The sequence below is a fragment of the Trachemys scripta genome, chromosome 8, assembly GCF_013100865.1.
Source record: "Trachemys scripta elegans isolate TJP31775 chromosome 8, CAS_Tse_1.0, whole genome shotgun sequence".
NCBI classification, from domain to species: Eukaryota; Metazoa; Chordata; order Testudines; family Emydidae; genus Trachemys; species Trachemys scripta.
Window position 1 is genome coordinate 105,660,727 of NC_048305.1, and position 60,948 is coordinate 105,721,674.

Below are 60,948 nucleotides of genomic sequence, written 5' to 3' on the forward strand. Positions count from 1 at the left end.
GAAAACAAGCTTTTCTGCTTTCTTAGCTCCCATTGAATGAATTGGTCATTGACCTGAACTAGTAGAATAAATTGAAATGAAGAAATATTCTCTCTTCACCTGCAGAAGAGGATTTTGCTGTCAAAAGCTGGTTTAGCACTTCAACTAAGGGCTTGTCTCCACTACCGGGGAGATGGATGCTGCTGCAATCGATGCAGCAGGGATCGATTTAGCGGGTCTAGTGAGGCCCCGTTAAATCGATGGCAGAGTGCTCTCCTGTCGACCCTGGTACTCCAGCTCTCCGAGAAGAGTAAGGGAAGTTGACTGGAGAGCATCTCCTGCCCACTCAGCGCTGTGAAGACACCGGGGTCAGTCGACCTAAGCTACGTCGACTCCAGCTACATTATTCACATAGCTGGAGTAGCGTAACTTAGGTCGACTTACCTCCGTAATGAAGACCAGCCCTAACTCTGGTTCCAGGGGCTTAGCCAGTGTTGTTATTGTTTGTAATCTATTAACATAATTTTAATTAAATAAAATAAATTTAGGCCTTGCCATAGGTTGTCGTCATTTCAAATTTGATTTTAAATGTTTTTTTTTAAATATTTAATTTAAATTTTAAAAATTGATATTTTGATTTATTTTTAAAGTCATCGATTTTTAATCCACCCTGAGGTGAGGCAAGTGGTATAAAGGTTGCTGAGCGTGAGTGTGAAGTGTAGTGTATTTGAAACCTAGGCCAATCAGACCACCTCATGCTGTTCTTTATGTGACATGGATATTGTAGAAAAAAGACTTCACAGAGTCTTAAATAATAATAAGGTGTTTGATACTATGCTCTGTCTGTGACAGAGCTGGCTGGGAAAAAATCTATAGAAATGTTGAAATTTTTGCAGTCGTTTCCATCTTGTGGGCCTCAAAACAGATCCATGTCCATTTTGGGGTTTGCTTTTTCTTAATTTGTGAAAAATAGGAACTGAAATTTTTACTCAAAATGTTATGAAAACAGTTATCCACGTGCTTAGTGACATTTTTCCTTTGCCAAAACCTGGATTTTTGGTAACTGCTATTTTTTGATAAAATGTTGCCAAAATATTTAAGAAGTCCTTTCTTTCAAAATTCTTCATATTTGTAAAAGGGCGTTTTTAAAATGAAAAAGTGTCTCCTTTTGAGAAATTTTGACCAGCTCTTCCTGTAAATCTAGACTGCCTAACTGCCTCTTGTCTAACTGTGTAGGCTTCTGGAAGGCCAGGAAAACTATACCAGAGAGCTTTCCCATACATTGAAGTGCTGCTGTTTTAAGGTCTGATATGGGAAGTGCAGGGTGGTATCCATTCCTCTTCATTGGTATAAAATACCCCTTCCTGATCCCAACGGGTTACAATACGTTGGACCCTTCCCCTGCTACTGGGCGTACACCTCTGAGCCCTTTATTTTGTTGTGTGTGGAGAGAAGAGGAGGCTTTCGGGGAGGCTTGGTTAGTATGTATTAGTTTTTTTTAAAAGGCAGCTCTTTGGAAGTTGCTCCGAATAGCAGAATTAAGGTGCGTTAGTGGGCAGAGTGCAGTTGACCTGCAAAGTGTGTAAGAAGTGCCATTTATCCCATAATTCTGCTTCTCATCGCTTTCATACTCTTGCGTCATACACTAGTTCCTTTGAGTGTGTTTGTGTGTGCGCATTTAACACTGTACTCTTGTCTAGCAATATCAGACCCTTCAGTGCTTTCCAGCATCCTGTTCCGTGGAGCTGGCATTTTCCAGTGCATTTTGAATTGCAACAGTGGTTGATGTTATTTCCCTTTCCTAGCACCAGAGACGATCGTATCCCGAACTCTTGTGATCTTGGCAATGGCAGCATCTTATTTAATAGTGTTTTTAATTCTAAATTGTTTTCCATTTGTACATCCCCATATGCAGCTCTGGACCAACCCTCTCATTTTCAGCCATGCTTACAAGCTGTCACCAAGGCACTGCTCTGGTTAGAGGCAAAATCTAAGCCTGTAAAGAGAACAAAAGGCCTGGTAAAGTTGCACACACAGCAGGGAGGCTGTGTCTCCGAAAAGCAGGTCACCAATGAGAATGAGTGTATGGAATGAAAAGGACATTACCATGCTCTGAAGTAACTTCTTTCCCTACCAGAGGGTACATAGTGACAAGAGCTTAAACCGGGAGACTGGGACAATGGGTACAAGGAGACTATGACCGATTAACAGGATTATGCAGACGTAACTCAATTTTTATTCAGACAGAGTTGCTGACAGTAGGGGTTTTCCCCCTGAAGAACAGCTCCTCTGAGCTGCTGTATGAGATCTGAATGCTTTTAGCCCTCTATGATTCCCTAAGCAAATCTGAACATGAACTACTGAGCCGTATTTGCATACTGCAGGTGTGACTCAGTTACAGTGACAGCCAGGGCGGCTGGGTTTGATTCAATTGTTTTATAATAAAATTGAAAGCCCTGTGCTAATTGGATCGGGGTTTGAAATTCCTGCCGCCCCAGACAGTTCAGGTTTGCTGGGTTAACAAAAGGGTCTAGTTTTTGCTTGATGTGACGCGTCAGTAAAAACAACGTCATTGTTTTTGAAAAGGAATCAGACATGGGTAGGCGCTTTGCTTTAGCGTTTGGGATGATTTTTTTGTAGTACTGAAGCGTTCTGTGGCGTATGCGTGAATCACCATATTAAAAAGGCCACCCGGAGAATGGCATTAGGTTTCAAACCCACTGAAGATCAGGTATGCTGTAGTGGTAACGATTTTATGGATTGATAACGAGCCGTTTCTAATTAAAAACCTTTTCTGTATTGTGAGCCAGATCCTCAACTGGTGTTAATCTGGGGAGCTCCATTGAAGTCAGTAGAGCTGTGCTATTTTACACCACCTCAGGAGTTGGCCCTCTATATGTGTGTTGGCATTTTGTGTGACTCTTGGGTTGGGTTCTTGCATACAGTAAAAATTTGGAGCTTGGCCTGCTCCCTTTTGCAATCTTGATCAGTGTAAAACAGAACCTGGTTACTTGAACTCGTACCTGAGGTAAAAAAAATGTCATTGATGACTTCTCAATGCTTATAGCGAACCAGGGTAGCACCAACTGCATCTTTTGAGAAAAATGTCAGAATAAGGTATTTGTGTGAATTTACGAGACTGGATTAGGCATTCAGCCTTCCGATACATCCATTAATGACAGCCAAGAGAAGGCTGAGCTGTGGTGATCTGCAAGCACAAACACTCCTCTATATTGCCTTGATACAAAGCAGCCATGTTCCCCTGCTCTTTGTAGAAACTTACTACACAAACCAGCGTTAGTTTTTATTTTCTCTAGGTATTAAGGCTTGCTGTTCTTTAGATTAGACATCGCCATGTGTTAGAAATGTTAGTCCTGCAATATGGAACGCAGGCTTGACTGCATGTCATCTTTTAGGTATTACACAGGCATATAATACACCTTAGTGAAGACTTGCTATATTTTTCCTTTGTCCAAATTCTCTGTATTGTCTGTACTACTGCAAAGCAGATATTCTGATGCAGTTCATCAGGCTTGAAATTAGGAAAGGAAATCCATTGTGCAGCCAAGGTTTTGTTAGGTTTTTGTTGAATTTTTTTCCTTCCAAACACTCTTACAAATCTATGTCATCTTAGCAGGAGACCATCTGATTTGCACGTCTGGGCAGATTAAAAATCCATTTGTCTACAGGACGACTGATGGATGTTCTGGGTGATGCAGGAGATTTTGGGGGGTGGGGGAAGGAGAGACATCCCAGATTTTTAACAGACAACAAAGAACCTGGGGGTTGGGCAAGATAAGGGAACAATCTGAATTCGATCTTCACTTTGAATTTTCTGGGAAAATGTCATTGCCGTGTAACATTGTCCTGGCGTACAGACTTCATTGAAAAGCTTCCAAGGCCTGGAGAGAAAAGAAAAGCTCGGTCAGGCTTCTAAATAAACAAACACCAAAAATCTTGTATGGATAATAGTGGGAAACACTGGAAAATTGAGTTAATACAAGGGCATCTGTGTATGTGAATGCTCGGGACAGGAAAGCTTCATTGTTCTTTAACTCTACTAATGCTGGAACAGATGGGAAGCGAAGGCCACTTCACGCATTAGCTGGCGCAGATAAAGAGCACAGCAGAGAAGGGCCCTTGTGGCTGATTAGAGGTTAACAGGAAGAGAAACCAGCGGATTGACTCTTGATTTGCAGGAGGTGTTCTGGGATAGGAGCAGATGGCCAGGAAAGCGTCCCTCCAGCTTACTCAGCTGCTCAGAGAAGCTTACCATGACCTCTAGCACAAACAAGTCTACTTAGATCTTCTCCGTTTAAAGCTGCAGTGTAAATTTCTTACCTCTGCGGCCCTCCCCCCGGATTGCAGTCTCTCTCTTAGGTCTGCAATCGTTTGTGCTTCCTGTTTATTGGGCCCGTGTGCGTGTGTGTGTACACCCGTGTAAAGTTGGTAGGTGCTGCCTGTTCCGCTGCCCGTTGGATAACATTCTAACAGAACCCTTCTGATTCAGCCTCATCCCTTTGTTACTCTCCTGAGGTTTGGCTGACAAACACAATTCCTCAAGGTATTATCTTAATGGCTTATTTGCTCTGAGAATCTTGAGCTTGCTTTGTTGGGTGTTGAGGGAGGGGGAAAGAAAGAAATGTAAAATAAATAAAGTGGGTTCTTGCAGCCGAGGAAAGGGCCGGCCTCCCGCACCATGCAAGGGACCTGCACGATCAGGTCTCACCAGATCGCAGCCCCTTTGCCTACGCCATCCATTTGTCACAGGAGGAAATTGCTTTCCAAGGGAAAAGGCTGAAATTCATATGAGCCATCTCTTCTCTAATTGGATCTCTAACCACTGAGTCTGTGTTTTGCCAGAGAGAAATTACAATTGATTCAGCTTTTTCTCTTTCCGTTTTTTGCTGAAAAGACACATTTTCTCTCTGTGTGGCAACACCTGCCTAGGGCGCCTCTGTGAATCCTGGGGAATCAAAAGAGCAACAAGAAAAGTGGGTTTAATTGCAGACATCTTCAGCGGAGTCTTTCTCGCACTCAACGAACAAAAGGCCATCCCTGTGCTGTTTGAATAGAGCCTGGGAGGGCTGTACAGAGAAGTACTCTCCATTACTGTCGGAGGCAGACGATCCACTTTGCTGGAGCATTGTCATGTGCAAATGAGTTCACGAGCCCATCTTCTTCCCAACTGCAAGGTCAGGGACAGAGCAATTGTCAATTTCAGCTGGCTGGAGCAATTGATCTATTAGCTAGAAAGCTTTCTGAGAGTTTGCTAACCTCCCTTTCTCACTGCACGCGCGCACACAGAGATCTTTCTACAAAGCATGTGTATCCATTACAAATATTGACTGGTTTAGGTTAACCCTGGGACCGTTGCTGTTGTGTTTTCTGTCTTGGAAATGTGACCAAGAGTGGGTTATAAATAACACTCAATGCTGCAATTATTATTCATTGCTAGTTATTGGTTTCACCCCATGGAAAAACAAATGGTTTTTCCACTATGAGCTTGAGCTGCAGTCAGTGTGTGTTTATTAAAATCACTAAGGAGCCTGGATTCAGTTTAGTTTAAAATACCTTCCCGCGACAGCCTGGAAATTCTGAAATATTTTGGGTCACGTTAACCTTGTTTATATGACTCGTGTTGAGGGTTGCCACTAAGCCTGGACACATCTGCTGAGTCCCATAAATATCCATGTCTTCTTTCCCATTTGTTTTTCCAAGTATTTGTCTGTCTGAAGGTTGGGAGTCTTGACAGTCTTGCATACTGCAAAACATCTGCTTATTCAGAGGCAAGTCCTTCTGTAGATAGCGGCACACTGCCCCATAATTGACCTTAACTCCGACTTAGAAGGGCAGCATCTCTGGGTGAAGGAGGGGCAGGACAGTAAAGGTAGTTTAAGCATCCCTCTTCTGTAAGGTTGATGACAAAGGATAGGGTAAAGTCCAGCAGATGCCAAATCAACCTCATCCAGGAAAAGCCATATGATGCATGCCTTCTTGTCCATTTATCACTATTACATGCCTGCTTTCCAGTCAGCTTGGTAAATTGGACAGCGGCCTGTTGTGCTGCAAACGCAGATCTGAAATTGGGTTAGTCTGATTAGATGTGGGTCCTTGGGAGCTGGGCGCATGGAGTAAGATGATATGCTTTGTAAGAGCGAAGGAGAGAGGCCGTGAAGCTGCCCGCCCCAACAGCCGCTCTTTGTTGGCCAGCGCGCAAACAGAAATTACTGAGGGTTTCTGGAAGCAGCATATATTGGCTTTCTCTTCAGTTATGAATATTGATCTTAAAGGTGCTTTCCCAGAATATTGGCCTGGTAGCTATGCAGTTACTTGACATTTTAACGTACCAGCCTAATAGCAAAATAAATAAATAAATAAATAAATACACACAGTGTGTGTGTGTGTGTGTGAGTAAATCAATCTCATCTTGTCATTTCAAGCTAGTGTCCAACATGACCGTCTCATTGAATGGAACAAAAGGGGTTACGTGCTTGACACCAGAGAGATGCTAATTTCCCTGCTTTTACGCAGGAGCGACGCTTCCAAGAAGAGCACTTTAAGCTCTGTGATGGAGAGACTTTCTACAGACGCTGAAGTGCCGCTGAGAGGGATCTGGGTCAGCATTTCCCCGTCAGCTGGCTCTCGTTCCGTCCCAGCCATGGCAGTGAAGCAGCAAAGCGACTTGACCCTTTGCTACCCAGGTGTCATGAATCTGAATCCCAGAGTGGCTAGAACGGAGCTGTAACAAGACAGCCCATTTTCCGGAGCTTGGTTTCTGTCAGGCAGTGCATGTTGGTCCTATGCCAAATTCTGGGAATGGTTGGGCCTTGATAAATCCTGACTAAAGGGATTGTGCTACTGCTTTGTGGGAGACAACCGAACACGCCGTCCTGCAAGATCTAGCAAATCAAAGAACAAATGTTCCAAAGTGGGATAACAGTTTAAATCTGTTTAATCAGGGAGTGACGCAGAGTCTATGGTAGAGCTTGGAGCTGAACCCAGGTCTCCAGAGTCCAAGTCTGGTGCTTTAACAGCTTCTCCTCACGTTTTTCCAAGCTCTGTATGCGGCACAGACACTAGAGGGCGTGGAGAGTAAGCATGGGTTACACTTGTTCTTGGACTGCAGCGTCCTATGCTTTGTCTCAGGTGAATTCGGTTTGGAAAGTTTGAGCAAAATCAGTTGAGCTGTATTGGAGTTGTACAGGCATCAAAACATACGTTCTCCGTATGATCTGCTCAGACATTTTGCACTTGGGTAATTCCCAATCCTCTTAAGGTAGAAACTTCAGATTTTTATATATTCGCTTACTTTTGTAGTTCTTCTGGGGGTTGAAATATAATCCAAACTTGAAGACAATCGGCTCAGTGGTTTTAAAGTAACACACGGTCTAAGTTTGATAAACGTGATCTATGTGCGTCAGCTTTATACACGTCCACCAATGTTATATATGCCATCATATGCCAGCAATGCCCCTCTGCTATGTACATTGGCCAAACTGGACAGTCACTGCGCAAGAGGATAAATGGACACAAGTCAGATATCAGGAATGGCAATATACAAAAACCTGTAGGAGAACACTTCAACCTCCCTGGCCACACAATAGCAGATGTAAAGGTAGCCATCTTACAGCAAAAAAAACTTCAGGACCGGACTCCAAAGAGAAACTGCTGAGCTCCAGTTCATTTGCAAATTTGACACCATCAGATCAGGATTAAACAAAGATTGTGAATGGCTATCCAACTACAGAAGCAGTTTCTCCTCCCTTGGTGTTCACACCTCAACTGCTAGCAGAGCACCTCACCCTCCCTGATTGAACTAACCTCGTTATCTCCACACTGATTTATACCTGCCTCTAGAGATTTCCATTACTTGCATCTGAAGAAGTGAGGTTCTTACCCATGAAAGCTTATGCTCCCAATACTTCTGTTAGTCTCAAAGGTGCCACAGGACCCTCTGTAGCTTTATACTTTGTGTTTTTAAATGAATTTGTTAAGGATCCCACCATTAGAGATTCTTTTGTAAAGATCTTGCCAAATTTAACTTTCAGAACTTCCAGATTTTCTTCATTTTTGAGATCTACAAAATAAGAGAATTTGGCAGTTTCTGACTGCAGCGGTCTTTGAGTTTGTAGCACGAATGAGTTCGGTTGCAGACGGCTGGGTTTGCAGAACTCTGGTGAAGGACTCCACTGATGGTGGTGAAACTAGAGGAGTTTGTAAGCACCTTTGGTTGGATAGATCTACAGATCAAGGGATTTAGCCTGGCCTTTAAGGGCACTTGTGTTGACACCTCAGTGGTCTTGTCTCACTTTCAAGCTTTCCTATGTTTGAACGCACGGTGAAAGTCAGCTAGCTCGATTCGTCACGACTGTGTCAGAACACAGTCAAGTTTCGTTGTATAGAGCAGCCATGACAGAGCTGCACCTTAACAGGATGGAAGGGCTGCTGTTTGGAACAGAAAGAGAACCTCATCCTAGCCTGATGTCCAGATCATGATATTCCTGGGTCCTCCGGGCCAGGAAATCAAACCCCAAGTGAATATGTATCTTCTGCTAGATCCCATTGTGGTAGGGACTATACATACATGTAGTGAGAGCTTACTAGAAACATACAGAGATGGAACTCCACTCTACCCTATACTGAATTTGTTTTATTCTGCGGATGTCATAGCATCTCTCCTGGATGCTGCATACAGGTTAGCGCCCTGGTGCAGGAAGTTTAAGTAGTTCGGCTTTATGTGGCCCACTATCCCCAATCCATTTGGTAGGTAACTAGAGTTTATTTAGGAAGGAGATCTACTAAGCCTGCACTGTGTGATTTAAACATTTGTAGCTCTGCTGAGTACAAACTTTATACAAGCCTTGTTTAAACACCCTTAACCATTCTGTGACCTAGCAGTGACCTGCTGAAGCAGGTTTGATGAATTGTGTATGTACGGAGCATGAATTTTGTGTGTTATAAATTGGGAAGTATCCATAGTATTTTGAGCCTTAGTATAAATATTTGGGGTGTTGTGATGGGGGCAGGGAGGAAGCAGGTTATGAGAAACTGTAGCTGTTTCTTAGGCAAGTCAAGCTCAGATGAAATTTGACAAGACCTTAATTACGACTGAGAGACTTAATTTTTTCGTGATTTTCCAATCCTGGCACAGGCGCTGTGCTTGGCAGCAAATCAAACACTAAGTTAGTTTGTGTTAAATGCATGCTTGGAACAGAAGATAAAGTCCTAGATAAGCATTCGACTGTAGGAACGTCTTAAACTGAACTGCGGGGGAAGAACACAGAGCCAAATATAGGTCTCTTCGGCGTTACCTGCTCCAGATTCGAGCAACAAAGGGAAACAGAAAATGACCTCTTTTGTAGTGTGTCCATTTGTCAGCATGATCGAGACCCTCCATTTGCAGCAAGAGAATGCTGCTATGTTGTGGTCAAAGTGGAATGCATAGAACTCGGCCACGTAAGTTAGCTGACTACCCAGCAGCCCTTAAAAAGACATTCGCCAAATAGTAGAAGATGAGATGATGGCCTACTTTGAATAGGCGGCGTTTGCGGAGAGGAGTGGGATATGGGCCGTAGGGTGTTGACTGTGGAGTTACTAGGGGTTTGTATCTGTAGCAGGTAAGTGTTGCATTATTGGGCAGGCAGCAACATTATGTGTTGGGAGCCAGGGATAGGTGCTTAACTAGAGAATTAAATAAATAGCCCAAACAAAAGCTGTATCCTTTAACCAGTGCTCCCGAATTCCAGAGCTCCTCATCCCTATAGCAACCACCCTCTCTTCAAATTCCCGCCCCTAGGAGTGGGGGCAGTGGGAGCCGGAGCCATGACAGCCTGGTGAGTCCCCAGCCCTGCTGCTGCGCTGTCTGGATCAGGAGGGACTCCCCCTGGCATTAGGCTCGGATGGTTCTCCCACTGGCTTACAGAACACGCAGGAACTGTGGGTAGCTGCAGGTTTTCCTAGCGCTAATGTAAATATTCCCAAATAACTCTGCCGCCGTGGCCAATTCTTCTCTCTAGCCGTGTTTAATTTCCAGCTAAGCTTATGATAAATATTTTGTATAGCGTTTCTAGTTTATTTTATATAGACCTGCTGCCTTGACAGCTAGACTCTAAACTGACACTTCAGGCTCTAACGCCAGATTAACTTGGCAGATGCTGGCATATTAAATGGTCTTATTTGCTATAAAAATATAGGACCTGAATTGAGCTCACTCTTTTCCTTAGCATCACTTCAGTAGCAGACAGGAGATGGCAGGGTCCAATGCTCCTCAGGGTCTCTGGTTTGGATTGGCACCTCGTACGCATGGAACAGCTACAGAGAGTCTCAGCATAGATTGCCCGGTCCAGTGTCTCTATGCAGAGGCTGGAGACCAAGCCCTCAGCCTGGCTTTCCACCAAGGGTGTGGAACGTACTGGCTTTCTGTCCACTACTGGCCAGACCATGACCCAGCCTCGCTGAGAGCAGTCAGGCAGCAATCGTAGTGCCATGTCGCGGTGCAGACACAACCGTGGGGGTCAAGTTATGACTTGGTTCCCAAGTGAATGTGAGTCACCCCATTCTCGCTCATCACAAAACCACCAACGCTCTTCAGTAGTGGCTGGCCAGGGCCAGAAATGCCACCGCTCAAGATGGAGGCAGCTTTGAGAGTGGTGCGTGCGAGAAGCTTGCAGCCAGTGCAGTCACACCCTTGCTTTCACACGTGTTAAACTCACACTCAAATTACCCACATTCAAACCACGGTTATACCGGTGTAAAGTGAGTAGCTCTCTTAAGTTACTGGAGTTCCTCTGGGTTTACACCAGTTAACTGATGATGCCCTGCCCCAAAGTCCCTGTAAAGCAAGCGTTTTAAGGCAGCATTTATAGCTAATAATTGGTCTCAAAGTTTGGGGTTTTTTTTAATTAGAAAGAACTTCGTTTCACATCCTTTTAACTCATTCAAAAAATAAACTGGAAGGAGCTGGCAGTGAAACTGAGGAGCTGGCCAAGTACCGCAGACCGAAGATGTGGTAAAACATAAACACTTTGGAGTTTATCCTGGGGATTTATGTGGCCCGGCTGTGCCAGATGAATTCGTGAGGAGTTAGGGGCTAGTTAATACACTGCCCCCTCTGGCTCTCTGCATAGATCTCAACACCACACTCAGTCCGGAGTGCAAATGAGAGACAGAGGGAGCCTGCTCTCTCCTTCCTATTTCTGAAGTTGAATGTAACCAAATTAGCTGCTTTTATCGACCGCATGAACTGGGTTTTAGTCGATCCGAATGGCAGAGGTCTGCTGAACAGGTCTATTTTTTCCTCTCCCCCTGGTTCTAAAGTGAAAGCAGGCCTCCTTGACACTTAATCAGATTCGAATGTGGGTTTTGGCCTTGCTTTAAAGAGACTGGCAGTGAATAGCCGGTTTTGATGCCATTTATTAAAAACCTCTGGTAGAATTTGTCTCGGAAAGCCTTTGTGAGGGTTGGCAAGCGCACAAGGGTTTTATGCAGTTAATGTATTTTAATCTCTCTCTCTCTCGTCGTTAATTGTAACCCTTTCAGCCGTCTGCTGCAGGGGGATGGGAGGCCCCGGGAGGCTTCCATTGAAACAGGTTCTTAACGGGGCTCCGGCGACACAGGCGAAGTGAGCATCGTCCCTGGGGAAGGAGCCAAGACCATGGTGACTAGTGATTTTGGGTGCCCGGCATGAGACACCTTCAACGGTGTAAAGAACAACAGAGAGTCCTGTGGCACCTTTAAGACTAACAGAGACGTCAGACGAAGTGGGGATTCACCCACGAAAGCTCATGCTCCAATACATGTGTTAGTCTGTCAGGTGCCACAGGACTCTCTGTTGCTCTTTACAGATCCAGACTAGCATGGCTACCCCTCTGAGACTGAAACGTGTCTGGTTTTTGGACGATGGGTGCTCAGCACTTTGTTCCAGTTGGAGCCCTTAAAAATTGCCTCAAGTTGGGCCTGCAGAATCACAAGTCTCTTCTGCGAATGTGGGCCCGTAATCCTTACGTGCCTCCCCGGGTGTGTGGGGCACTGTGAGGCGAAAGGCCAAATGCCTTGTTTGTGAAGCGCAGGGAGTTACTCTGCTGGGAGGCTCTAGCACTGCCAAGGATGGTGGTTCATTTCCTTTGGTAGCTTCCTTGTGCAAAGAGCTCCCTGACAGACGCTGGGGTTTCTTAGCTACCGTCTTAATTTCAAAAGCAGATGGATGAATGTACAATCGTCTCTCCACATCCGCACACCCCTTTGTTTGATGCACCCTCCGTGCCATGCACCGAAAGACCTTCCTTCCCCGAAACCCCCATTTCTCACCCTCCATTTTCTCTGGCTGATCTTGTCTTTCATTTTCATGTCTGAGGCTCAATTATTTGTCCTGGTTCTTTCTAAATCGGGGTGGCTATTCTTGGCATGAGAGGCCCTGTTGTGAGAGGCATTTGCAACATGCCATGTAGACCTGCCGTACCTTGATCACAAATAACAGGGAATATTTATTCCTCTGCGTCTGGCTCCTTAGAATTGGTGATGCTCTTGGTTTTAAGAGCCACCAGGCCTTTTCCCAGTTGACCCGGGAGGGGTGTGTGTGTGTGTGTTCTCTCGTTAACAAATGAGCGGTTTGGTTAGGCAGTGCAGCTCAGTAAAATTCAAGCCTGCCTGTGTCTGTGGATCTGAAGGGTTCGCCGCAGTGTGTTTGACAGGCAGAACACTGTGTAGCTGTGGAACAGAAATTCCATTGAAGCTCGGTTCCCCAGCTCTGAGAGGGATGTAATTCATTGAACAAACAAACGTGGGTTTAAAGTTCACGGAGAAGCAGACAATGCTGCGGAGCTGGAAGCATAAGCCACCTTTTCTTGACGGAGGGTCAGTCCCCTGCATTGTTTGTTCCAGCCCTTTAGAAAAGCGTGTTTTTCCTGTGATATCTGAAAGCAACCTGACTGGTTGAGAGACTGAACAGGAACCTGCATGGTGTTAAAATATATCCTTGTCGGGGAAACGGAACGTATCGGTTGGTTCCTCTTAATCCCAACACGTGTGTGTGTGTGTACCGATCACCTAAATAACACCAGGCATGCAGGGCTTGCTTGGGTGAGTAAGTGTTGGCAAGATTGGGCCCTTGGGGGAATTCAGAGATGATGGTTGGAAGAACAGATACTGCACAGAATAGCTCTACTTTTTTCTTTAGACTCGGCTAGGGTTACCATATCTAACAAATAAAAAAAGAGGACCCTCCACGGGCCCTGGCCCCGCCCATTTCCTCACCCCTTCCCCGCCCTAACTCCGCCCCCTCCTCCCTCCCACTCCCAGCCACGCGAAAAGGGCTGCCTGAGCGCTACCAGCTTCACGGTTTGCCGGGCAGCCCCCAGACCCTGCACCCCCGGCCGGCGCTTCCCCTCCCAGGCTCCGGCGGCGCAGGGTCCGGAGGCATGGGGGCTGCCCAAAGCCCATAGCGCTCGGCTCTTAAACAGAGCCGAAGAGTCAGGGGAGGAGCAGAGCAGCCGCGGGAGGGGAAGTGCCCGGCCGGCATTTTCCCGGACATGTTCGGCTTTTTGGCAATTCCCCCCCGGACGGGGGTTTGATTGCCGAAAAGCCGGACGTGTCCGGGAAAAAATGGACGTATGGTAACCCTAGACTCGGCTGTTAAATAAAGCGGCTGAAGGGCTGTTTGTGTGTGGATGGTTTAAAGTGTGTCTGCGCAGATAGTCATTTCAAAGTAGAGCCACCTGATTGGCGTCTGTTCGAGCAGAGCTCTGTTTGTAGCTTTCCAGTGGGACGTGTATGTTACAGGTCCTCCCCAGCCGGCGGGGACAATAGCAACAGGCACATACCGAGGAAGATGCATTCTGGAGCAGCGTCTGTGTATTTCGTTTTGGATGATTTAAGCTGAACACTGCGGAGACAGGGCCTGGTGATTATAGAGCGGTGTGCAGGGGTGGAGAGGGGCATCAGTTCTGCAGAGCTGGCAGTTTCTTGGACCCAAGGTGTAACTGATTAGCTTGTCGTTGTCCTGGAATGAGGCAGCATCCTACCTATCAAGCTATCCCTGCTCCCCTCCGATCGGCCCGCTGCCAACTCGTTCAGTTCTCAGACACCTTTGTGGTTTCTCCTAGGCTGGGCCACGTGTTTGGCAGGCGCTTCCCAGACACCCACAAAGCCATCTCAGTATCCACCTTCAAATGCCACTTCAAAACTCCTTTACCCTGGCTCCTACCAAAACCTGGCCACAGTTAAGCTGCTGGTGTGCAGAGACAACTGCCTGTCGTGCTGACCAATATCGTCTCATTTGTTCCCTGTGCTGCCCCGTCCATCTGCGCGTATCCATCTGTCCTCCCTTGCCCTATATTTAGATTATACGCGCCTTGGGGCAGGAACTGTCTGTTCTGTTTGTACAGCACCTGGCAGGGTGGGGCGCTGGTCCTTGACTACGGCTCCTCAGAGCTACAATAATACAAATAATTACGCAGTCCATGGACTCAGTCCTCTCCAAATTGTTACATTTTGGGTGATGGTTTTTGGAATGCACAGATGCTTGCAGAAATTCACACCATTGTGAATATGTGTTGGTGGCCATTTGCAAAGCTAAAATTGCCTTTTTTGATTTTTTTTTTCCCCCTCTCTCCCAGGATTCCACCTGAGCGGGACAGTAACGGAGCCGGCAACAGCGACAGAACCAGAGATGACCTATAAAGTCGCCATCAGCTTCGATCGCTGCAAGATCACTTCCGTGACGTGCGGCTGCGGGAACAAGGACATTTTTTACTGCGCACACGTGGTGGCGCTCTCGCTGTACAGGATCCGCAAGCCAGAGCAGGTCAAACTCCGTCTTCCCATCTCAGAGACCCTTTTCCAGATGAACAGGGACCAGCTACAAAAGTTTGTTCAGTATTTAATCACAGAACACCACACCGAGGTACTGCCAACTGCCCAGAAACTGGCGGATGACATCCTGTCCTCCAACTCCGAGATCAACCAAACGCATGGTAATTCTTATGGCTTGTTTGATGACTTGCAGTAATATCTTTAGGCTCAGGGGCTGGCGATAGAGATTGCACAGTAGTGGACGCGGCCTTGCCTGTCTGCTTCTGCCCAGAGAGAGATGAAAAGGAACAAATTAAATTGACAGCCAAGCGCCTGCGTTAGTATCACATCGGCATTCGCCTTTTGTATCTGCTTTGGTCTCTGTTGTTGGCTGCATGTTTATTCATTGGCCAGTGGATCACACAGACAGATACAACCAAGGGTCACAGATGATGTGCGATAACTAGCACAGACTAGAGGAGGAGGGGAGAGTCAAAGGCAGGGGGAGGGCTGCATGTGTTTGTCTCCTCTAAGGAGTCCTTGGTGGGTTAAAGCACAGGACAGGGAGTCAGGAGAACGATTTGATTCCCGGCATCGCTCTGGCCAGCTCACCTAACCCTGGGAAATCTTGGCAAATGCTCACTCTTCCCATCCCCGGCTGTGCTCCACCAGCGTCAGCAGTGTGCGGAGCCCCGGTGCAGCACCATGGGAGCTGTGCCAGCCCAGAGCTGCGTTAGAGGATGTTTCAAACATTGCCATCTCCTCTGGGGCTAACCCTGTGATAGCCAAGTGTTGATGAGGCATTAATCTCTCCATGCATCTATTTGCCAAGTGTAAAATGAGAATAGCAATCCCACCCTACTTCATCAGGGGTGGGGGGAGTTTGTGAGGCTCAGTTCACATTTATAATGTGCTTCGAGATCCTCCTCTGGAAGGTACTGTATAGGTGAGTATTAGTAATGATGTTTTTGGTCCAGCAATCTGAGCGCAAGATTTAGTGCCAGGATCTCATTCGTTCTAATCCAGCTTCTGACGTGGCCTTGAGCCAGACACGACCAGGTTTTTCAGAGATGCCGAGCATCTTCAGCTCCCTTTGACTTTAGTGGGGTCTTGGAATGCTCCGCACCTCTGACTATCAGACCGGGAGTTACTATGTCTATTCCTCCAGCTGTAAAGAGGAGTTGATAATACTTCTCTGCTGCGTAAGGGTATTGTGGGGATGAACGTGTGTAAAATGCTGTGAAGATGGAAAGTCCAATATAAGGGTAAGTAGGATCAAAACTGGTCTGAATCCCTGTGTAGAGCAAAGTTGCTCACGTTTAAGCAAAAAATGGTGGCAATTCTCTTCTCGCTCTGAACCTCACCGTTGGGGTGTAGCTGGTGAGCGAGCCATTTCATAGCACTTCTTTCTCCAGAGTAGGAAGAGCCCGAAGACCCTGTACGAAGGGAATTCGTTTGTTGCTGTAGTCAGCAGATAGCAGCCAAAATCGTGTTGATTCCAAGTCTTGTAAAAATCAGATGCTGTTTTTTAGTTAGTGTCTATATTTTAAAGTTTGGAGTGGTGAAATATTCTTTTAAAAAATCCATTCTCTCTCTCTCTCTCTCTCTCTCTCTCTCTCTCTCTCTCTCTCTCTCTCAGTGTGTGTGTGTGTGTGTGTGTGTGTGTGTGTATATATATATTCACACACACACATATACATTCACACTAACAAATTACCTTGTTCTGACAAAGCAACACATGCTTACTAAGGGCTGGTCCACACTAACCCCCCACTTCGAACTAAGATACGCAACTTCAGCTACGTGAATAACGTAGCTGAAGTCGAAGTACCTTAGTTCGAACTTACCGCGGGTCCAGACGCGGCAGGCAGGCTCCCCCGTCGACTCCACGTACTCCTCTCGCCGAGCAGAAGTACCAGCGTCGACGGCAAGCACTTCCAGGATTGATCCGGGATCGATTTATCATGTCTAGACAAGATGCGATAAATCGATCCCAGAAGATCGATTGCTTACCGCTGGACCCGGAGGTAAGTATAGACCTACCCTTAATGTAGGTGTGTGATTAGCTATCCAAAGATTCATGAATGAGAAAGCTCTGATGCCAAAACTTAAATATCACATGCCTTCATCCTTGGAGATGACACAGACACGGTTCCTGGAATAGAGAGAGAGATCCATAATGCTTTGACAAACCCTAAATCAGTCTATCTCTCCCACTGCACCAGGATTCAAAACAAGGCTCAAAGAACTTCAGATAAATCATCAGTTCCCTCAGATGACTCGGAGTCTAAAGGGCCCAGTAGAAAATTTTAGTGGTCTAAGGTGCCTGTTGCCCAGGTTTTAGCTTGGGAACCGGATCAGTATTGCAAACTTTTATTAGTATGCAATGCACTCTGGATACCACCAATAACGCACAGCAGTAATGCAGTTATACGGAACGGGCATCTTGAGCAACAAGGCCTAAGGCAAGGAACCCAGGAAGTTCTGCAGCCTCCATCTGAAGGGGTTGTATGTACCAGATTGCGAGTACACCAGAGTTCTCCAATGGCTGGAGCTGACAGCAATCTGAAGTAGGCCTAGTCCATTTTTCCCTTGCCCTGCCCTTCCTTGCCCAAACACGTGCCAGCCTAGGACAATCTCTCTGTATTCTTGAAGCTGGTGATTTAAAAATTTGTAGCTTTTTTTTTTTTATTCACCCACCTCTTTGAGAAGTTGATTCCATTCCCCTGAAAGTTCTGTCATGTGGCTATACTTGAAATGGTACTTTTAAGACGTATTCCCCAATTCCCCTCCTCCCCCCTACCCCGTCGTTCCTGGTCTTGTCTGACTGAAACCCTCCGGGTGCCAAGATTTAGTCCCTTTCATGGTGTTAAAGTCAGGGGAGGCTTTCAGCATGTCAGCCTCTACAGCCTGAGGTTACTTCATCTTGGAGAAGGAGCTGTCTGCCCTGAAATCCCACCTTTCTGTGAAGAGAGAGCGTTCACATATCAGATCAGTGTTAAATCTTCCCTGCCTGGCTCTGCTCCCAGAAGAAGCTGCTTTTTGTAGAGGTGTATGTACCGATCAGCTCGCCCTGGGTGTCCAGCCCCTGTGATTCACCCTCACTAACCAGCCTCGTTCTGAGCTGTCAACCTTCAGCGCTGTGAGTCATGCGGGGGCAGCATCGTCTAGTGATTAGTGCAAGCAGCTGGGAATTGGGTGTGTTCTGAGTTGCTGGGTGAGCGTAGGCCCGTCACGTGACCTCGGTGAAGTGTGACTCTGTTGCCCCATTTATAAAATAGGGATGATAATGTTCACATTCCTCCCGGAGTTCCTCAGCGCATTCGGAGCAGTCAGCATGGAGCGTCGTGTGCAGCCTGCTGTGTCCGGCAGCCCATGTGGGTGTGTTAGTATTAGAGCTTGTTCCTGTTACTGTCAGGGATCCGGGGCGGTTAATTTCCATATTGGGCTTAGATCTGCTCAAATCCCCTCCCTAGCGGGACATAGGGGATCTCCAGCATTCCAGGGATGTAGCTTAACAGTGACGAACCATGGCATCGTGAAGGTTCGATCGAACCGGGGCTGCTGAAGGTGCCCCTCGTCATCCCTGTCAGTGACCGTCGGTCTGTTTCGCTGCGTCAGGCGTGGGCTCGAATGGAACCTTGCAAAGACTCATAATGAAAGTGTCTCACCCTCTTAAACCCGTCCGTGTTCTGAGGCTTCTCTGGCAGTTTTAATAAGGTGACCACAGAGACTTTCATTATGAGCATTGTCCCCCAGGAGGAGTCTCATGGGCTTACAGTAAAAGTCAACGTGACCCCCAGAGGTGGCACAAAATGGTGGGCTTGCTGTCATTAACGCTGCAGCTCAAACTCCGTTTCTTGTCCTTTTTCCTCGGCTGTCTGCCTCGGGTGGTAACGGCCCTCACGCAGCCGGCGGCAGCAAGGGAGAGCTGCTAAAGGGGCAGACCGAGCTGGTTGTGGCCGTTTCTACTGTGGTACAAACTAAAGCTACTGGAAGTCTTTCTCTCTCCTTCAGCCCCCGCGCCCACTGCTCTCCGTGTTGGGAGGGTTTCTTATCACTCCGGCTAGCTGCCTGCCCTCTTCCTCTCCCTCTGGGTGAGCTGATGGACCCATTCCCAGCCCCTGAGAGCTCATGGAACTTGAAGTTGTGCTTTTCACAGAGGGGACGATGATTTTGGTTGGCGCTATACAGAACACGAGATCATGGTTCTGCCCCAAGGCAGTCTACGGCGGCAGAGTTAGGTAACAAGAAAGCACATGGTGCAGACGCAGGAGGGAGAGCCGTTTTGTTTGGGGGGGAGCGGGGGTTCTCTAGCAGTGGTTCCTCAAATGGGGGGATTAGCTGATGCCACACGAGAGAAGTGTGTCTTTGAGGAGGTGACGGAGGAGGAAAGATTAGGAGAATCTTTACACTGGACTGGGGAAGTGTGTTCCAAGTGAAAGGGTATTGCGGGAGAAGGCTATGAAGCAGTGAAGTGTCAACGTTTCAAGCCTCACATGGTGTTAGTCTCGCTGGCAACATCACCCCTGCAGAGGCATGCGCTAGGAGGTGGGTGATACGGGGCACGCCTCTCCTTGGAGCATTGCATTTACACGTATCTGTCCATCGAGGTGTCTGTCAGTTCGGCTCTTGGTCAGCCCGTGCGGCGGTGAAACCCTCCCTCTTCCTTCCCTTGATTTATTTAGCGTGTGTCTAGTTGTCTAGCCAAGTGATGGTGTCTGCAGTGGCGTGATGCAGTTCTTCTAGGCCACCAGTGAACCTAGTCAGCAGGCATTCCTCGACAACGTGTGGCATCGTCTGTGTGGCGCCGTGGCTGAACAAAGGGCTGTCCCGAAGGCTCCAGCTCTACTGGTCGGCTGCACAGAGACCTTGCCCGGTCTGGAACCTGTTCAACAGGGACCACTGGCGACGGGACAGGTCAGAACCAGGCGGGCAGATCGTGAGGCCGGCGACGAGGGACTGGCTGGGGATTATAACGGATCCATTCCTCTCGTCAGAGTGTTTCTACCCTAACATCCCAGCGTGGCGGATGAGACCATAATGGGCGACGTGACGGCAGACGTGCGGCTGGTGGTGTAAAAAGGTCATTGTGCAGCAACAGGCTTGGGCTGGCGCATACGTTCTCCAGTAACTTGTCTCTCGGCTGATAGGAGGAGTGATATTGCTCAGAACTGGGAGTCATGGGAGTGGAGTCGGATGCAGGGTGCCAGAGATGATGCACACGGTGGCATGTAACTGCGTGCGTGAGATGTGTGGTTTCCCATCCTGTTTAAACATGGTTCCGGCTAACGCAGCTAGAGCAGCTGCACCATCAATTCTTCTGCCATTGCTGGTAGGAGGGGAGCTTCCAGGGCTACTGCTCTGACCTGACTCAGTTTCAGTTACTGTCTTCGCTTTGTATGCTGGGTCACTTGTCTAAATCCTCAGGCTTCCTTAGAAACCCTCATCTGAGCTCGTTTAGTTTAAAAAAAGAGAGGCGGTTTGAGAGACCCATCAAAAGACATGACTCTCCACGCCTCCACTTCTCTGCTATTTTTATCTCTTGTTATAGGTCATTTGCTTTCCTGGTGCCTGTTTTTCCCCTTGAGTGTTTGTCTGGGGGCTTTCATTCAGTTCTGTTTTCTCTCCAAACGTCAGAGAAGCAGCCCAGCGGGCTCTCCGTGAGGCCCCGTGTGCAATCATAAGACATTCCTCCTGGGCTTTGGGGCAGGCCATGGCTTAGCCGGCTTTGAGATCGATCGGCTTCAGGTTTTCTTCCTGAGCTGTCAGGTCCTAGGGCAAGTGCCTCAAGACACTTTTGACCTCCCTCAAAGCTTCCAATTGGTCCATGCGAGGTTGGCTGGGAAGCCCCTTAGCAGAAGTCCTAAGCACCCTAGGTAGGAGCTGAGACTCAGACCATCCTTCAGTGCAGATCTACCAGCAGCAGCCTTGTGGTTCTGTTTGGCGCTTCATGGCTGGAGAAGGCGCTTCATGGCTGGAGAAGCCGCTGCCTTCCTAGCCTGTATTCAGAGCGGTTTTGCTCCATTTCCAGATTTAAAAAAAAAAATTCCTTTCCTTCTCTTTTTACCCAGATATTTTTATTCTCCCCCCCCCCCCCTTTTTTTTTTTTTTTTTTAGCACTTGCCTATTAAATCTCTCCCATCCAAGTACCGATGTGGCCGAGGGCGTCTCTCTCACACACAGGCACAGCCAGACGCCAGTCTCATTCAGTCTCCTTCTCGTGTGCCGTGACTGTGTAGTTGCAAGCTTGTGACTTTTTGCAAAGAGAAGGAAGGAGGGGAGGGGCTGAGGGCTGCTGCAGTCCTTCACATTCTGCAGAATGCTCTGTCCAGGCAGCTGGAGCAACAGAGGCTGCAGCATGTGGCTTTGAGCTACTACAGTGATGAGGGATGTTTAAATCCCTAGACAAATACATTTGAAAGCAGGGGGCTGGGAGAGGAAACCAGCGTGGAAACACAGTGGATCATCAGATGTCCCAGAGCAACACCAGTGAGCCCCAGGACAGCACAATCTCTGATCCATACATAGACCTACCGTCTGAACCGCCATGAGGCCAGGCCTTCTGCTTTATCCCCTTTATTCCTCCCCTACCCGTCCCTCTCCTGGCCCAAGCAACCCCTTTCTCGGTCTCTTTTTGTGACCGCTTCTGCATTTGGTTACGTGCTTCCTGGGCAGGCACATGGCTGTGGAGCTAGGCAGGGGTTGTCGGCCTTTCTTTCACACCTCTGACCCTCTTTGGGTGAAGGACTCCCTGCCACCTGCAGCCAGTCAGAGGGCATTGCAGGTGGCAGGCACAACCTCAGAGGAACGCCAGAAGAATCACATTAGGAAGCACTTGTCGGAGAACTTGGCTGTGCTCAAGCACTTGGGGTATCGACACGAGGGTCCTGTGGCCTTTGGAGGGTAGCCAGGAAATATCTGAATATTCATTGGTGGTCTGCTTTTCTCCCGTCCACCTGCCGTGTGAATGACTCTCTTCCTTGTAATCATGTGAACAGAGCTAGGTTCCAACTGCATTCCACAGCCAAACGCCGTGAAAATTTGGCCACTTACGTTCCGAGACGGAATTGGGTTTTTTCCAGATCTAGCAACTGATTTCTTAGCCATTTGTTTCATCTTCTCTTTAACTAGGTTGATAGCTTTGATTCTCTAGTCTAGCTTTGTTTCCCAGAAGGAGACCTCTGGGGGAGGGATAGCTCAGTGGTTTGAGCATTGGTCTGCTAAACCCAGGGTTGTGAGTTCAATCCTGGAGGGGGCCATTTAGGGATCTGGGACAAAATCATTACTTGGTCCTGCTAGTGAAGGCAGGGGGCTGGACTCAATGACCTTTCAAGATCCCTTCCAGTTCTAGGAGTTAGATATATCTCCATATATTATCTTTCTTACGTGGATTGGAAATTCTTAAGCGTTGAGGCTGGAGTAATGGATGGGACTGTTTGGCTGGCGCTAGTTGGACCAATTTCATGTGTAACTGTACTTCCGAAGTCTGTGTGATGGGTTTGCACCCTTTCCAGGGGAGATGTGTGGTGGTGCTTTCTTAAATCTTGATCTTGTAGGAAATCTGTCAAGCGTATCTGAAAACAGGGTTTTTAGAACAGGAATGTTGCTATAATAATATAAGCAGCATTTTAAGCAGACTCAAGACCTGCTTTCCATGCTGTTCCCTGCTAACTTGGAGGCCGGACAAAGAACCACCCTTCGGTTTTACTTACGTCACCACATTCTACTGGCTAGGTTACCGCAATGTTAAAATTGGCAATATACAATTGAGTGTTCCTATCATTAATATTTAAACATTTCACAAATCCCATTATTTACTCTTAAATGTTTGTCTATTTCCCCAGTGTAACTGGTAATACATTATCTGCTCTTCCCGGTCGACTGTGTAGGAGTCTGATATTACAAACACCCTCTATGAATCTTTTATATTAATACAAAATAAATTCACAAGTAATAACTAGATATTTATTTTGAAGTGCAAGAAGTATATTACTATTCAACTGAAATCTAAAAATTGGATGTGAAACCTGGTGACTTGTTATGGTGGAGGGGGACAATGTTACATACAAAATCCACTCACACGCTTCTTCTTTCTTGCCATTATGTTTTTGTTTAGAGCAATGACCATTATAACCGATTGCCGGATGGAAATCACGACCCCTGGATCAGTCCAGTTTTGCATATTTTTAAACGATCCTCTTGTTCATTACTCTTGGGTTTAAACTTTAAACCCACTGGCCGCATTTTTCAGAGGCGCTGAGTGTGCACCGTTCCCAGCGATGTCACTTACCACTCATCACCATACCTAGCTCGTCTATACAGCCCTTAGATGTAAAGAGCCATAGCAGAGCTATGTACTATTATTATTTACATTTACAAAGGAGGTCGGTATCACCCCCATTTTGCAGGTAGGGAAACTGAGACATGGAAGGGAAGTGACTTGCCCAAGGTCAGCCAGCAAGCCAGTGGCAGAGCCAGGAACGGAACCCAGGTCTCCTGAGTCCCAATCCAATGTCTGGTCTGTTAGTCCGCACTGTTTCCCTAGGAACATGGGAATTGTCAGACTAGATCGGACCCGAAGTCCATCTACCCAGGATACTGTCTCCAACAGTGGCCAGTGCCAGATGCTTCAGAGGAAGGTCTGGGAACCCCACAGTAGGCCGATGTGGGTACTCTGCCCCCTAGGTAGCTCTCTTCCTAATCCCTTGGTTTGGGTCCTGAAGTACGAGTTTTTATATCCTTCAACACTTTTTTTTGGTTAGCAATATCTTTTACAACTCTGGGTATTCTTGTTATCCATGTGAACATCTAGTCTTTCTTTGAGCTTGCTAAATACTTGGCCTCGTTGACTTCCTGTGGCAATGAGTTCCACAGTTTAATTGCACATCGTATGAAAAAGTATTTCCTTTTATCAGTTTTAAATCTGTCGCCTTTCAATGTCATTGACCGCCCCTTTGTGCTTGTGTTAGGAGACATTGGGTCTGTCTACACGGGGATAAAAGCCCCACGGCTGGCCTGAGTCAGCTGACTTGGGCTCACGGGGCTAAAAATGGCCAAGTAAGTAGACATTCAGGCTCAGGGCGGGACCCTCCACCCTTGCAGGGTCCTAGAGCCTGGGCTTCAGCCTGAGCCCAAACATCTAAACAGCAATTATTCAGCCCTGGTCCTGAGCCCTGTGAGACCAAGCCAGCTGACCGAGGCCAGCTGCGGGGTTTTTATCCCCGTGTAGACATACCCGTTGAGAGCAATGGGTGCTCAGAACGTTACAAACCAGGGCATGAGAGGAAGGTCTGGCCCAGTGGTTAGACATGGGAGACCCAGGTTCAGGTCCGTGCTCTGCCTCAGACTCCCTGTATGACCTTGAGCCATCCACTTGGTCTCTCGGTGTCTCTGTGCAGTGGGATAGCAGCACTTCTCTACCTCTGTCCAGGGGTGGTGTTTGGCTAAATACATTGCAGGCGGGAGGGGCTCAGGGACATTGGTGATGGCGTCCAGATAAGTGCCTGAGATAGGTCAGAGGTCCCTGCCTCTGGGTAATCAGACCAATCTCTCTCTCTCTCTCTCTCTCATTCATTAGTGGGCGGGGAGAGGAGCTAACCAGGAATACAGACGAAAGATGTTTAAACTCCAGCCCGGGGTTGAGCCAAAAGGGTCTCAGTCCCTTGGGCCTGTTCCTTCAGCCGAAGTCGTAGGGTTTGGCCTTGGTGTCAGTGGAATCAGGATCAGCCCGTTGTCTCCAGTTGAATGTCAGGAGCGCCACACGGATGCCTTTGGACTTAGCCAGTGTCTGTTCATGTCCTTGCTACTGTTTTAAATTCTGCCCCAATGATAGTGTCCCGTTGATTATAAATTATGCTGCTGAGGAAATAGCAATCAGTATCTTCCTTGGGTAGGGTACAGTGTATGTCTAGGGTTTGGCTGGGAAGTCCCGCACGCATTGATTGCTAGCAAGAATTAAAGGAGGTTTTTAAAGGGGTTGTATAAAAGACAAGTAATTACATCTTATCGGGTCAAATGTGTTCAGTATCGCACCCGACAGGTCGCCAAGTGGCTTCATTTTGTTGCCCTCTCCTCAGAAGCAGTTATCTGGCTCCACCAGAAATATCAGAATTGGACTTTAGAGGGGTTGTTTTCGATCCGTTGATGTAGCAACAGCGACTGTCTCTCGTCTTTTTCAAAGAGGCCCTTTCTGGGAGTTGAGTGCTCTCGGGATCTGGCCCATTGCCCAGTGCGGGAGCTGACTGGATGGCGCGCCGGGCTAGTTCCTAGAGGTGGAGAACCTGCAGGAAACTCTCCGTGGCCCAGCCATGATCAGGAAGATCAGAGCTGCCTTTCCTAGCCAGCCGGTCGTGACAGTAGAGAGGTGCTTTCCTGGTCGCATTCCTGCAGAGCAGAGAATACGTCATACAGCTTTACTTGGGAACGTGTTAGCGATTGCTGTCCGTGCGGTGTCCTGCTGTTCCAGCGCTGACCCCCTTACTCACTCAGGAGTGAAAATAAGCATGAGAGAAGTAGGTTAAAGTTCAGCAGCGCATGCTCCAGGCTCCCAGATTTTTCATTGTCACCATTTTTCACTGAGGAATTTCTGTTGTGCCCTTTTGCTCTATGGAACCAAAACAGTCGCGCACGGGGAGTCGGAGGGTTTTGTTATCTAATGTCAAGCATCCAGATGCAGAGATGCTGATAATTTTTACAAAGTAGCAGCATTGTTCGGCTGCTCACAAAGCTGCCTTTGAAGAATGTGAAAGGTTTTAAAATACTGTATATTTGTGGTTAGCGCAAATCGACAGCGGCTCCGAGATGCAAAATGTTTTTTAATTTAACAGGAGGGCTGCACAGCTGAGTACTGCGGAATAAATATTGCTTTGTGCTCGAGAGACACACACTGCATTTTATCTAGTGGCTTCTGAGAAGAAAAATCCTGTCAACTGGGTCTTTCATCTCTAAGCTTAGCTCCTTTTGACTTTGCAAGGAATGTCTTGGAAGCTGCCGTATTCGGGTATCTTCCATGCAAATGGTAAACTGGGCTGGGCATATCAGCTGTGCTCCACCAGCTCCGTAACTGTAACCTAGTTAGTGTGAGCCTGCAACGCAAGGGACCGTCATTGACGGTGGGTATGAACGTAGCAAAACAGACAGAAGAATTTGAAATACGAAAAGGAGAACGAGAGAGGGAAGGGAAAATCAGATCCTCCTCTTTCTTTCTCTAAGACACTACTATTTTTCCCTTTGAAATATCCTGATTCGGCTGTTAGAAAATATGGCTCGTCCCCTGCAAACCTCGCTCGCACAAGCAGATCTGCTGAAGTCAATGGGTCCATTCGTGAGAGTGAGGACTGCTTGTCTGAGGAAGGTTTGCAACAATTGGGGCAAACAGAAATCTCCAACCACTAGGAAGAGCCAGAGGAAAACCTCAGCCGTCTGCTGTAGTGACATTGTCCCTATCCTCTTTGTATTTAAAAGAAACCAGATTCACTCCTTATCTTTTCTTTAACCTTGCTTGGCAGAGGAGCGTGGGGGGGAGTTGGGTTCATTTTATCCCTCTCCACCACCAGTTTGGTTTGTCATCTTGGGCCCTGATCCTGCCAGTGGATCCACACGGACACCAGAACGCTTCCTGGCACAGGACTCACCTGGATATAATTGCAGGATCAGGGCGTTGGAGTGTGACCTGAGCCCTTAGATGGCTAACCCTGAACATTCCCAAAGCCTTTGACTTCTCCCCTGGGGTCTGTTCTCCCCTTTCACTCACTTTGCGGGGGAGTTCCGTTCCACTCCTAGTCAGTGACCTGTTCGCGTCCCCTGGCCTAGGTTGGTGACAGACAAGGAGAAACACAAGCATTCACTGACCATTACAAAATGAATCATGAAAAGTTTTTGGTGGTGGTAGAACCTGTAGAGGGCTTGATGCTCATTTCTCTCTCTTTGTTAACAAGCACCACATTTCAGGCCTCACACCGGCAGGCAGCATCTCCTGCAAGTCGTTGGGCTTCTTCCACTGGGGAAGCGTGCGAGGGGAGAGCGCCCGGGTCTGGCGTCTGCAGCTATAAACGTGATCGCCTCCCTTTCCACAGGTGCGCCAGACCCCACCGCTGGGGCCAGCATCGACGATGAAAACTGCTGGCATTTGGACGAGGAGCAAGTGAGAGAACAAGTGAAGCTGTTCCTGTCTCAGGGAGGGTACTACGGCTCCGGGAAGCAGCTCAACTCCATGTTCGCCAAGGTGAGCCATTGGTTACTCTTTTCCTCGTGGAGTTCTCTGGTGCTCGTCCCCACATGAGGCTTCTCCATCACCACCACCCTGCGCTCGGCTGGGAATCGTTGTGTGGGGGTTGGGCTTTCAAAGGCACAGCTTGGCCCTCTATTGACATAGCATGTTGTCGTCCATACACTGTCCATTCCACGCCATGCTCTCTCCACTAGGCTGCCCAGAGTGCTCCAGGAAGTGGCTTCCTCCTCACCCCCGGGTCCCCTGCCAGCACGGGATGGGGGAGGGCGGCCAAACTGTGCATCCAGGAGCAATCCAAGTGAACGCTTGTGGCTGGTTGCGTGTGCTTGCAAAGGCGGGTCGCACCGTTAGTTCTGCTCCCGTCGTTAAGTGTCGGCTCCAGATCTTTCACAAGTCTGAGCCCAATAAAACAGCAGTTCTGTAGCCTGGGATGGACATGCCGCCTCAAACAGTTCTGAGGGCTGGGCTGGGCTGGGCTCATCAGAGCCCTGTTGAAAGAATTTTGGGTAAGTTACTGTCCCTCTAGTAGCCTGGATGGGTGACCACGGGTTGGCTAGAGCAGTGGTTCTCAACCAGGGGTACGTGGACCCGTGGGGGTACCCAGAGGTTTTCCAGGGGATACATCAACTCATCTAGATACTTGCCTAGTTTTACAAGGGCCACATAAAAAGCACTAGTGAAGTCAGTACAAACTAAAATTTCATACAGACAGTGACTTGTTTATACTGCTCGATATACGATACACGGAAACGTAAGCACACTATCTCTATTCCAATGGATTTATAGTATAATTCGATGGTAAATGAAGAAGGCAGCAGTTTTTCAGTAACAGTTTGGCTGGGACACTTCTGCATTTTTATGGCTGATTTTGTAGCAACTCGTTTTTAAGCGAGGTGAAACTTGGGGTCCACAAGACACACCAGGCTCCTGAAAGGGGGACGGAGTCTGGAAAGGTTGAGCCACCGGCCTAGAGGTAGCACGGCATCCTACTGTCCTGCCGGCTAATGTGATCCTGGTGAGACGGAGCGTGTCTACGGAGAGCCGGAGCGTGTCTTTAAAAACCGTCTCTTCTCCAGCTGACCCCTCCCGTCTCTAACCTAAGGACTTCTCCCGACCTCTTCCTCCCTCCCCGCTTCAGGTCCGTGAGATGCTGCGCATGAGAGATTCCAACGGCGCCAGGATGCTGACGTTAATAACGGAGCAGTTCATGGCGGATCCCCGGCTCTCCCTCTGGAGGCAGCAGGGAACGGGCATGACGGACAAATGCAGGCAGCTCTGGGATGAACTGGGTAAGTTTCCCATCTTGCAAAGAACAGCAGGGCTGTCGGTTTGTCAGATCAGTTGGGCTGGGAAGGGCGGGAAAGAGTTCATCTTAGCAGAGCGACCTGAAAGACCATAAGTACCCAGCACTGTCTGACTCCGCACAGCCGTCCTACGGGCCCTAACGGGCTGCAGAAGGCTAGACAGGTGCTAGGCAGTAAGGGAAAGGGTGAGTTTCATAGCAATCGATCAGACAGAAATTAATTTCTTTTTCCCCCTGATTTAGCTTCTCCGCTTTAGAAATAACCAACCAACCCACCCCTGTTCTGCCCAGGAGAGGAACCGGTGTTAGGGTGTAGGTGACTATGTTGGCAGCTGCTCGGCTAAATGTCTGCCCAGGGAAGTCAGTGAGCGGCAAGTCCTAGAGGCTGCAGTGGGAACAACTTGGCTTGTGGCTTAGCCATGGGGGTAGGGAAGGAAGTTCGTCTGGCTGGCTAGAAATCTCTGAGTAGACTTTGGTTTGGGGCTGGCAGCTCTGGCAGGGGGCGTCATGCCCCGCTCCCTTTAGCCGTCTGCCAGTTGGAACTCCCTGCTCAGCCTTTGGCAGAGAAACCCGTTCAAAGGTTCAGGCGGTGGCTGAGGTCAGAGGAGCTTTGCGGGGGTCCACACCATTTGTTGCCATGGGCCGGAATTAGTGTTACTAGCGAGCCCTAATCTGCAAGGAGAGAGGTGGCTTCTTCAGCTTTGTCCGGGGGAGCAAAACTTTTCCCCATGACAGGCCGTGGGGGCAGGTCACCGGTGTGTGGGGGAGGGAGTGACGCTGTTCCCCGTGACAGGCCGTGGGGGCAGGTCACCGGTGTGTGGGGGAGGGAGTGACGCTTTTCCCCGTGACAGGCAGTGGGGGCAGGTCACCGGTGTGTGGGGGAGGGAGTGACGCTGTTCAGGGTTAACCAGGGTGACTTGCTGCAGGAGGGAGCCTCGTCTATGTTTGTGGGGGTGGGAGGGATTTTCCCCAAGCTGCGGGTGACGCAGGCGCTCTGCTCTGGGGGCTGTCGCAAGCCCCCGCCCTTCCCCACAGCACGTTTACACAGCTGACTTCTCGAGCTTGTGAAACAAACTGGGATTTGGTTTTCGTATGGACCCGTCTAAGTGCCTGGTGCTAAGGAGAGTGCTGAACTGAGGGGTGCTCTGTTTGCATGGAGCGGGGCACTCTGCAGCAGTCCCGAAGACAAGGGTTGAGGGGCTGGGGCTGCTGGGCTAAAACTCGCAGGGTAGACCTCCCCACCCGGGCTCTGAACCCTGGCGAGGAGGGAGAGGCTCCAGTCCGAGCGGGAATGTCTACACGGCTATTTTAGCCCCACAGCTCCAGCCTGGGTCAATCAAGGTTTTTCTTTGCAATGTAGACATACGCACAGGGAGGGGAAGGGTCTTGCCCAGAGTCACCCAGCCAGGTCTCCTGAGTCTTAGTCGAGTGTCCGAGCCACCGGACTACAGCTTTGTAGACTAGTGAAGAGTCAGAAAACAGAGTAGAACTAAACGGTCCATTTTCAGCATGGCAGAGGGCTAGCGGGGGGATGCCCCGCCGTGGCACGTGGGGCCTGGAACTGTGATATTTATTAGTGATCTGGGAAGGAGCTGAGCAGTGCCGTGAGCACGTTTGCAGATGACACAATGGTTGGGGCTAGCCAAAACGAGAGAAGCATCTGAGGAACATCAGAGAGACCCACCAAGGCTAGGTCAGTGCGATAGCAGCTGAAATACAAAGCCAGCAAATGCAAGGGAATGCACATTGCAGAGAAACATTTGAACGACTCCTTCACATTGCTGGATTCTCACCTGGAAAAATCCAGGGATCTTTGGGGACGGCTCGGTGGAAACCTGGGCTCAGCATGCAGCAGCGATCGAAAAGGCAAACAACCGGACAGGAAGAAGAAACATTGGAATCAAACTGTGTACAGCAAATATTATAATGGTAGTCTGTAAATCCATGGTATAGCCTCCCCTGGAATACTGTCTTCAGACCAAGTCACCTTTCAAAAGGAGACAATGGAAATAGTGGATGTTCAGAGACTGGTGATGAAAATTATTAGTGATGTGGAGAGACTTCCGTCTGGCTTAGTGAAGGGAGGAATGAGAGGAGATGTGATGGAGGTGTACCAAATAGCAGATGGTTTGTAAATCGGGCGCTGCTCTTTACTCATTCTCCTCATACAAGAGCCGGGGGAGATGCAGGGAAATTTGAAAGATAAGAAATTGTAAGCTGATAAAAGGAAATGTGTTTTTATGCAGTGCAGTTAATCTGTGGAACCCACTGTTGCAAGGTCTTATTGAGACCCAGTTTAGTGAGATTAAGATTAGGGTTTGCCATACATGACAGTGGTGAAAACACTTGGGCCCTGCCTACACTTGTGTTTACACCAGTGTTCGCACCAGTGCAGTTCTACCTGTGGTAGAGAATGACACACCTTCAACAGAAATCCATAAGATATAATAAGGTAGCAGCCCTGTACCAGTCTGATTAAATAAACTGGACTACCCATAACCTGCTTTGTGGTATGAAAGAGAAAGCGGGCCCTTTAAAAATAATGTTTTTGGACACCCTTAATAACGAATAATTATTTGTACAAACCTCATTTACGACTGGAAAAAGACCGGCCTTAAAATAGATTGTGGATTTATACTGGGTGAAAAGTGAAGGGCTTGGCTGGATTTCGTAGTTTAAAAACCTCTCAAAGGCATAATTTGCTTCTATCTAGCCTGCAAACTGAGCCTGATTTAAAGTGGTGGGCTCCGAGCCAAAGGAAAGACCCGGTCTGGGGTTAGTCTGAGAGCTGAGTCGCTTTGGAGGGTTCGCAACGTTGCATTAGGATTTAAGATTAAATCCCCATCATGAGAAATAGAAAACAGCTGAACTGCAGCCTGACCTTAATCTGCCTGGAGACGGGTTTATTCAGCTCCCCTGTTTGTTTACAACAGGGCATTTCCCCGGGTCCGGGAGAGGACAGGCATTGTAGGAAATCGGAGAAGTTCTTCGATTCTTTGCAAACTCAGGTGTAGACCGTCAGTGTGTGTCTTCTTCAGGGAGGTGACCAGAGAGATTTGGGGCTGGAGGAAGCTCTCCTAGCCCCCTTCCTCCCATCACCCAGCTGAAATCATTGTCTAGGGGCTCAGTGAAACCATGCTGGGCAGATTTCCTTACCGTGCCGTTTCCTGAAAAGTTCAGATGGAGGGTTATGTAGCAACAGAGCGGACAGTGCAGCTAAATGCAAATCAACGTGTCTGTAGGAGAAAGGGATATGTCGACCAAAACCCAGCCCTCTAAACCCAAGCTCCGGGAATGGTCTTGTCAGCTGATGTCATTTGACCGAAGGGCAGGTAAAACCTTTTTCCATTTCCCAGAGAACATCGTGTCGGATTCATCCCACTCTACGAAGTGACACGTCCGCTTCACACAACCTGCAGGGTCCTCACATCACTGCAAGCGGAGAACTCTAGGCGAGCGGAGGTTTTGGGGTGAGGGATCAGAGTTAAAATACTCCCCAAAGGACTCCCAGCACCTCAGCCTCGCGGATTAGTTTGAGCCAAGACCCAGGGCGTGTCACACCGCAGTGTAGGCGCTTCCTATGTTGATGGGAAAGGGCTTTTCCACTGATGTCACTAGGTTAGGCTCCAAACTCAGGCAGACTCATAAGAAGTTCATCATGTCCACACTGGGTCAGACCAACGGTGCTAGCCCCTTGCCTGGGGCATTGGAGAGCTCTTCACGTCACACCCATCTAGCCCAGCATCCTGTCTCTGACAACGGCCAGCACCAGGGAATGAACAGAACAGGGCGATTTCGAGTGATCCATCCACTGTCGTCCAGTCCCAGCATCTCGCAGGCAGATGCATGGAGGCGGGGCCCTGACCATCTTGGCTAATAGGCATTGATGGACCTGTCCTCCATGAACATCTCCTTCTTTTTTGAACCCACTTATACTTTTGGCCTTCACAGCATCCCCTGGCTATGAGTCGTGCGGCCTGAACCAGAGACCTAACGAAGACTGGATTCAAAGCCTGGGGGTCTGATTTGTAAAGTGCTGAGCAGACACAGCTCCTATTTGATTTCAGTGTTTGCTGGGGCCCTTCAGCCCCTCTGAAAATCAGCCCAGCTGCTGTGCAGCTCCGGGGCCGTTTGCAGAGCTCAGTCGTTCGTGAGAATGTCTTTCTGTTTCTTTTCACTTCCCGGCATTTCAGTACTTAAACCGGGCAGTTACGCTACTGTGCTTAGTTCCTGAACCATAAATGCTCCTAAGCCACTTAGAGTGTACAGAGCATTTACTTTTCAGCCACAGTTAAATGCACCGTTCCACATTCCTTTTCCTTGTCCTATGTCTGTCTGCATAGAGAAGAGAATAGCGCTAGTAACTACATGACTGTGTAGTCGGGAGCGACTTCACAGTTAAGGTTGCATTGCAGTTTTCCATTAAAGAAGGTCTAAAATCTCTTTGTTTCACCCTTTAGCGGTTGATTTAGTTTCCAACGTTGGGACAGTCTAATCAGAAAACCAGTGAATATTCTTTGGAATCTTTTCAGTGACCTTTTAGCAGAAGAAATGTTTCAAATGATCCTTTCGATTCCGTTGCCTCTGTTCTGTTTAGCTAGAGGAGTCACGCTTCTGCCCCCTCTCTCATTCATGTCTCAGGCAGGCTACTTTTAAAATTAAAACCCCAGGGGTTTCCCCTTGTTCCCCAGGACCTAAAGTTTTGCCAGGATGAGCTGACACGTGGTGGTGGGTCACACACAGGCTCATTTCAGTGCTGTCATTTCTACATAAAAATGTTGACTATATTTGGAACAATTCCAACCTCCAGTATCATCCATTCATGGAGATTTCCTGCATCTTTCCCTGACTGTTACTTTGTAGCCCCATTTGCCATCGGATGCTATAACTGATTCTCATGCCAATACAAAACCAAGGAGAGAATTCTGGACAGTGGAATGTACGAAAGCCATAGCAACCGTATCATCATCATCCAAACCCGTCCACGTAGAACCGATACGCCTGCTCAGCGTTCAGGCTGCACTTGGGTTGTTCAGGAGGGGGCAGCGATACGTGCGGCCTGTTTCCTTAGCGTTCGGTTTACGTTGGTGCGAGATGCACTCAACATTCCCCTATTGCTGGTATGTGAGAATGGCCGTTCCCCAGCTCAGCCAGGAGAACAGTTCATATTCAGCATTAAACCCGGAGATGCTGAGAGCTTCCCTTTGGAGTTTTCCTCGGGTGTATTAATGGATTGAAAGTCAAAGGTGTCGGGAGCACAAGGGAATCTAGGTCAGCGACGTGCCCAGGGCCTGGGAGAAGGTGTGTGAAAGCAGGTGGGAACTGGCTTACCTTGCATATCATCTGCTACACCCCCCTTCAGGTCACATGGTGTGTCACTTACATCAGCAGAGATTCCCCTACCTTGTTACCAGTGTGTAACTTACGAGCCCTTGCACTTCGTCTCTGAACCCAGCCCTTTCTGTTTAATGTACAGGACTAAAATTGTCCTCCGTGTCGTCTTCCTGGGCTGGGTCACCCCACGTAGGGCTTTAAGACTCTTCTTGAATCCCCGTTCGCCTGAATCCTCCGTGATCAAGGTGCAGTTCAGCTGCTTTCTGTAAGCCAGGGGAGGGGGTCAAAGTCTGCAGCTGTGCTCTGCATCACGCCACTCTTCCCACCCTCTCGAAAAGACCAGACTCCTTAAACGGGCAGCTTTGGAAACCCAGCCCTGCTCCGGGCCATGCAGCTGAACGGGACGGCGACCCAGCAGGGACACTTCAAAGGAAGAGCGGAGCTTGCTCTTTTTCCTCTTGAAGGGAGCCAAAAAACAAAACAAAGATCGGAACCCCCCAGGAACGGCTTTTCCCAACTGGGCTGCGGCAGTGCCTTTCTGAACGTGCAGGCACTCCTGCAGCAGAGACGCCATAACCACTAACGGGAACCAGAAGAGTGTGAGGCACCAAATCCGTGGGCTGTGTGTTCTGTGCAGGAAGGGACCCCCATCTCCGTTTGCACCCAGCGGCAGCAGCCGCCCCTCCTGTCTCTCCTGCGCCTCTTCCCCAGCGGCAGTTTGACTGTGTCTTCCACGGCCAGCTCTTTGGAGCAGGGGCACCGCCGGGTTTTGCATGCGTGAAACCCCCTGCACGCCTCCAGCGCTATGTAAATAATGCCCCGGTAACAGCAGCATCTCCGCTGGGAACAGCGACTGCAGATCACTCGCCCTACTGCCTTGAAAATGGTGTGAAATCCCGAAGAAAGATTGTAAAGATGTCACCTTCTTCCTCGGCAGAATCTCCGCTCCGATCCTGCCATTGGTTTCCTCCCGCCTTCCATGTCAGCTTCGTGCCCCTGGCACCGCCCGGCGTAACTGCGCTGCCTGCCTCGCTCTCACTTCAACCGTCTGGCCATCTGTGTGGTTCCCGAGCCTCCTGCCTGATCCCCACCTCTGGGCCTTTCTCCTGGTCCCTTGGGCTTGGAACTGTCTCCTTGTGGGCCAAGCAGCCCGGTGCCAAGTCCCCCAGGTGACGTGGCCCACCACGCCTTTCAGCCAGACGCCCGGAGCGGCCCAGTCAGTTGGTGCATACAAGGCTGGAGCTCCTTGGGGTTAGGGACATCTCTCCCTACATTTGCACCGCGCTGAGCGGTGCAGCATGGAGCTGTTGACTTCACTGATGAAACACGGTTGTTTGCTCCCGTTAGCCCTGCAGGACCGGGGTGTCCGTAGTAGGGCAAGATGGCATCTGTGCTGCCTTAAGCTTTGTCAGCCAAATCGCTGTGCTCTGATTGCTGGGGGCACGCGGCAGGGAAGGGCCCCGGCTGGGGGGCAGGCGGCGGGGAAGGGCCCCGGCTGGGGGCAGGCGGCGGTGAAAGGCCCTGGCTGATGGTGGGGAAAGGCTCTGTCATGTGCGCTTTGACCCGGGAGCACGTCGACGCGCGCTGCAGAACTTGGCGTGTGCTGTAGCGCACAAGGGACATTGCTGCCTGACAAGCTAGTCCACTGTAGTTTCAGCCCCTGGCTTGCCTTGCGCTAACTCTGAATCTGGGGCCCCGCAGTGCACGTTGGTTCCCTTTCGATCGTAACGTCACTTCTAGTGAATAACAGGCCGGATTCTCAGCTGGCATAAACTGACGTAGCCCGTGGGCTTCATTGGAGCTGTGCTGCTCGACTCGAGTGGAGAGCCTGAGCAGGTGTGCCGTACCCGCTGGCAGAGGAAAGGAGGATCGGGAACCAGCCATGGAAAACATGGAAATACAGGGCAGTGATTGAAAATGCAATGAAACCTTTTCATGAGCCGAGAACTAACTTCTCGTGCGCCACCCGCCTGTCTGGTGTATTAGGAAGCCAGCACGTTAAGGTTTCTGTGCATGCGTTTTGCATCAGCTGTGCATTATCGTGATGATCAGCTTTGTCCAGCTGAGCTCAATCGAATGGGCTGTGGCCTCCAGAAACCTCCCTTTGACTCTCCTCGTTCTTTATGGACTCTTGGTTTGTGCCCTGCCGCTGACGGTCGCTTTGGGGGGTGAGCCGATGGCCAGTTGTGGGCGTGAGGCTGAGAACAGTTCTTGGCTAGGAGGGAGGGAAGCAGCACGCTCTTTGCTGCCCAGGGTCCAGCCCCTGTTTGCGCACTTCTGCGAGTCGGAAGCCAGCCCTGGCCATGGGCTGGGAATGAGGGAATGGTAGTAAAAGGGACTGTCCAGTAGATCTGGAAGGTTTGTGCAGCATTTATGGGCTGTGAACGTCTCAGGAGGGAGAGCTGGGACCTTGCCGATGGGCCCAATCCTGCAGTCCATAATCCGGCTAAACTGCTACCGAAATGAATCGGCGGCTGGTGAGAGTCAGAACTGAGAGAAAAACGAGGATTGGCCCTCGAGCCTTGACCTAGTTCTGAGCCTCCCTGGAGCTGGAAAGGTGACTGCTTGAGGCTCCAGGGTCTGTATACTACAGCCACTTGAGGGGGAAGTGAAAGGTACGTTATGTCCTGGCCCGTTTGCAGGCCAGCTGAGTTACCAATGTTTCCAGCCCGAGACCTAGTTCCAGTTTATTCTTCATGAGATGTGTAGCTTGGAGACACGGCTCCTTCCCCTTAGGACAGCCGTCGAGTCCATCCCGAGCCATGGTGTCGAGCTGTTCTTGAATCAGTTCTCACAGGCCGGACCTGGCAGGCCAGCGTCCGCCTAACCAGCAGCAGCACCCCCCACCCCCCCGCAATCGGCATTGCTCAGCGTCGGCGTTCGCCGTCTCAGCTGAGACACCAGTGGCCCTGTTGAGTCCGGTGCCTGTTGAGGTGGTTTCTGCACGTGTTGCAGAGGCTGAGTGAGAGCCGGTCCTGAAGCCTGGTCAGTGGTTGTCTAGAGGGCCCAGCTGTTGCTTCAGAAGGCCCTCTGATGGCCTGAGCACTCACAAACCAGGAGGTGGTTTGTAAAACATTCACCCTTGCGCATGGTAGCAGAGGCGTGCTGGGAACGGAGGAAGGGCAGGTTGGTTCTCCCGCAGCAAGCCACCTAGCCAAACCAGAGTGATGGTGCTGCCTTATGTTACCGTACTGTCCGAACCGGGCACTGTTTGTAGGAGCGTCGTGCTGGTTAAGAGACTGGAGAGACCTCTCTCTGAGTCCTTCCCCCAGGGCCAGGCAGGACACAGCCCCCTCAACCCGGGCCACAGATGTTAAAACGATTCTGCACTCGAGCATGGCCGAGAGGGCAAAGTGTCAACATCTGCATTCATCTCTCTCCACTCCAGTTCGTGTCTTGCCCAAGCTCAGTCACCTCGAGACAGCAGCTGGGCTGTGAGTCTCTAATTAATACTTGGGGGAGGAGTGCGGCTGAAGAAAGGGGATCTGTCCGGCATGCAGCAGAGGGGCTGTGATCTGCGAGCGGCACAGCTCTCGGATGCTGACTGCTGGCTGGTGGGCTGCCAATGTGATACCGACACCGAAGTCAGATAGGACCCAGGAGAAGATGCTCCAGAGAGCCTGTGTCCCCTGCCGACATCCAGTGCTTAAAATCAGATCACGATGTGAGCTGAGGGGCCGTGGTGAGGCTCCAGCCGGGAACCATGTGACTAACGCATGCGTTCCACACGTTGGCGTGTCTGAGGCAGCTGGGAGCGCCCACGGCTGGGGTGGCTCCGGGCCTGCTGGATTACGCTGAGATCAGTGCTAACCCCTTGCATTAATACGAACATTTTCCACCCAGAACTGCCAGACAGACCACATGCAGCACTTTGGCCTCCTCGGCCTGGCATATCAGTAGAAGCATCTGTGTGATGCAGTCTCCTCTGGGGTAGAACATAGCAGCTGTTCTGCAGTGCACAACAACGCTGCACCACCGGGTAGGCCGGGAAGGGATGAAAAATACTGTATCTGGTTGAGTCTGCAGGGGAGATGTGTGTAGGAGTGTAATTACCCCAGGTGGGGTAGACAGCAGGGGGTTGCCCTCATTTATACCCGTGATACCATTCCAGTCAGTGGGGGGGTGCAAGTGTGTACAGAGAGCAACGTTTGGCTCTGCTAGGAGCCAGGGCTAACAGCCCTGGTCTAATGAAAAATGTCACTGGATCGTAAGGGTCACAAACGCTCGCAACTTTGGTTTTGCATCTCCTTTAAAAGACAGCATCTGCAGCAGCGCAGCGCCTCCTAGTGCCGGGCTGGGGCATCGGTTCGATAGTGACCCCGGGAAGAGCGCCACCGGCCTGTATCGCTACCATCCCCACCCTCGGGCCGGGGCGAGTGGGCTCCTGGCCGGCCTGTGAGCTCTCCGAGTGTCACAGCCCTGTAGCACTTTGCCTCCAGGACACAAACTCCACGTGTCTCTGCTGAGGCCTGGGGACATTGGAGGATTAATACAAAAATAAATCAAATCTTCTTTTTGAACAGTCGAATGCAAATGGCCCCAGGAACGGTGGCAGCTGAAATCCTGCTCCAGCTTTAAACCAGTGGGAACGTGGGCAGGATCAGAACCCAGTGGCTCTGTGGGGAGGCAGCCTCGCCAGCTTGCCAGGGTGGTTTGGAGCTTGCTTTGATGTGTAGTTCAAACAGTAGATTTGTCCTGGCCGACGGAAGTCCTGTCGAACGAACAGACAGGCTCCCCACCTCTTGAGGTTATAATTTAGCTTCATTATGGAGGAATTTTACTTGCATTTTTTTTAAGCTTCTAAATCTGCCTCCTGGGCTCTGTAGATTTCCCTGCAATGGGCTGTTGATGGTTTAGAAATGTTCCCAGTTTTCACTGCAGGCAGGAGGTGTTAGCTAAGCCGGCTCGCTGAAGCCAGATCACGCTGAATCGTTTTTCCATGCGCGTGTGGGTTTGTGTGTCGTTTTCTCTTCCCTCGTAGGGGCCCTGTGGGTGTGTGTCGTGTTAAATCCGCACTGCAAGCTCGAAGAGAAATCCTGCTGGCTCCGGCAGCTCCGGAAGTGGGGCGACATGGACGTGTGCCCGCTGGAGGACGGCAGTTACGGCAACGAGCTTCCCAACATCACCGACGCACTGACGCAGAGCTCAAATCACAGCCAAGGTGAGTCGGGACTGCCTGGCTGGGAGGGCTTCACGGAGCCGTCTCCAGCAGGATCTCACCAGATGTGTTTCCCTTGAGTCACCTGTAGTTGGCAGCAGCTGGGTGTCAATGTAACAGATACAGGCAAGATAAAAATCTCACTACAGAAAATCCCGTGTCCTGTGTTAAATTGTTTTTTGCCTGTATCCATTCACTGTACCAAAAACAGCCGGACAGGCTGAGTACAGCGTGATCGCTGCGCTAGAATGGGAATGGAAAAAGTCAAACGTGCTTTAAAGCAGGGGTCTCAAACACGCGGCCCGCAGGGGATTTTCTGCGGTTCCCTGTTCCCAGCCAATGGGAGCTGCTGGGGGCGGTGCCTGAAGCAACAGCCACACACATCCCTGCGCCCCTCTTCCCCCACGTTCCGTCTGCTTCCCGGAGCGGCACGGGGCAGGGCGGGCAGGCAGGCGTCGGGCCGGAGCCCACCCCCCTGCTGCACCCCACACCCCTGCTGCACCCCGAGCCCCCTGCTGCACCCCACACCCTGACCCCCTGCCCTGAGCCCCCTGCTGCACCCCTCCTGCACCCCAACCCCCTGCACTCTGACCCTCCTGCTGCACCCCGACCCCCTGCCCTTGAGCCCCCCGCTGCACCCTGCACCCCGACCACCTGCCCTGAGCCCCCTACTGCACCCTGAACCCCTGCCCTGAACCCCCTGCCGCACCCCAACCCCCTGCCCTGAGCCCCCTGCTGCACCCTGAACCCCTGCCACACCCCTCACCCCTCCTGCACCCCACACCCCAACTCCCTGCCCTGAGACCCCTGCTTTGAGACCCCTGCTTTAAAGTACGAGTGGTGGGATTTTTGAGAACTCATCATTAGCTCAACTCCACTTCCACTGAAGTCAGTGGGCGTTTTACCATTGACTGCATTAGGAGTGGAGTTAGGCCAGTGCCTGGTCTGGAGGCTGCCCCGGATACACACTCAGTTGGATGCAGACTGCAACATAAACCTTGAATTCAACTCGGAAGAGGGTCATTTTGCTTCCTGCTCTGCGCTCAGACCCCGAAACTAGGCTGCTCAGTTTCACGTGTTTCTGGTCAGTTTCACAGCCGGTTCCCATGCCCAAGTAGGACGCTGCTGTGGGAATTTTCAGTAGAAAACATTGTCTTCACCGGCATTAATTTGAAATGTTCATGAAAGGGTTCTGTTCTGTTCTACCTGGTTGTGAAACAGCCTAACGATTGGACCTAAACTCCTTGACAGCGTCCCTTTAATGCCGCCAGCGCTCTGTGAATTCCGATCTAAGTGGGCAGTTGAAAAAGCAAGACAGAAATCCAGTCCTGTGTGAATTGCAGTGAAGTTGAGCTGTGAAATCCTTGATGTAATATTTCCACAAGCGAGAGGAATTAGCTGGTGTCGTAGAGACCTTGCCAGTCACCATTTTTTTAACCGGTTGTTTAATCTCCCTTAATGCTCTTATATTTAGATTTTAGCTTGTGCGTTTCAGTGGATAAGTTATTAACCGGGGCTACTGAGTGCAGCGCAAGTGCAGAGCACGAATCAAGCAACTTCTTTGTGGAATGTTCATTAGCACTAAAAGATTTTCTCGATCCCTTTAATTGTAAGCACCTTTTTTTTTTCTTTGCTCAAGATAGACCTTAATTGAAACATGCCGCTCTAGCGACGTCTGCATCTGCCGCACTAGAGTTGGTCTCCGTGTATTTGATGCAGCCAGTATGGAAAGGGGGGAGGGAAGCAGCGATATTGTGAAGTAAGCTTCACTCTTCTGGGTGTAATTAGAGTTTTAAGCCTCCCCCACTAATCGTGCAGTCCCCCAGCAGACACACCAGCTGTGGTGCAGCTAAGCTCAGAACCAGATGCGCTCTCAACTTGCTAGACCTTCGCGTCTTAAATGCGCTTTGTCAAGGACCATCTGAATCTAAAACGGGCTTAGTGAGACTTGGCGTTACGCTGGGGAGCAGCCTGGCCTCCTGAGCTGAGCACAGGCCTGGGAGTCGGGACTCCTGCGGGTGGTTCCCAGCTCTGCTGGTGTCTCTGGGTGACCTGGGCGAGTCCTGCGAGCTCGCTGGAACAGATTTTGAAAGGTATCACAAGCTGCAGATGGGTACCCAGTGGGGTGTCGAAAGCAGCGAAGTGTCTGCATCTTTAGGCACCCAAATACCTTCCAAAATGTGGCCCGCGGTTTCCCCAACATTAAAATAGGGCTGATAGATTCCAAGGCCAGCAGGGAGGGACCGTTGGGATCTCTTTGTCTGAGCTCCTGTCGATCGCAGGCTGCCTAGCACTGACCTACCTCCCAGCAGGGTTCGGAGGCACATGCATGTAAAACACCTGGAAGATGGAAATTCCATGAGGCTTTAGTGTTTTTATTTCCGTAAGATACTGTGTTTGATGCCTGAAAGCAGTTCTGCAGCCTAGACTCGCTCTGGCTCTCTGGGAATGAGCATGTGTTTATTTTCCAGCTCTGCCCATTCCATGTCAGAAGTCAATCTGAGCGCAAGTTGCCTTTGTTTTCTGATTGAAGCACGTTCGGTCTGTTTCTCTAGCCTGCCGTAAGCTGCCCAGCGTTGGAGCAGTGCCGCGCAGTGCTGAGCCGACCCTGCCGTTTCTCCCTGTGGCTGGTAGTTCCCAGGCATTCCTCCTCTGACCCCTAGCAGCCCTGGCCAAGAAGGGACGTAGCATGACAGAAATTTAAGCATGGAACAGCCCGGCCTGCCAGAATACCCCCTTCATCAGGGAACAGCTGCCTACCTGTGCTTGGATTGGTCCCCGGCGTCACTCCTGTCCTGTGGCGAAACAGATCTCTGTTCCGGGTTACGGTGATCACCGAAATAGACAGGTCTTGTCAGTCTTTTGACTTGACACTGGAACATGAGCTTAGAACATGGACCGTTCCTTTCTGTTCTACAGGCGATAAACACTGACCCCTCGGTCTGGGTCAGCTGACACTGGTATGGCACTTGATTAATGTGGCAGGGGGTATTGGCCTGGAACTTTAATGACAGAATGACCTAGCACAGGCATGCTGGCAGCTTCTCTGGAGCTCGAGGGCTCCCCTGGATCTGCACAAGAGCAGCTTTTACCGGGTGATTTTCATCTTTGGTGCGGTTTCAAAACACGACTGCTGGCAGCCAGCCTGTGAGCTGGGTAAGTCGCATACTCCCCATTTCACAGAGGTGGAAGTTGAGGCAGGGAGGGACCTGCCCAAGTCCATGGAAGGTCAGTGTCTATAACTGAGACTATAGAAGACTATAACAGGGTTCAAAAAAGAACTAGATCAATTCATGGAGAATAGGTCCATCAATGGCTATTAGCCAGGATGGGCAGGGATGGTGTCCCTAGCCTCTGTTTGCCAGAAGCTGGGAATGGGTGACAGGGGATGGACCACTTGATGATTCCCTGTTCTGTTCATTCCCTCTGGGGCACCTGGCCTTGGCCACTGTCAGAAGACAGGACACTGGGCTGGATGGACCTTTGATCTGACCCAGTCTGGCCGTTCTTATGTTCTTGGTGTCAGGACTGGGATTCAGACTCAGACATTCTTGTTTTCAGGCTCGTGATCAGACCGTTGCGCTCCACTGCAGATAGCAGCACGGCCCAGAGCTTGTGACTTCCGGGGGAGGGATAGCTCAGTGGTTTGAGCATTGGCCTGCTAAACCTAGGGTTGTGAGTTCAATCCTGGAGGGGGCCATTTAGGGATCTGGGGTAAAAAATCCGTCTGGGGATTGGTCCTGCTTTGAGCAGGGGGTTGGACTAGATGACCTGCTGAGGTCCCTTCCAACCCTGGTATCCTATGAATAGGAGGTGCTGGTTTGATCCAAGCAGCCTTCAGCTTGGCTGAAGTGACGTGGCATGTGGCTCAGGAAGCGGGTCTGCCCCCATTCCCTGTGGAGCCTGTCGTCTGCTCTGTGGCCGAAGTGCGGCCGAGCTCTTCCCGAGAGGAGATTAGGCCCGTCCGGCGGGGGCCGTTTCTGCACAGAGCGGAGCTGAGCGCCGGGGCGGCGAAGGTTCGTTAGCCGGGATGGGCGTTGACCCAGCCGCTGAGCAGAGACACTGAGAGCTCTTTTCTTTGCAGACTCCCTGGCACGACCGAGACGGACGGTGTTCACCCGCGCCATCGAGGGCTGCGACCTGCACTGGCAGGACAGCCACTTGCAGCGGATAATCAGCAGCGATTTCTACGTGTCCCCTTCGTACCAGCGGGACGGCGAGAGCCTCCTCTTCAATGCACAAGGACAGCCGCTGTGGCTAGGTAACCCCCCCCTTCGAGCCTCCCGCGCCCGGAGTGTAATGCCTCTGCAGTCGCCCTGAGCATGGGGACCCCAAGGGCCCTGCTCCGAGGGCTGGGGGCAGGTGCTGTCTGTGCAGGGCCCATCCCCTGACATCTGGGCACCTGGACTTCCACCACTCCCTGAAAGGCACTGCCAGGGAAGCCAGGCTGGTTCGTTCCCTCAGGCACAGCAAGGCCTCTGGAGAGAGACCGGACTTGGCTGGCCCCCAGCTCAGTGAGACACTGGCCAGATCTGATCTCTGCCACTTAGCTAGAAACATCCTTTTCGCAAACCTCACCGGTTCTGGCCTGGGTGAGCTCCGTTAGCCTCAGCATCTCTGGCCAGCGCAGCTGCCATCAGGCGGGTGTGGGGAGGAGCTGGCCTGCTAGCTAGCATGCTTGTACGCTTGGACACGGCCACATTAATGTTAATGTCAAAACTCCCATTGACTTCCCTGGAGCCCGGATTCCACTGCAGGGTATTGAAAGGGTCTCGACATTGGCTAAGCAGCGAGGATAGCGTAGAGAATACCGCCAGGATGGGCCATGCCTCTGGCACGTGGCAGCAAACGGCACACGCTTTCGGTGGCGTGCGTTTGTTTTAGTTTGTTGCTGGACAGATGACCCCAGACTGTGAGCCCGGCTGCCCTGGGTCCCTCCCCCCCATTGAACTTCCCGACATTCCTCCCAGCTCCTGCAGCCCAAATTCTGCGTGTCCGTCCATGCCCTGGTCTCCAGGGAGCGTCCAGGGCAGAGTTGTGGTGGTGAGATCCTCCGTCAGCAGGGCTCCCCCGGGGCAGAGTTGACCCCATCACCGAGCTTAGGACAGTTTTTCATCACCTCTACTTTGGGTGTCAATTGTTGTTCTCCCTCTCAGGCATGTGGGGCTCTCTGACCATAGCAACCAGGTGGTTTTGTTAAATGCGGGTGCTTGTGACCTACAGCAGATCTGAAACCAGCTCGTCACCTTGAATATTGTGTCTGGTTCGGGTCAGTCAATCTCAAAACTGAGTGCAGGAAGGGGGGGAGGGGCAGAGATGGGTGACAGAAATGATCAGAGCCCTGAAAAGTCTTTTGTGTGCAGTGAGAGATTGAAAAACTGTGGACTGTGTAGTGTAGAGAGATGAGTAAGGGGGAAAAGGCAGCGCTATATAAAACCGTGGCTGGGATAGAGAAGGCAAATCGGGCTCCCTGATTGCCTTATCCCATATCACAAGAACAAGGAAATGAAACAGGCCCAAGACATAAGTGAAAACGTTTAAAGACAACCCACATAGTTAACCTGTGGAACTCACTGCCGCAAGGCTACCTGCGAGGCCAAGAGCTCCATAATTAATAAATACGTACATCGGTGTTTATAAAGATCATCAGAACATTCCCGGTTAGAGAGGGTAAAAAGGCTCTACAGCCTTGTATGCTTTGGAGCATAAACTAGCCATGAACTGCCAGAGTGGGGAGTTTTTTCCATAACTGTCTCACAGCAGGGCTCTTTGCACCCTGCTCGGAAGCAGGGGAGCCCCGCTATTGTTAGAGACAGAGCGCTGGACTAAGAGGACCACAGTTCCTCGAGACCTTGACTATCAGAGATTTGATAATGGATCCCTCTTGCTTCACCCTAGTCTAGTAAAAAGACTTAACGAAGCACATTCTTGTCCCGATTATTTTTTTAATAGCTCTGTTGCCTTGATTGTCCATTTTATATTCTCACAGCCTCTTTCTGGAGGGTTTCACAATGCCATGGAAAGCATCTGATTTGTCAGCAACATTTTAATGATGAATTCAGAGAGAAGGCAAATATTTCACCCATTTAGCAAATAAACAGTAGAGGAAGCCAATAAGAAATTCTTCTGCAAACCCTGCTGTTTTTCACCTATTTCCACATTGGGGGCGGGGAGGGTTGTGCTTGATGTAACATAGAAACCAGATTGGGATTTAGAGAGAGATTTTTGTGCAAAGACCCTCTGATGTTTCATGGGAACGGACGATCCTGCGTCCACAATTTTAGATCTTCTTCATTTCCCATTTATTTTCTTGCTAGGGACATTTGCACGAAGACAAGATCTTAGTTCCTCACCGTACAGTATGGCACATCATCTGCTGCTGCTAATTTCTCACTCAGAGTCATAATCCTCTCCGCAGTAGCTCCTGACTTCAGGTGGGGAATAAGCAGCGGGAGCAGATGAATTTCTAAGCAACCATGATTCTGTTTTTCATGCAACTGTTCCTAATAATAAACCACCAGGAAAGAGAACAAGAAAATACACAATCGTTACCACTGGTTCCAGCGAGGCATCCGGGAGGCAGTTTAGACGCCCGGATCGAAAGTCACGATGCAAAGCACGTGCCTGTGTGCAGAAGTTAGGAAAGCTGAAGAACTGTGGGAGGGGAGGAGAAGAGCGATCTCAGCGGGGAGGACTGCACCTAGGAATGGTGAAAAGCAGAATCCCTTTGTGGATAAATGTAATGCAAACCCTCACTGTTGGCTTGGCACTGAGATTCAACGGTGCCTCCTAGATTAGATAAAGCAGAGTTCGTTTCCTGGGGTACCATCCAGGGCAGGATCTGGTTATTTATAGCTGCTGTTCCTAGAATGTGGCAGGAACTCCATTAATATTCTTGGCAAGCATCCCCGTACGGAGCGGTAGAGGGGCGGATGACGCTAAGGCAGAGAACAGGGCCTGGACTTCCAGGGAGAAAGCTGACCGTGCCGGGTGCTTTTCCTTCCCGCCGCAGAGCCGTGAATCTCGGTGCTCTTCAGGCTGACGGGCACGCTGCATTTAACCTTGTTTTGCAGAGCACGTCCCTACAGCGTGTGCGCGGGTTGATGCCCTGCGTTCCCATGGGTATCCCAAAGAAGCGCTCCGACTGACGGTTGCCATAATCAATACACTGAGACTGCAGCAGCAAAGGCAACTGGAAATTTACAAACACCAGAAGAAAGGTATGGGCTGTTCCCAGACTTGTAGACCCAACCCTGGAATCAACCACTTTGCTTGGCCAGTATCCTGGGGGCAAATGACGGCGGCCCAGCCTCACTCAGATGCTGCTGAATGCCGAGCGCCTGGGTGCCCCGGAGCCGATCTGTTTTCCGCTGGGCACTGCCAGTGCTGCAGGGCGTTGGATGCAGCCCACTGCCCAGCAGAACGTTCGCCCGGTGTGTCTGTCTGATCCCAGCAGCATTTGACGCCAGGTTTGCAGATCTGAAAAATGTCCAAATAGCCTTTGATATTGGATAGCTTGGATTGCCGTGGCCTGGCCTTGAGCGGCATGTCCGGGAGGGGGTGAAAGACCGACCTGAAAGCGTTTGTAGACAGGCCTGTGCCTCCCAGAGACATTCCTGCTGCTGTTCCCGAGTCACGTGCTGCACCGATGGGAGCAGCACAGCGATCCCCCTTCCCCTCGCGCTGAGCCGAGTCCTGCCGGTGACTAGTAACGGTGGGTCACTGCTCAGGAGAGCAGCCCCCAGGGCTTGGAAAATAACTGAACGAGCTGGTTATAGCAGCGACCCTGCCGTGTTTCTCTAGCTGGCTGCCTTCCTGAGCCGTGTCAGGGAGATCTCGGGGCCCGGGCGTTGAGAACCGCGGCTGGAGCACGCTTGCGCCGTTTCTCCCGGGCCTTCCCGCCGGGCGTTCTTCCCAACCTGAGCGGGACCTGAGTGACCTGCCGCCGCGGCTTCAGGCCTTCGACTCAGCGTTTGTGTATCTAACGCTCTGCTTCTGTCCCGTCCCCAGAATTACTGCAGAGGGGAGCCACCACCATCACAAACCTGGAGGGCTGGGTCGGGCACCCTCTGAACCCCGTGGGCTGCTTGTTCCTCACCTTGACGGAGGCTTGTAGATTAGAAGAGGAAAATTGCCTTGAAATTTCAGGTATCTGAGTCATTCCCTGTCCAGACCAGTGAGTTAAACTTCCAGGGCTCCAGCCTGAGAGCTGCTGACCCCAAGACACAACTAATGGCTCCCCTGCCCCTTACGCTTCCGTTCGTATAGTGTCTCTCTCTGTGTCTCCTCCTCAAAGTTCTCCTGCTTCTCCAGCCGCGTCTCACCCCACCGCTCCGTCTCGCTCGCGCCCAGCTCTGCTCTCTCCACTTGCAGAGGAAGAGAAGGGGCTGGGAGGGATCGCGATAGGCTCTATTTAGCCTAACACAAGGTTAAGGGGTGGGTTGATCACAGTCTGTAAGTAGCTACATGGGGAACAAATGTCTAATGATGGGCTCTGCGGTCTAGCAGAGGAAGGTCTGATAGGATCCAGTCGCTGGGAGCTGAAAGCGAGACAAACTCAGCCTGGAAATAAGGCCTCATTTTTTAACAGTGAGCGTCATTAACCACCGGAACAGTTCCCCAAGGGTTGCGGTGGATTCTTGGCCGTTTTTAAAGCCCGACGGGATGTTTCTGTAGAAGCTCTGCCCTAGGAGTTATTCGGGGGCCTGTGCTGTACAGGAGGTCAGACGAGATGGGCACAACCATCCTGCCCTTGGAATCTGGGAACCTATAACGCAGCGAGGGGGGACGTGGCACCTCCCAGGTGCAGGGTGGCCGCAGACTGAGGCGGTCGGACGACAGCCGAACAGCCACGCCCAGAGTTGTGCAAGGTCGTCCCGGGACACATGGCCGTTCTGCCTGTTGAGTGGCTTTGCCCCATGGCACGTTGAACTTGGCTTGTTTCCCCATGGCTGGTAAAAGCGAGGCGGACGCTCATAGCCCGGCCCGTTGCATTGGCACTTGGAGTCAGAACTGGGAGGGTCAGGTTGGGTTTCCGCCAAGCCACTCCCTCCAGCCGGGTCAGAAATGCATGGCAGTGTCCTCCCACGCGGGCTCGCTCGGTTCTGCTCGATCTCCGCGGAACCAGCATAAGCAATGAGCACCGTGGCCCTGGCTTCCATTGGCCGTGGTTTGGGGGCGGGGAAGGGTGGCGCTGGGCTTGGGTTTCATGCTGGGTTCGTTCCCAGGTCATTCTCCTTTCTCACCCTAGCGACTGCCTTCTCCTCTAGATGCCGGCGACGCCAAGCCCCCGGTGTACCAGCACGTGCCTGTGGGGACTGGTTGCCAGGACAGCGGCGAGTCCTACCTGTCCCTGGCCTTAGAGGTGGCTCTGATGGGGATGGGGCAGCAGCGGGTGATGCCCGAGGGGCTGTACGCGCAGGATAAAGTGTGCCGCAACGAAGAGCAGATCAGCGCCCGGCTGCAGGAGCTGGAGCTGGACGCGGTGCTGGTGCAGGCCCTTCGGAAGCAGTGTATCTTGCTGCTGGAAGGTGAGGGGGGGCGGGGAACCGGGCTGCACTGAACAGCTGCTGGTGGCATTGTGAGGCCGGCCTTGGAGATTACCCCTCGCTCACGGTGCAGGAGCCCAGGGGACCGAGGAGCTGGGGGAGGCTGGTTAAGGGGAGGGCCCCCCCCGCAGGCGCTTGCTGGGCCAGGGCTCTGGCAAGGCACCAGTCACTTGCTGCCATGCCCGTGTTACCAGGGTCATAACCCTGAGGCTGCCAGCCCAGTGCCTGAGCAGTCCGTCACTCCAGTCCCTACGCAGCGGTGGTGTGGGGCACGCCCCCAAGGGACACAGAGGAACGTTTGGGGGGGCAGGGTGGAGCCCGGGACAGCCCCCACGGAGGGGAGGGAGTGTGTGCAACCCAGCCCTGCTCCTGGCTCCCAGCCCCGGCCCCCTGGCTCCACTCCCTGCCCTGGCTCCCAGCCCCACTCCCAGCCCCGGCTCCACCTCCATTCCCGGCCACGACCCCCCGGCTCCACTCCCAGCCCTGTGCTGCCTCCATTCCTGACCTTGACACCCCCCCTACCCTTCGCTCCCAGCTCCACCTCCATTCCCAGCCATGACCCCCAGCCCCACGCCCAGCCCTGGCTCCGCCTCCCTTCCCGGCCCTGCTCCCAGCCCCACCCCCAGCCATGACCCGCCACCCCCGGCCCCACTCCCAGCCCTGTCTCCGCCTCCATTCCCAGCCATGACACACACACACCCCCAGCTTCGCTCCACCTCCATTCCTGGCCCCACTCCCAGCCCCTCCCCCGCCTCGGGCCCTGGCTGTGACTCCATTCCCGGCCCCATCCCCAGCTGCAGCCCCAGCCTTGGGCCCCTTACCCCTGCCTGTGTCGCTCCCGGCCCTGGCTCCCGGCGTGGTGGCAGACGGGTAAGGGGGCCACGACTCTGAGAAGTTTGGGGACCAGGCTGTACAGGATTGCACCATTAGCTGCATGCGTGACTGGTAACTTCCTCCTGCCAGGCACAAGGGCCTCTGGCCACCGCAGCGCCCCGCAGTCTAGGAGAATGGGCTAGGGGCTGGCTTGTTCATGCTGCTCAGATAACCCCGGAGTGCTCACCTCCAAGGGACTGTGGAGATTGGTGCTGAGCACGTTCCCCGAGCCCTGGAGGAATTTAGACCCGAGAGGCTCTCCGTAGCCGGCTCTGGTCCCTGGCCCCAGCGTGGCTGGTGGGGAGCTGTCTGGCCGAGCGGCGCAGTGGCTGACGCGGCTTTGCTGTCGTGCAGGTGGTCCCTTCAGCGGCCTGGGAGAAGTGATCCATCGGGAGAGCGTTCCCATGCACACCTTTGCCAAGTACCTGTTCTCCGCCTTGCTGCCTCACGACGCAGACCTGGCCTATAAGCTGGCGCTCCGGGCCATGAGGTTTGTGGGCGTTTCTTCCGCCTGGGGTTGGTTTCGATCTGATCTCAAGAGCAGCAACGTCGCACCTGATATTCCCCCCCCGTCCCAGAGTCTAGTTGGTGTCGGTTTGCTTGGGAGCCGCTGGGGGAGCTTGTGACGGCCAAGCTTAGGTTCTGCTCGTCCGAGAAAATGCCTACGCCGCAGCAGACGATTTCCTCCCGTATAAACCGCCCCGTCTGCTGCGCTGGGCGAATGACCCAGGCACTGGCTGCATCCATCGGCGCCGGGTCCTTCCCCCCATCTCCCATGGCGCAAGGAGAGCGAAAGGCAGAGGAGATCTCCCCTCGCCTGGGCGCAGAGACCCTGTTCTCTGCATCCAGCTCCTCCTTTGAAGCGCGATTGAGAGGAGAGACAAGAACAGGAAAAGCCCAGCTGGGGGAGAGCACGGCCGGGCTGGGCACCCAGCTGACCCTGTACTGATGGTGGCAGGACAACTGGCAGAATGGATCCTCCAGGGGCCAGCCCCCTGCTCTGCCTGTCAGCCCCCGGCCTCCCCTGGCCCAGGGCTGCGCTGGGATCCGTTCGAGTCGTGGCTTTGGCCCTTGGAATTGCTGTTACCCAGCTAGACACGCCCCTGGAATGTCGCAGCAGACGGGGGACGACAATGGCAAATGGCTCCCCTGTGATTGAGTTTGGGGAGCTCTGTCTTCTGGCAGCCGACAGCCCGCCCTCGTGCTGGGGTCTCCGACCTGGGCTGCGACCGTCCTAGCTTTCACTGGCGGAAGAGGGGAGGGCGCTGCTTACGCATCCTCTGCCTTTCGCTCTGCTTGTCTCCCTGCCTCCGTAACCCGGCTGGTCTGGAATCCACCCCGGGACTCCAGCCCGCTGAACTGCTGATATGTAACTTCGCCCTCCGGGAGACGGAGTTACTGGCACTGCACTGTCTAGTCCGAATGGCGGCTTGCAGACGCGAGCTTAGCCGCCGGGGGGGTCCCGTCCTTTGCCTGCTCAGTCGCTCCCAGTAGCACTGGGGCAGGAGGGGGAACCTGTTGTTTCCTGTCACCCAGAATCTCTGCGGCTTTGGACTATTCCCACGCGAGCAGGTAACCCAAACCCGCAGCAGGGGCCTTGGGGCAATATGCTGCTACTTCTGATCCCAGCCCTCCGCTCTAAGAGGAACCAGATGATTTGCCTGAAAGCTCCACTTACCCGAAGATGAAAGGAGCCCGAGCAAGCTTTTCCAAGTTTATAAATCACTTGGCGGCTTTCGGCTCCCTTTCAAGTCTGTTTGAAATTGATCCTTGCGCCCATGTGTTCCCCGTGCAGCCTCGGTACTCGTCACACGCCTGGAATTCAGCTTGGTGCGTTCAAAGAGCTCGCTGAACCCGCTGGTGCACCAGGCCGCCTGCGATCAGCCCCCCTCATCGCTGGCGGGGCTTTGAGTTGGCAGGGACCCTCTGACTGGCATTCTCCTGTCTCTCCTAGGCTGCCCGTGCTGGAGACGACCGCTCCCTCCGGAGACGTCACACACCCTCACCACCTGGTGTCGGTCGTGCCCAGCAGGTACCCCCGGTGGTTTACCCTGGGCCACTTGGAATCGCAGCAGTGTGAACTGGCCTCCACCATGCTGACGGCAGCTAAAGGTGGGTGCGGAGCCCGTCTTGCACCTGAGCGGACTGTTTCATGTCAGACTGGGCAGCGGAGCCGGCGCCCCCAGCAGGTTCCCCGCGGTTTTCCACTGCAGAACCCGCTGGAAGGGGAATGTGGGAAGTGGGGGGCTCTGTCAGATGGACAGACTCCAGGAGCATGCGGCGAACTCCCCCGTGGGAGGCAGGTGGGAGGGACCGTGAGCTGGTAGGGATCTGCGGGCGCAGTACTGGGAAGAGAATCACCCATGTAGCCTCCAGTGCGGCAGGGAGGGGGGAATGGGGCATGTGACCCTCTCGAAGGTGAGAGACACCCTCCTGCTCCCCCCCAGCTCACCCCAGGAACGCAGGCAGGTGAGGGAGAACTCCTGTTCAGATGCTGAAAATCTTAGAAATCCTGCGTTGCTTGGGGCCGTGGTCCCAAATCCTTTTCCCAATCAGCCGGACGCCCTGGCTGTTTGCATCCCAGCGGTAGCGTTGTCTGGATTTTGCAGTCCGTCCTACACTGGCCGTCACGGCCAAGGTAGCGCCAGCGCTCGCCGTGCGCAGCCGGGGCGGCCGGGGGGGTTGGCGTTGCTCAGTGCCAGGGGGCAGACGAGTCCAGTTTCTCCTGAGGTCTGACCCAGTGTCCACTGAAATGGATCAAAAGATCCTTGTTGACTTCAGCGGGACTTGACCCAAGCCCCTTGTCTACTGTTCTCGGGGCTGAGCGTGCTGGGGCATGGCTCTCCCAGCTGACCACCTCTGCTTGCGTGTCCTGTCCATTCTAAGGGGGCTGGGGCTGCAGTGGGAAGCCCAGGAGGGCAGAACATATAAAGCAAGACCCTCAGGGACACTGAGGCCTCCACGAAGGGAGCGAAGGGGGCGGGGGTGAGGACGTCCGTCTCTCTGGATTCAGTACGTTCTCTTTGCGTTGCTCCCCGCAAGCAGACAGCGAGCGTCGGGGTGATTTTTCACCATGAGGTTTTGGAAGGTGGAAGCAGCGTGTGGGTCTCAACAAGGTTAGTCCGGTACCTAAGCCACCGAGGGCTGGCGTGTGCTGCCGCCCCGTCGCTGGGGTCCCAGCTGCAGAAATTGTAAAACCGCTGGCCGGGGATCTATTGAGCCAGGGCGCGTGGACGAGACAGGAAGGCAAATGGGTTTTTTACTTCGTATTTATGAAAGTTTCGTTTGACAGGAAACCAGACCAACCCCCCAGGTCAGGCGGGACAGGGAAGCAAATAAATGGTGATGTCAGGCAGATGGGTGACAGGCCATGATGTGCTTCGAGGGCTTGAAATCAGAGCCAGTGACAGGCTTCCGCTGTGTGTCGATACCCGTGTCACTCAGACCGTAAAATCCCAGCCCCTCGCAGCCGTTCGGAACCGGAACGTTCTCCCGTTCCGTCACAAGCCAACATGAGAACTTTTCCCAGCCCCTTCTTGCTTTTTCCAGTTTGTCCATTCTCAGGGCTCTGGTTTGCTCTCACCTCCCTGTGATCTCGTAGGAAGCTGAGCTAGGGCGACCAGATGTCAGGGTCGTGGGTTCATGCCCCATGTTGGGCACTTCATCTTGGTGGGGAGGGATAGTTCAGTGGTTTGAGCATTGGCCTGCTAAACCCAGGGTTGGGAGTTCAATCCTTGAAGGGGCCATTTAGGATCTGGGGTAAAAATCTGTCTGGGGATTGGTCCTGTTTTGAGCAGGGGGTGGGACTAGATGATCTCCTGAGGTCCCTTCCAACCCTCATATTCTATGATATTTAACCCTTTGTTCCGATCAATGTACGATCAGGACGCCATTTGTCCCGATATTCGGGTAAGGAGGCCAGCGGGTGGGAGGCGCTGACCCCGTGGGTGCTCTGGGGCTGGAGCACCCACGGAGAAAAATTGTAGCCAAGCTCCTCCCTCCTCACCTCCTTCTCTCCCCCTCCCCCCAGCGTACCGCATCGCTGCTCCTCCTCCCCCCCGCACTTCCCGCTGCCTAACAGCTGTTTGGCGGAACTTAGCGCTTTCCAGGAGGGAGGGGGGAGGAGCGGGGATGCGGTGCGCTCAGGGGAGGAGGTGGAGAAGGGGCGGGGACTTGGGGGAAGGGGGTGGAATGGGGGCAGGGCGAGGGCGGGGAAGAGGTGGGCGAGTCCCCACCCGGCAGAGGGGAAGTCGGCGCCGTAGGGGTGAATGGCGGGCAGGGAGGCGAGTGATGGGTGGGGGACTGAGGAGGGACGCAGCAAGCCAGTGGCAGGCTGAGGGATGAGGAAGGGCACGGTGGGGGGGGGGCCGGAGCTGGGGATGAAAAGACCGCTTGAGTTCGGTTTTTGGTTTTCTTCCAGCTCTCACATTTCCCCCCCAAAGGTTCAAATGCTGGAGCGTGTCCGTATTCGATCCAATCTCGTTGCCATCTTTCCGACACACGCCTTCCATTTTTACATCTGGTCGTACGAGGAGCCTTGGCCCATGAGTCCCCGGCACTGTGGTAACTGCTGCCGAGGGGGCAGAAGATCGTTTTAATCATTTGGCATTTGAAATTTCTTTTTGTTTTCAAGTCCAGCTCTGCTCTGCACATCTTTAGTCACTTTTCATCGTTCCTGGTCGATTGCATCTCCGAGCCGCCACGGCTAATGGGCTGTTTGCAGAGAGGAGCTGTTTCTTTAACTGCCATAAACTCGACCAGTGACCTAGGACGCAAACGGGCCCTTCTGGGTTGTCGTCATCACTAGCATGCCAGGTTTTGCAGTGAAATTCCTCTGTGGTGATGTCTGCAATCCCATTGTCTTCGCATTCTGCCCTCTGTTGTCCATGTGCATCCCCGGGGAAGGCTGATGGGGTCCCCACAGCTGTTACCAAAGGCAGAATCCGACCCTGCAATTGACACTGAGTTTTCCTCCCTCCGGGCAGGTGTGGGTGGAAAGTTCCAGACGTTAAAAAACGTTCCCTTGCTGCAAATGTCCAATACTCGGCCTGAGCCGGATCCAAAGCCCATTGAAGCCAACAGGTGTCTTTCCATTTACTTCTGAGTGCGGAGGTCTTCCTGGGCGCTCACACTTGGAAAGGGCTTATGGGACGAAAGAAGGGGTTTGACCCGAGCGGGGCGGGGGGGCATGTTCCAGCTGAGGGTAGAAATTGACGATGGCGGCTGGCACTGTCTTTGATGCAACTGGGTTTACTTACAAGGAACGTGCCAAGTCCTGCTTCTCCAAACGCAAGAGGAGCCAGAAACAAGAGGGAGAGTTTCTTCGCTTACCAGAGCCAGCTTTGTCCATCGTGCGCCCAGCTCCTGCTTGGCTTTCTTGCCTTTTGCCTCGTCTCTCTGAGTCTGCCCCAGCTGGTCTTTTTACACATGGGCGTGCCAAGCCCTCTCCCCCGGTGCTAGTTTCTGGACAGACTCTAGTTTAGGTGTGGCCGCTTCACTGTCGCACGGCCGTCTTAAGTAACGGGCACACTCAACCCACGACAAGGCTTAACCCCACAGCTCCTAACAGAAGACGGAGGTATCCCTGTGGCAAGTCACTTTCTTTTTCAGTGTATCTAGAATTCAGAATTAACCACATCGGTTAATTGTATCAGGACTTTTATCTGGGCAGACCCTTTGATGGAAAAAATTCATGGCTGATGGTCAGGCCGTGGATGGACGAGCGTGGCTAGCTCGCACCTGAGATCAAAGCACAGAGGGAGGGGTTGACTACTCTCCGGTCCTAGGAACAGTATCATCAGTATCATCCGGTCCTAGGAACAGTTCAGGAGCGATGATGAGATTTGGTCACCTGAACGTATCCGTTTACAACCGAAGGCAAATCCCACCACATGGAGTGAGCTGGGTAGATTCGGCCGAGTGTGGTTAGGAAAGGCAGCTGAAGAGACCTTATTCCTTATATAGAAATGTCCAGGTTGGAGAGCTCTGCTCCCAGAACGTGGAGTGAAGAACTGGGTTTGGAGCTGAGTGGGGGTGGATGGAACCATAGCTAGGAACGTAGCATGTGCTACAAGAACAGTGAAGATAAAACTCAGCACGTTTCCGCTCTTAGGGAGTTCACTGAACATCCTGGAGTGGGGGGTCCCGTGTCGCAGAGGAGTGGGGGCTGTACGGCACGTGAGGGGGGAACTCACCTGAATGGTCTCCTACCAGTGGTGGGTGTGTGTGTGTGTGTCGTGCACCCGGAGTTGTGGTATCAATGTGTGGAGGTTACTCCAGAGCTATCTGTACTTTCCGGGGCAAGCAGAATACGAATGCACTTGCCCTGTCTGTGAACGCGTCGGCTAGGTTGTAATTAGGTAGTGGCCACCAAACAGCCGTAGTGTGCCAAGGGCTGGGGAAGGTTTTGAGTAGAAATGTGGGATGAAATGTAAGTGACGTGGCGTTAGGAAGTGACATGACATGACTGATCATACGTGGGATGGAATCAGACACACCGTGATGCCCTGGGGACTGGCTGGAAGGGTCCAGCCCTCGGGGATCCTTTCAGGGTGCAGAGTACATTTCTTTTGTATCAGGTCGGTAGTTATCGGTGGACACGCTGCAATACACAGACTGGATCTTTTAGATTCGAATCCTTCCCCATGACAGTAATTGGAGTGTAGTGAACAATTCTGCTGAGGAGGCAAGAGCCGGAACAGACTCCAGTCTCTAGGCCAGTGGTCCAAACTTTTTCAATTCCCCCCCCCCCCCCCCCCCCCACACACTTACCAGTAATAGAATCTGTCCGCACCTCCCCTCCCGCCCCCGGGAGCCGGGGCTGGGAGCAGAGCCAGAACTGGGGGCGGGGGCCAGAGCTCCAGCTGGGAGTGGGGCCACAATCGGGCCTGGGAGCAGGGGGGTTGAGCCCAGGGCCAGCTGGGGCTGCAACCAGGAACGGAACCAGAGCCGGGGCTGGGGCTGGGGTCGGAGCAGGGCTGGGTGCCGCTCCAGCCCAGCCCCTGCCGTGCCTAGGGGGTACGCCACACTGGTTGGGGTCCATTGCTCTAGGCTGGGCTGACTCCCACAGGGCTAACAGGAGCCAAAAGTAACAACTTGCCCTTGGTCCGGTCAGCGGTGAGGCCTCCGAGGGCCTGTCTGCACAAACGTTGAACTGGCAGCAGGCTGGGCGGGGGCAGGGGGCGGCTTCTGAGGCTCATCCCTAGTTCGCTAGTGTGCTTTGATCTCGTCCTTTTTGAAACAGGAGTAGAGCCAAGTGCATTAAAACTGTTAGTGCGCGTTGGCGGGGTCCATGCAGACAATTAGTGCGTGGCAGAGTCACACCCCAGCTGGCTGGGCGCTCGTGTCAGAAAGCCCTGCCCCCAACCTGCGGAGCGAGCAGACACCGTTTTCACCAGCCGCCTTTCACGGAGAAATCCCACTTGCCAGCTCTGTTCGGAGAAGCCCCATCAGGAGAGTCCATGATGCACTGGGTTTTGTGTGCGCTCACTGAGCCCCGCTTCGAGCAGGCTGAGCGAGAGACCAGGTCAGACAGGACTCGCTGAGCCCCCTGCAGAGCCCGGGAGCTGCACAGAGCGCTGTCCCCTGCGCGGCTGCAAACGCAGAGGCAGTCTGCACTGTGTGTGGCCCAGCCAGGCCCAGATCCTCACCCCTGGGAAATCACTGGGAATTAGGTGCCTCCAGACTTGGGAAGATGCGAACCCAAGTAAAAACCTGGGGTGGCTGGAAGGAGTCTGGAGGGGCAGGGCCCTGGCGGGGCGGGGACTGATTTTCCGACCTGTCCCTCCTGTGCGTGCAGGTGACATGCTGCGGTTACGCACCGTCCTGGAAGCAATCCAGAAGAACATCCACTCCTCGTCCTTGATCTTCAAGCTGGCCCAGGACGCCTTTAAGATCGCCACGCCCGCGGACAGCAACCCCGACACCACCCTGCTCAACGTGGCGCTGGAGCTGGGGCTGCAGGTAGAGGAGGGGGCCACAGTGTCGTCTTCGGAGGCTAACCCAGCCGCTGCTTTGGGCGGCCCAGTTCTGAGGCAGTCTGGCTGGGTCCTTCCCCGGACAAGTGGGCAGCAGTGCTGAGGGCTGGGGGAAGGCCTTGTTTGGAGTGTGTTGAACGGAACTGTCGGAGGGGTGCCTGCCCTGCAGTGTCCCCTGCTGGCCGAGTGTGGCACTTCAGGCCCCTTGCCTCAGTTTCCTTCCCTGAGGTGGATCTCCTCCTGCTGGAGACGTGGCTTAGCCCTCTGGCCAAGTCACAAATGCAGCCCCTTCCAGGGCAGCAGCAGTCCGACTGAAAAGTCCCAACAAACCAAGTTCTTCAGCCCTTTGGGGGCTTCTCCTCAGTTCCTGGCCCCTTCCTGGGCTGCCTTTGAGAGTCTGTCCCCTGCAGCCCCCAGGCGGGTTCCCTTGGAGGGCTGCTCTCAGCCCCTTGCAGCCTTCCCTGCTCCGGTACGGCGACCTGGGCTTCTCGCACACCCTGGTTCAAGGCCTTCCACCAGAGTCTGCCGGCTCCCTGTAACTCCCTGTCCCAGGCCCGGCTGTCCAGTCAGACCCTCCTGCCTCAGGCAGGGCCGCAGCTATTTAAGCTTGACCAAGGTGGGGCTGGCCCCAGCTCCCCTCACTAAGGGGCCAGTCCCCGTGTGACAGTAACTCTATAGTGTCAAACCGGGACAAGCTTGGCAAATATTCGCAGTTTGGTTTGGGGCGATTCGCAGCCCCTCCGACGCCGCCTTTCCATGGCCCAGGGCACGGGGCTGTCCTGGCTCCGCTCCCAGACGTGTCTGGAGATGCATTGGAGCCGTTCCGCCTGCAGGCCTGGGCCAGGGCGCCCTCAGCAAACTGCGCCGGGGGAGCCGGGAGCGAGGCCGGCCTTAGCGGCGCCCCATGGGGGAGGGCAAAGCAGGGAGGAAGAGGAGGGCTGGTCACTGTTTTCTCTCTTCTAGGTCATGCGGATGACTCTGTCCACCCTGAACTGGAGGCGAAGGGAGATGGTGCGGTGGCTGGTCACCTGTGCGACGGAAGTGGGTGGGTGCCGCTCGTCACTGCTGTCCTGGCCCCCCAGGAGGGGCTGGGTCTCTGCTCCACTCCCCGTCCCTTTAACCGGTGCCTGCCCTTCCCCGCTGGCAAAGGGCCGGGGAGGGGCTCGCTCAGTCCAGCCCGCGGCCAAGTCCCTGAGCGACGGGATGAGACATCCGTAGATTTCATGGCGTTTCAGGCCAGACGAGACCATTGGATCATGGCCCAGGCTGGAGAACGTCCCCCAGTCGCCCCTGTGCTGAGACCGAACTGTGCCGCAGGCAGAGACCAGGGGGCACCAGTGCCCACGGCCCCTGCAGCATAGGAATGCAACCTCCCCTCCCCCCAAGCTTCCAGCCAATCTGCCCTGGGGGAATTCCTTCCTGACCCCAGATCTAGCCCTCAGTTGGAGCCTGAGCTGTCAGTGCCCAGCCCTTGAGCGGAGGGCTGTGGTGGGAACCGCAGGACTCCTGGAGGGGAGCTTGTGACCCGCAGTGCGCTGGCGTTTGCTGGCTCCGGCTCCCGTTCGTGGGGACACGGTTGCGCTATTGCACCGTGGGGGATTCGTAGCTTCACTTCAGAACATTGGCCTGAAGCTCTGGAGCTATATCTCTGCAGTGCACTGGCCTCTGCTTGTCCCTGTATATCCAAGCCAGTGCTCTCAACCTGGGATCCCAGGTCTGCTCCCAGGTACTCTCCCGGGCTCCCAGGTCAGCTCCCAGGTCCTCCCCCCGGGCTCCCAGGTCCTCCCCCTGGGCTCTGGATGAGAAGTGGCCCACTTGTCAGCCGTGCCGAGCGACCCCAGGTCCCAAGGAGCGCGGAGGGAGCTGGGATCGCTCGGCGTTCCGGGCCCTGCAGAGCCCCTGGAGGATTTAGGCGCCGGGCCCCAGCCCGTGCTGACGGTGTGTTCCTGTCCGGCAGGTGTGCGGGCGCTGCTCAGCATCCTGCAGAACTGGTACACGCTCTTCACCCCCACGGAAGCCACCAGCATCGTGGCGGCGACGGTGATGTCCCACAACACCATCCTGCGGCTGAGCCTGGACTACCCGCAGCGCGAGGAGCTGGCCGGCTGCGCCCGCACCTTGGCCCTGCAGTGCGCCATGAAGGACCCCCAGAACTGCGCCCTCTCCGCCCTCACGCTGTGCGAGAAAGACCACATCGCCTTCGAGACGGCCTACCAGATCGTCATCGACGCCGCCGCCACGGGCATGACCTACGCGCAGCTCTTCACCATCGCCCGCTACATGGAGCACCGGGGCTACCCGCTGCGGGCCTTCAAACTGGCCTCGCTGGCCATGACGCACCTCAACCTCGCCTACAACCAGGACACCCACCCGGCCATCAACGACGTCCTGTGGGCCTGCGCGCTGAGCCACTCCTTGGGCAAGAACGAGCTGGCGGCCATCATTCCCCTGGTGGTGAAGAGCGTGCACTGCGCCACGGTGCTGTCGGACATCCTGCGGCGCTGCACCATGACGGCCCCGGGCCTGGCCGGCATTCCCGGCCGCAGGAACTCTGGCAAACTGATGTCCACCGACAAGGCTCCCTTGCGCCAGCTGCTGGACGCCACGATAAGCGCTTACATCAACACCACCCACTCCCGGCTCACCCACATCAGCCCTCGGCACTACGGCGAGTTCATCGAGTTCCTCAGCAAAGCCAGGGAGACCTTCCTCCTGGCCCAGGACGGCCACCTCCAGTTCGCGCAGTTCATAGACAATCTCAAACAGATCTACAAAGGCAAGAAAAAACTGATGATGTTGGTGCGGGAGCGGTTTGGGTGAGCTCCCGCCGGCGCTGGCAGGGTTCGGCAGGGGCACTACACGCAGAAGAAAGGAAAATCTAACTGCAATTGGCAAAACAGAGGGTTTTTGTTCTTTTGTTGGATTTAACCGTTTCACATCCTGCGAGGATTCCAACGTTCTTCGGGCACATCAAACCAAAAGACAAGCATGGGAAGAACAATTTACTCAGCATCCTACTCTCCTGAGTGTATAACCGTTTAATACCAAAAGCTAACCTGGAAATCTAATACCTCTTTCCTAAAGGAAGCGTTCGCCGGCTGGTCCCAAGGTTGCCAAGCTAAAAGGAAAAAGGAAAGAATAAAAATCGAAAGCAAAAGAGAAACGCAACACTAAACCTCATGCGTCACCAAAAGCGATGGCTTTGCAGCGCCGTACGCACCCTGCGGAGACGTGAAACTCCTCTTCTCCATTCGTGAAGATACAGAAAGAAAAACTAGAGTAACTGTTCTCAGGGATTGCTTACTAAAAGTAACAAAAACAAAAAAAGCATTTATGATACTGTAAATACTATAGTATATGTGTCAATTATTAAATTGTAAAGTTATAATTATTTATAATTATTCTGTCTTTTATTTGGGGGATACTTGAAATTGTCATGGGCTGGGACTTTTTTTTTTTAATTAAAAAAAAGGAGGAGGAGACACGTGACCATTTCTCAGGTTTCCCCGGCATCCTTGGTACATGAAAAGAGGGGTGGGAGGGAGGCAATGGGCAAATCGAAATGAATCCAGAATCTCTGCAGAACCACAATGAGGTTGCGACCCTGGGGGAGACGGCCCTAGGCAGGCTGGATTAATGCCAGGGCATCTGGACAGTCAAAGGATGAACTTGGTCGGACGCGGACGGACGTTCCGGGAGCCCTGCCCCTTGTAAGTTCCGCAAGTGGTTGGTGGAGGATTGAACACAACACAAAG

General features: G+C 52.4%; 1 protein-coding gene across 1 annotated transcript; it reads left to right on the forward strand.

Annotated features, from left to right (window-relative positions):
* The first annotated feature begins 14,594 nt into the window (after positions 1–14,594).
* ZSWIM5 (zinc finger SWIM-type containing 5) lies at positions 14,595–60,584 on the forward strand. The gene is made up of 13 exons (XM_034780244.1): positions 14,595–14,951; positions 26,847–26,995; positions 28,140–28,290; positions 38,620–38,799; positions 42,881–43,057; positions 45,870–46,016; positions 46,807–46,944; positions 48,066–48,326; positions 49,572–49,707; positions 51,172–51,329; positions 57,016–57,179; positions 58,157–58,238; positions 59,151–60,584. The coding sequence occupies exons 1-13, from the start codon at positions 14,648–14,650 to the stop codon at positions 60,011–60,013; spliced, it is 2,910 nt and encodes a 969-aa protein (XP_034636135.1). The 5' UTR covers positions 14,595–14,647; the 3' UTR covers positions 60,014–60,584.
* The last annotated feature ends 364 nt before the right edge of the window (positions 60,585–60,948 follow it).

Coding starts and splice junctions, on each gene's coding strand:
- ZSWIM5 (XM_034780244.1), top strand. CDS start 14,648: ATGACCTATAAAGTCGCCATCAGCTTCGATCGCTGCAAGATCACTTCC. Junction 43,058..45,869: donor AGGACAGCCGCTGTGGCTAG/GTAACCCCCCCC, acceptor CTTGTTTTGCAG/AGCACGTCCCTACAGCGTGT. Junction 57,180..58,156: donor CGCTGGAGCTGGGGCTGCAG/GTAGAGGAGGGG, acceptor TCTCTCTTCTAG/GTCATGCGGATGACTCTGTC.